Source organism: Triticum urartu, chromosome 4 (genome assembly GCF_003073215.2).
Source record: "Triticum urartu cultivar G1812 chromosome 4, Tu2.1, whole genome shotgun sequence".
Lineage (NCBI taxonomy): Eukaryota > Viridiplantae > Streptophyta > Magnoliopsida > Poales > Poaceae > Triticum > Triticum urartu.
In genome coordinates, this window is record NC_053025.1 from 158,678,545 (window position 1) to 158,750,633 (window position 72,089).

Here is a 72,089-nt window from a genome sequence, read left to right on the forward strand (position 1 = left end):
AAGGAGTTACTGGACAAAGGATATATCCGCCCAAGTTCTTCGCCTTGGGAATCGCCAGTACTTCTAGTGGAGAAGAAGGATGGATCGTTAAGGATGGTTGTTGATTATCGAGGATTGAATGAAGTAACCATCAATAACAAGTACCCAGTACCGATGATCAATGATCTGTTTGATCGATTGCAAGGAGCTAAGGTATTTTCCAAGATCGATCTGCGACCAGGTATGGGCTGTACGAGTATACCGTTATGTCATTTGGTCTGACTAATGCACCTGCATATTTTATGAACATGATGAACAAAGTGTTTATGGAGTTTTTGGATAAGTTCGTCATAGTGTTCATTGATGATATCCTAGTGTACTCAAAGAAATAAGAGGAGCATAAGGAGCATTTGCGTTTGGTACTTGGTAAACTCAGATAACATTGGTTATATGCCAAGTTTAGCAAATGTGAGTTTTGGTTGAAGGAAGTTGGATTTCTCGGACACGTTATATCCGGAGAAGGTATAGCATTAGATCCCACCAAGGTTGACACCGTAACAAATTGGGAAGCACCAACAACAGTTGGGGAGATCCAGAGTTTTCTTGGACTCGCAGGATACTACCGGAGATTCATTGAAAATTTCTCGAAGATTGCGAAGCCTATGACGGAGTTGTTGAAGAAGGATACCAAGTTCACATGGACCAAGGAATGTGAGGCCAGTTTCCAGGAGTTGACGAAACGTTTGGTTACATCACCAGTGTTGATTTTGCCAGATCAGACCAAGGACTATGAGGTGTATTGCGACGCTTCACGTCGAGGACTTGGAGCAGTGCTTATGCAGGAAGGAAGAGTGGTTTCATATGCCTCTCGACAGCTTAAGCCTCATGAGTTAAATTATGCCACGCATGATTTGGAGTTAGCAGCCGTAGTGCATGCATTGAAGACTTGGAGACACTTTCTCATTGGAAATCATTGTGAGGTGTACACGGATCACAAGAGTTTGAAGTATATTTTCACGCAGAAGGAGTTGAATCTCAGGCAAAGGAGATGGTTGGAGCTCATCAAGGATTATGATATGAGATTGCATTATCATCCCAGAAAGGCTAATGTAGTAGCTAACGCGTTGAGCTGTAAAAGTCATGTCAACACCCTAATGATGGGAGATTTACCAAGGGAGTTAGCCGAAAATCTTCATGAGCTATGTTTGGAGATAGTCCCGAGAGGCTATGTAGCAGCATTGGAGATTCAGTCTACTTTGATGGATAAGATCAGAGAAGCTCAAAGGACTGACAAGGAGATCGCTTCTATTAAGGAGAAAATGAGCAAAGGAAAAGCTAAAGGATTTCGTGAGGATGAGCACGATACCTTATGGTTTGAAGACCGTGTTTATGTGCCCAACGACCCGGAGATCAGGAAGTTGATTCTACAAGAGGCCCATGATTCACCATATTCGATTCACCCAGGAAATACCAAGATGTATTTGGATTTGAAGGATACTTTCTGGTGGACCGGAATGAAGAAGGATATTGCGGAGTATGTAGCAGTTTGTGATGTATGTCAAAGAGTAAAGGCAGAGCATCATAAGCCAGCGGGATTGCTACAGCCATTGCCAATACCCGAATGGAAGTGGGATAAGTTAGGCATGGATTTTATCACAGGATTTCCCAGAACGCGTTCAGGCTATGACTCGATTTGAGTTGTAGTTGATCGTTTGACAAAGGTAGCTCCTTTCATCCCAATGAAGACTACCTACACCAGTGCTAAGTTGGCAAAGATATACATGACCAGGATCATATGTCTGCACGGAGTTCCAAGGAGCAGTTTACCTCAAAGTTATGGAATCAGTTGCATGAAACTTTGGGTACCAGGCTAGAGTTCAGTACAGCTTTCCATCCACAGACAGATGGACAGACCGAGAGAGTCAATCAGATTTTGGAGGATATGCTGAGAGCTTGTGCGCTAGATTATGGATCTAGTTGGGACGAGAATTTGCCATACGCAGAGTTCTCTTACAACAACAGTTATCAATCCAGTTTGAAGATGGCCCCTTTCAAAGCCTTGTACGGAAGGAAGTGCAGGACCCCATTATCGTGGGATGAAGTTGAAGACCGTCAGTTGTTTGGACCGGATCTGATTAAGAAGTCTGAACATAAAGTAAAGTTGATTCGTGATAGGCTCAAGGTAGCCCAGTCCAGGCAGAAGAGCTACGCAGATTCTAAATGCAAGGAGACAGTTTACGAAGTCGGAGACAGTCCACTTCGAGGAGTTAAGCGCTTTGGAGTTAAGGGAAAGTTAGCGCCACGTTTTGTAGGACCATACAAGGTTTTGGAGCGTATGGGAGAAGTAGCCTATAAGTTGGAATTGCCTGAAGGATTGTCAGGAGTTCACGACGTGTTCCACGTTTCCCAGTTAAAGAAGTGCCATGCGGAGATGGCTGATATACCGCTAAGAGATACAATGCCACTGGAAGCGATTCAGTTGGACAGTGATTTGACCTGTGAGGAGAGACCAGTTAAGATTCTTGAGTATGCCAGCCGAGTCACCCACAGCAAGGTTATCGAGTTTTGCAAAGTTCAATGGAGCCACCACATGGAGGATGAAGCCACCTGGGAACGAGAGGAAGAATTGCTGAAGGACCACCCTCACCTATTTTCTAGCCAACCCGAATCTCGAGGGCAAGATTCATCTTAAGGGGGGTAGGTTTGTAACATCCCAAATTTTCAATTTGGAATGTTATACAATAGATCGTCATTGCATATCATATTTTATTGCATTTTGGTTGATCCTAGAAATTTCACGCAACTCAAGGACCCTCCGAGAGAGTTGGGGATTTCGTTATTTTCATATTTGAGTTTTCTCAAATTTTGAAAATAGGATCATTTGATTTTATTTATTTTATCTTCAATTATTTCTATTTCAAAAATATGAGAGAGGGAATAAAATGACTTTCCCAAAATAAAGAAATATTGAGGATTTAATAATAAAATCAAATAAGATTTTATTTTGGTTTTATTCGCTATTTTATGTGAATTTACGAAAAATGCGCGTTTTTCAAAATTGCATTTAGGCCCCAAATAAATGTTCATCCTGTGCGACTTGATTTTTGAAGCCGGGGAAAATTTATTTCAGGAATTTTGGAGTCCGTTTAGTATTCCTTTTGTTTTTTTCTGAGCGTAATTATTTATTAAAAAAACGTGAACCGACCTACGGGCCGTATCCGGCTAGGACTCCCTGGCCGGGGCTTTATATAGCGCGCCCCGGGGCCTGAGCAGCCCAAGCCGCCGCCCCAACCCTAACCCTAGGCCGCGCCGCCCGCCGCCGCCCCGCCGCCGCTGGAGCTCGCCGCCGACGAGGTCGAACCGCCGCCGCCCGCCGTTTTTTTAGAAAACCGTTGGTTTTCACCTGGTTTTTTCGGTTTTTTAGATTCGTTTCTTAGATAGATCGGTTTTTTTCTTTGGTTTAGTTAATTAGCGACTATTCGCTCGTTCGTTTGTTTAGCCAAACCTGTTCTTCGTTTAGATCCAGATAACGAATGTTCGTTCGTTAATCTGTTCGTCGTTTTTCTTTTTTCTCGGATTTGTTCCATGATTTTTCTGATCGCGATTCCTGATCCGATTTTCGTTCTAGCATAACTTTTCGCTCGTTTATCAAAATCGGGCGATTCAAGCGCCTGGAGTTTCGTCTCGAAACCCTCTTTCCGTTTAACCAACTCAAAAAAGTTTTTGCCTCTGTAAAATTTGACCTAGATCCAGATTAGTAAACGAAGCTTGTTTCTTTTGCCGTTTGTCTTTCGTTGCTTCGTTCGATTTGATTCTTTTTGCCAACCGGAGTTCTTAAGTTGAACTTTTTGGTTAGATCTCTTATTTGAGTTTTACCTGTGCATTAGTTGAGTACTTATTGTATGCTTGTTTGTTTGCAATAGAGTACCCGGAGTGCGCCGCTTGCTACTTCGAATCGCTAGGTTTTGCGGATCATCAGCAAGGCAAGTAACACTTTGATCATACTTCCTATTACCCAGTTTTTATTGCATTAGATCAACCCTCACACATTGCATGATTAGGATCTAATTAAATTGTGGGTTTGGGAAGTAGATGAGGTAGTACCTATTACCTGTTATTATCAAACCTTTGGGAGTTACTTCTACGTTTGCTTATTATGCCATGCTATGCTAGTAGACGTGGATTGGGTGAGTGAATCCATGACAGGTGTGAGTTTGTTAAATTAATGGTTTATCTAAGGTGGCAACTTAAATACACATCTGGGTGGATTGAGGCACCTGGGTATTCCAGCGATTGCCTGTTTTTTTGGACCGCCACCCAGGCTCAAAGGGATCATTAGATTATTCATACTAGAAACTTCCGTGTGCAGCCACAAGCTACTATGGGCTCTAGCATAGTTGACTAAGTTGTGCGAACTCTTACAGTGGTAGACTAGCAGATGTAGGGGAAAGTATGTGTAACGGTCTACCCGATCGTAAGGTGCTAGCGCTTCTAAAAGACTATGTCTCAGTCATCTATTTCTCAAACACCATGTAGTGCGAGAATCCCAATGGAGGCGATTGAGTCTTGTGGGAAAAGTGCGCAAACCTCTGCAGAGTGTATAAACTAATCATGGTTAGCCGTGTCCCCGGTTATGGACAACTTGAGTATCTAGTTCTCGGTTTATCATGTGAATCTCATCATGTTACTCTAATTAATTTGTTGGGTTTTAATGATGATGTTTAATTGGGATTGAGAGGGTGTATACACTCTCAATGTTTAACAACCACCATGATAGTTAAATAAAATGTATTCCTTTGCAGTAGGGGAAAATTGGCTTTACACAAAACTGTAACCATAGAGCTTTCCACCAGCCAAATATGCATGTAGTATAGCCTTATTCCTTCATTGCTCTCTATGTGTTACATTGCCAGCATATTCCATGTGCTGACCCGTTTCGGGCTGCAACGTTCATGTTGCAGACTTTTTAGACGATGAGTAAGGTTCCTTTAGGTCGTGGTTCTATACTCAGTGATGCCGTTGGAGTTGATGGACTCACTTATCTTCCAAGCCTTCCGCTGTTATCGTATTTAGATGGCCTTAAGCCATATTTATTGTAATAAGCTCTCTTTTGAGACACTCGATGTTATAAGTGTGTGATAGCTACTCTGTTATAAATCCTTCAAGTACTGTGTGGTGTCAGCATTACTGATCCAGGGATGACACCGGAGCGCAGAGATTGGACCGTTTGAGGTCTGGTCGCTACAAACTATATCTCCACCTCTCTATGTTTCCAACATGGTAAAATTGCAAGAAACTGTTTATACTATGCATTGGCCTTTACTATGTGTGCATGAATTGTTCTTTTATGACATGCCGATGCGTAGGAAGAGAGTTAGACTTTGTCATTACATGATATATGTTACTTTGTGCTCACTACTAAATTACAAATCATTGTTAATTAAAATTGGCTTTGATATACATTGGGATCCATTACTTGAGCACTATATGCCTAGCTTAATGGCTTTAAAGAAAGCGCTGCCAGGGAGACAACCTGGAAGTTTTAGAGAGTCATTTATTTTTATTGAGTGCTTTCATATAGTTTAAAAAACAACAAAATTAAATAGGGGAACCCAAAACTTTTTCAAAAAGGAAAGTGAAAGTGAGAAAGACAAGTATTGTTGAAGTGGGAGAGCTCCTTGAACTTTGTTCATGCTCACGGCAACTTTGTGAATCTTGATTCAATAAAAATAATTATCCCCTTGTACACTTCCATTGTATTATAAAAATAATGTGCCAAGGTTTGCCTTTAGGATGTTTACATTTGCTTGATGGTTTGTACGGTGCAGGACAGAAACTTTGGATGTAGTGCGCGATTTTACATTTTTAGCTGGAACGTCAATCGGTTCTGATTCTTTTTGCACTGTCTTCCAATACAAATTGTTTATTCTTACTAATTTTGGTAGAATTTTTAAAGTATCATAAGTATGGTGAATGTTCGGATTATTACAGACTGTTCTGTTTTAGACAGATTCTGTTTTTGATGCATAGTTTGCTTGTTTTGATGAAACTATCAATTCATATCTGTGGATTAAGCCATGAGAAAGTTATATTACAGTAAACACATTGCAAAAACAAAATATGAATTGGTTTGCAACATTACTTAGAGTAGTGATTTGCTTTATTATACTAACGGATCTTACCGAGTTTTCTGTTGAAGTTTTGTGTGGATGAAGTGTTCGATGATCGAGAAGGTCTCGATGTGAGAAGAAGGAAGAGAGGGATGCCCGAGGCACCCCAAGTAAATATTCAAGGAGACTCAAGCATCTAAGCTTGGGGATGCCCCGGAAGGCATCCTCTCTTTCTTCAACAAGTATCGGTATGTTTTCGGATTCGTTTCATTCATGCGATATGTGCAATCTTGGAGCGTCTTTTGCTTTTAGTTTTCATTTTTCTTTTATGCACCATGCTGGTATGAGATAGTCCTTGGTTGATTTATAGAATGCTCTATTCACTTTACTTATGTCTTTTGAGTATGGCTTTACAGAATGCTTCATGTGCTTCACTTATATCATTTGAAGTTTGGATTGCCTATTTCTCTTCACTTAGACAACCGCCATTTGAAGAATGCTCTTTTGCTTCACTTATATTTGTTAGAGCACGGGAATATCTTTTGTAGGAAGAATTAAACTCTCCTTCTTCACTTATATCTTTTTAGAGAGATGACAGGAATTGGTCATTCACATGGTTAGTCATAAAATCCTACATAAAACTTGTAGATCACTAAAGATGATATGTTTGATTCCTTGCAATAGTTTTGCGATATAAAGATGGTGATATTAGAGTCATGCTAGTGGGTAGTTGTGGATTAGTAGAAATACTTGTGTTGAGGTTTGTGATTCCCGTAGCATGCACGTATCGTGAACCGTTATGTAACGAAGTCGGAGCATGAGGTATTTATTGATTGTCTTCCTTATGAGTGGCGGTCAGGGACGAGCGATGGTCTTTTCCTACCAATCTATCCCCCTAGGGGCATGCGTAGTAGTACTTTGCTTCAAGGGCTAATAAACTTTTGCAATAAGTATGTGAGTTCTTTATGACTAATGTTGAGTCCATGGATTATACGCACTCTCACCCTTCCATCATTGCTAGCCTCTCTAGTATCGCCCGACTTTCGCCGGTACCATAAACCCACCATATACCTTCCTCAAAACAGCCACTATACCTACCTGTCATGGCATTTCCATAGCCATTCCGAGATATATTGCCATGCAACTTCCATCATCATCATCATATACATGACTTGAGCATTCACTGTCATATTGCTTTGCATGATCGTAAGATAGCTAGCATGATGTTTTCATGGCTTGTCCGTTTTTTGATGTCATTGCTACGCTAGATCATTACACATCCCGGTACACCGCCGGAGTCATTCATATAGAGTCATATCTTTGTTCTAGATATCGAGTTGTAATATTGAGTTGTAAGTAAATAAAAGTGTGATGATCATCATTATTAGAGTATTGCCCCAGTGAGGAAAGGATGATGGAGACTATGATTCCCCCACAAGTAGTGATGAGACTCCAGACGGAAAAAAATAAAAATAATAAAAAGAGAAAGGCCAAAAAAAGAGAAGGCCCAAAAAAAGATAAAATAAAAAAATAAAATAATGAGAGAAAAAGAGAGAAGGGGCAATGTTACTATCCTTTTACCACACTTGTGCTTCAGAGTAGCACCATGTTCTTCATATAGAGAGTCTCTTGAGTTATCACTTTCATATACTAGTGGGAATTTTCATTATAGAACTTGGCTTGTATATTCCGATGATGGGCTTCCTCAAATGCCCGAGGTCTTCATGAGCAAGCAAGTTGGATGCATGCCCACTTAGTTTCCAGTTTGAGATTTCATACACTTATAGCTCTAGTGCATCCGTTGTATGGCAATCCCTACTCACTCACATTGATATCTATTGATGGGCATCTCCATAGCCCGTTGATACGCCTAGTTGATGTGAGACTATCTTCTCCTTTTTGTCTTCTCCACCATCATATTCTATTCCACCTATAGTGCTATGTCCATGGCTCACGCTCATGTATTGCGTGAAAGTTGAAAAGGTTTGAGAACGTCAAAAGTATGAAACAATTGCTTGGCTTGTCATCGGGGTTGTGCATGATGTGAATATTTTGTGTGGTGAAGATGGAGCATAGCCAGATTATATGATTTTGTAGGGATAACTTTCTTTGGCCTTGTTATTTTGAAAAGACATGATTGCTTTATTAGTGGGCTTGAAGTATTATTGTTTTTTATGTCAAATAATAGACTATTGCTTTGAATCACTCGTGTCTTAATATTCATGCCATGATTAGATATGTGATCAAGATTATGCTAGATAGCATTCCACATCAAAAATTATCTTTTTATCATTTACCTACTCGAGGACGAGCAGGAATTAAGCTTAGGGATGCTGATACGTCTTTGTCGTATCTATAATTTTTGACTGTTCCATGCCAATATTTTACAACTTTCATATACTTTTGGCAACTTTTTGTACTATTTTTGGGACTAACATATTGATCAAGTGCCCAGTGCGAGTTCCTGTTTGTTGCATGTTTTTTGTTTCGCAGAATATCCATATCAAACAGAGTCCAAATGGGATAAAAACTGACGAAGATTTTTTTTTGGAATATATATGATTTTTGGGAAGAAAAATCCACGCGAGACGATGCCCGAGGGGACCACGAGGCATGGGGGCGCGCACCTGACCCTCGTGGCCACCCCGTAAGGTGGTTGATGCCCTTGTTTCGCCGCAAGAAAGCTAATATCCGGATAGAGATCGTGTTAAAATTTCAGCCCAATCGGACTTACGGATCTCCAGGAATATAAAAAACGGTGAAAGGGTAGAATCTGGGAACGCAGAAACAGAGAGAGACAGATAGACGGATCCAATCTCGGAGGGGCTCTCGCCCCTCCCATGCCATGGAGTCCAAGGACCAGAGGGGAAACCCTTCTCCCATCTAGGGAGGAGGTCAAGGAAGAAGAAGAAGGAGGAGGGGGGCTCTCTCCCCCTCGCTTTCGGTGGCGCCGGAGTGCCACCGGGGGCCATCATCATCACCGCAATCTTCACCAACAACGTCACCGCCATCATCACCAACTCTTCCCCCCTCTAAGCAGCGGTGTAACCCCTCTTTTACCCGCTGTAATCTCTACTTAAATATGGTGCTCAACACTATATATTATTTCCCAATGATGTATGGCTATCCTATGATGTTTGAGTAGATCCGTTTTGTACTATGGGCTATTTGATGATCGTGATTGGTTTGAGTTGCATGTTTTATTATTTGTGCTGTCCTATGGTGCTCTCCGTGTCGCGCAAGCATGACAGATCCCCGTTGTAGGGTGTTGCAATACGTTCATGATTCGCTTATAGTGGGTTGCGTGAGTGACTGAAACACAAACCCGAGTAAGGGGGTTGTTGCGTATGGGATAAAGAGGACTTGATGCTTTAATGCTATGGTTGGGTTTTACCTTAATGATCTTTAGTAGTTGCGGATGCTTGCTAGAGTTCCAATCATAAGTGCATATGATCCAAGTAGAGAAAGTATGTTAGCTTATGCCTCTCCCTCATATAAAATTGCAATAATGATTACCGGTCTAGTTATCGATTGCCTAGGGACAAATAACTTTCTCGTACCAAAAAGATCTTTACTAAAACTAACTTAGTTGTGTCTTTACCTAAACAGCCCCTAATTTATATTTACTTGCTCTTTATTATCTTGCAAACCTATCCAACAACACCTACAAAGTACTTCTAGTTTCATACTTGTTCCAGGTAAAGCGAACATCAAGCGTGCGTAGAGTTGTATCGGTGGTCGATAGAACTTGAGGGAATATTTGTTCTGCCTTTAGCTCCTCGTTGGGTTCAACACTCTTACTTATCGAAAACTGTTGCGGTCCCCTATACTTGTGGGTTATCATTCATCAATGTAATGTAGGCATGTATTCCGAATATAGTCATACATGCTTATGGAAAAGAAGTTGCATGACATCTTTTGTCCTACCCTCCCGTGGCAGCGGGGTCCTATTGGAAACTAAGGGATATTAAGGCCTCCTTTTAATAGAGTACCGGACCAAAGCATTAACACATAGTGAATACATGAGCTCCTCAAACTACGGTCATCACCGGTAATGGTCCCGATTATTGTCACTTCGGGGTTAACGGATCATAACACATAATGGGTGACTATAGACTTGAAAGATAGGATCAAGAACTCACATATATTCATGAAAACATAATAGGTTCAGATCTGAAATCATGGCAATCGGGCCCTGTGACAAGCATTAAGCATAGCAAAGTCATAGCAACATCAATCTCAGAACATAGTGGATACTAGGGATCAAACCCTAACAAAACTAACTCGGTTACATGATAAATCTCATCCAACCCATCACCGTCCAGCAAGCCTACGATGGAATTACTCACACACAGCGGTGAGCATCATGAAATTGGTGAAGGAGGAAGGTTGATGATGACGATGGCGACGGATTCCCCTCTCCGAAGCCCCGAATGGACTCCAGATCAGCCCTCCCGAGAGAGTTTAGGGCTTGGCGGCGGCTCCGTATCGTAAAAAGCGATGAATCCTTCTCTCCAATTTTTTTCTCCCCGAACACGAATATATGGAGTTCGAGTTGAGGTCGGTGGAGCGTTAGGGGGCCCACGAGGCAGGGGGCGCGCCCAGGGGGTAGGCGCGCCCCCCACCCTCGTGGACAGGGTGTGGGCCCCCTGACGTGGATTCTTCTTCCAGTAATTTTTATATATTCCAAAAATAATCTTCGTTGATTTTCAGGTCATTCTGAGAACTTTTATTTCTGCACAAAAATAACACCATGGCAATTCTGCTGAAAACAGCATCAGTCCGGGTTAGTTCCATTCAAAACATGCAAGTTAGAGTCCTAAATAAGGGCAAAAGTGTTTGGAAAAGTAGATACGACGGAGACGTATCAAGTCGTTGTCGCACGTGCGGGCATCCACCTCCGCCTCCTGCCTTCAGGTGGCGGTGGCGGAGTGGGTGACGACCCCGGCGGTCGACAGTGGGCTGGCGGCCACGGCGGCCAACGACGAGGTGGCGGCCACGACCACCATCTCCCGCCTTCGGGCCATGATGGCGGAGCTGGTGATGGCCACAGTGGCCGGCAGTGGGGTGGAGGCCACGATGGCCATCTCCCGCCTTCGGGCTGCAGCGGCGGAGCGGGTGATGGCCCTGGCTTTCGACGGTGGTGTGGAGGCAACGGCGGCCGGCAACAGCTGCCAAGGGGCACCGGCAGCGGAGCGTGTGGTGGGTGTTCCGCGCACACCCAAGAGGGACGTCACGCGCACTACACTACGCCAGGGACTACGCCGCCGCCGTGGTGTAGCCTCCCAGCTAGAGCTATCCTCTGATGACAGCGGAGTGGCTGAGTGACGATGACGGACTGGTGCTATTAGCGAATGTGGGAGAAGTAGACGAGATAAGCTACAGGGATGGAGGGGAAAATGCGATGCAGGACTCGCCGACCGTGAGGATTTTTATAGCTAGCCGGTAAGCATTGGGATTTTGGGGGATTTCACCGAGTCGGGCGGGAAGGTTGCGCGGGAACCTGCGAGGTTGCGCGGGAACGGGCTCACCGACGATTCATTGGCGCCACCGTTTGGCAAAAAGAACACCCCCGCGCGCTGCGCAAGCTTGCGCTGTAAGTCGTCTGCGGCAGCGGGGTGACAAGACGTGCGAGAGGAGGACGAAAGGCCACATACACATACAGTTAATAAAAAAATGTTTGTGATTTAATTACCTACTATAGCACCATCCTGGTTTATAAGTATGATTTAACCAATAAAATACGAATGCATGTCGCCAAAGATTATATAGTTGGATTTGTATTTGAACATAGTTTACAATTATATAATTTTTAAAACATGCATTAACATTTTGTTGGTTAAATTTGAGGGCAAAGTATGGCACGAAATATAAAGGAGACTATAGACTAGACGGAGGTGGTACCACACGGCCGCTCTCTACGCAGCGACGCAACTGTCGGCGGCTTGTAGGCAACCATTTGCTGCGTGTTCAACTACTCCATGTGTGTGGTTGCTTGCGGTTCAGGCGGCCGCGGCGCGCTCTGCTCGCGTCCCGCCGCGCGCGCTCTGCTTTCGCGTCCCTCCAGGTGCTCTGCCCTCGTCCCTCCATGCGTGTTGCCAGTGTTTTGGGCCAGCGTACAATCACGCACATTCGTGTGCAAGCGGTTGCGCCAGGCGCGGCGCGACGATGCAGTTACCCACTGCAAAAACTGCCATGCGGACATGCCGAGAATCCACGCCGCCCGGCCCCCTTTTATTCATGCGGACATTTACCATCATCTCTCGTCTCACATGTCACAATAAGCACACCCATGAGGACACATATAGAGAGGACATCCAGTGGTTCCAATGGCGCTCCCAGCGGCCGACGACGACAACGGCGGGTAGTTCACCACGCATCACGTAATGGACACCCACGTGAGGGGGAAGGCCCTCTCGGTGGTGTACACGAACGATCCGGTCTCGGTGGAGATCTCCATCCAAACTATGGAGCAGTTCCTTGCCGAGGACAAGTACCGAGTGGTCGGCTTCGACCTCGAGTAGACCATCGGTCGTGCCGGGCACAATCAGAAGGTTGTCGTCGCCCAGTTGTGCGTTCGACATGACGTCCTCGTCTACCACTTCCACCTTGCCACAAGGCCTTGCGAGCGTTTCTCCAGGTTTATCAAGAGCTCCGACTACAGTTTCGCTACGGTGGAAACCACCAATGATCTAAAAGCGCTGAAGGTTTCGGACTTGAAATGCTCGAATCTTGTCAACATCCAGCACCACTACAAGGTCTGGGGCACCGACAAAAGCAAACTGAACTCCCTGGTTGACCTCACCTCGGCCATCATCGACCCCTACTATGCGAAGATGAAGCAAGAGAGCAATAAGGACAAGAACGCCTAGCACAGTGTGTGGGATAAGAGACTGGATGAACAACATGTCGAGTACGCGGCCATGGATGCATACACAAGCTACGAGATGTACAGGCGGATTGTTGACATGAGGAACTATCTTCTTCCTGACCCAGATGAGGGTCGAGCCACATAGCAGTGGCGGGAGCGTCACAAGAAGTAGATGACTAGACGATCATTTCTCCTACTTTAGAATGCATGTAATTGTTTATTGAGGTGTGTGCAAATGTTCTGTATAGTCACTTATGTAATTGGATGTTTATTTCAGTTATATATATACATGTTATTCTACTGTAGACAGAGCAATTCACATGGCTTATTAGCAGCAATCATCTGTGTTATTATTGGTCTTCACACACATTTCAGATTACGGACCTGTTTGCCGCGTATCACACACATCTTGTTCAGTTGAACCATTTCCATTGTGTTGCCTAATCACACACAGTTCATCCCAATGAACTGTATGATGTATATTGCACATGCCTTCATCTGGCTACCCGTTTATTTTATGCCTCCTCATCATAAACAGTTCATTGAGTTGAACCGTATGCCCTGCATCGCACACGCAACTAAATTTTGAACCGTGTTTGATGCATCTGTCATCGCAAACGTTTTGCACCTTTTTTGACGGTTTTCCTACACCACCGTCTACGATCATTGCATCGCACACAGTTTCTTGAAGTGTCTCTGATCGTAGTGTCGCGTTTGGACCATCCTGCAGTAGTGAATGGTTGTTCTATTTATATGAGTAATATCTTTTATGGTCATGCACCCTTGATGAATGGTCTATTTTTACTAAATCTTGATAGTAGTGATACACATATTCATAGTATTGAAGCCAAAAGATATAAGTTTAATAATGATAGTGCAACTTATTTGTGGCACTACTGTTTAGGTCATATGTTGTAAAACGCATGAAGAAACTCCATGCTGATGGGATTTTGGAATCACTTGATGCTTGCGAACCATGCCTCATGGGCAAGATGACTAAGACTCCGTTCTCCGGAACAATGGAACGAGCAATAGACTTATTGGAAATAATACAAACTTATGTATGTGGTCCGATGAGTGTTGATGCTCGTGGCAGGTATCGTTATTTTCTGACCTTCAGAGATGATTTGAGCAGATATGGGTATGTCTACTTGATGAAACATAAGTCTGAAACATTTGAAAATTTCAAAGAATTTTAGAGTGAAGTGGAAAATCATCGTAACAAAAAATAAAGTTTCTACGATATGATCGTGGAGGAGAATATTTGAGTTACGAGTTTGGTCTTCATTTGAAACAATGCGGAATAGTTTCGCAACTCACGCCACCCGGAACACCGCAGCGTAATGGTGTGTCCGAACGTCATAATCATACTTTATTGGATATGCTGCGATCTATGATGTCTCTTACTAATTTTCCACTATCGTTTTGGGGTTATGCTTTAGAGACGGCCGCATTCACGTTAAATAGGGCACCATCTAAATCCGTTGAGACGACACCATATGAACTGTGGTTTGGCAAGAAACCCAAGTTGTTGTTTCTTAAAGTTTGGGGTTGCGATGCTTATGTGAAAAAGCTTCAACCTGATAAGCTCGAACCCAAATCGGAGAAATGTGTCTTCATAGGATACCCAAAGGAGACTGTTGGGTACACCTTCTATCACATATCCGAAGGCAAGATATTCATTCCTAAGAATGGATCCTTTCTAGAGAAGGAGTTTCTCTCGAAAGAAGTGAGTGGGAGGAAAGTAGAACTTGACGAGGTAATTGTACCTTCTCCCTTATTGGAAAGTAGTTCATCACAGAAATTAGTTCCAGTGATTCCTACACCAATTAGTGAGGAAGCTAATGATGATAATCATGAAAGTTCCGATCAAGTTACTACCGAACCTCATAGGTCAACCAGAGTAAGTTCCGCACCAGAGTGGTACGATAATCCTGTTCTGGAGGTCATGTTACTTGACCATGACGAACCTACGAACTATGAGGAAGCGATGATGAGCGCAGATTCTGCGAAATGGCTTGAGGCCATGAAACCTGAGATGGGATCCATGTATGAGAACAAAGTGTGGACTTTGGTTGACTTGCCCGATGATCGGCAAGCCATAGAGAATAAATTGATCTTCAAGAAGAAGACTGACGCTAACAGTAATGTTACTGTCTACAAAGCTCTACTTGTTGCAAAAGGAGTTGACTGCGATGAGACCTTCTTACCCGTAGCGATGCTTAAGTCCGTCCGAATCATGTTAGCAATTGCCAAATTTTATGATTATGAAATTTGGAAAATGGATGTCAAAATTGCATTCCTTAATGGATATCTTAAAGAAGAGTTGTATATGATGCAACCAGAAGGTTTTGTCGATCCAAAAGGTGCTAACAAAGTGCGTAAGCTCCAGCGATCCATTTATGGACTGGTGCAAGCCTCTCAGAGTTGGAATATACGCTTTGATAGTGTGATCAAAGCATATGGTTTTATACAGACTTTTGGAGAAGCCTGTATTTACAAAAAAGTGAGTGGGAGCTCTGTAGCATTTCTGATATTATATGTGGATGACATATAGTTGAACGGAAATGGTACTGAATTTCTGAATAGCATAAAAGGATACTTGAATAAGAATTTTTCAATGAAAGACCTCGGTGAAGCTGCTTATATATTGGGCATCAAGATCTATAGAGATAGATCAAGACGCTTGATAACCCACAAGTATAGGGGATTGCAACAGTTTTCAAGGGTAGAGTATTCAACCCAAATTTATTGATTCGACACAAGGGGAGCCAAATAATATTCTCAAGTATTAGCAGCTGAGTTGTCAATTCAACCACACCTGGAAACTTAATATCTGCAGCAAAGTATTTAGTAGCAAAGTGATATGATAATAATGGTAATGGTAGCAAAAGAAATATTTTTGGGTTTTAGGCCCTGTTTGGTTTGGCTGTGGATTTCTAAAAGCAGCTGTGAAAAATCTGTTGTGGAAAAACAGCTGTGGAAAATCTGATGTGAAAAAGATGTAGGTCATTTGGCAAACCAGCTGCTGCAGGTTTTTAAGATTTTGGCCCACAGTGGAATCAGATTTTGGAAAGCATGTCCTGGGCTGCTTCCGCTTTTGGTTCAGATTTTGGCAGCGGATTTCTGGAATCGGATTCTGCTGGGTTCACCCTTTGGTTCAGATTCTGCTGTGTGGCAGCGGAATCCGTCGATAAAAGCTGAACCAAACAGGGCCTTATAGTGATTGTAACAATAGCAACGGAAAAGTAAATAAGCGAAGAACAATATAGGAAAAGCTCGTAGGCATTGGATCGGTGATGGAGAATTATGTCGGATGCGATCGATCATGCAACAGTTATAACATAGGGTGACAGAGAACTAGCTCTAGTTCATCAATGTAATGTAGGCATGTATTCCGAATATAGTCATACGTGCTTATGGAAAAGAACTTGCATGACATCTTTTGTCCTACCCTCCCGTGGCAGCGGGGTCCTATTGGAAACTAAGGGATATTAAGGCCTCCTTTCAATAGAGTACCAAACCAAAGAATTAACACATAGTGAATACATGAACTCCTGAAACTACGGTCATCACCGGTAATGGTCCCGATTATTGTCACTTCGGGGTTAACGGATCATAACACATAATAGGTGACTATAGACTTGCAAGATAGGATCAAGAACTCACATATATTCATGAAAACATAATATGTTCAGATCTAAAATCATGGCACTCGGGCCCTAGTGACAAGCATTAAGCATAGCAAAATCATATCAACATCAATCTCAGAACATAGTGGATACTAGGGATCAAACCCTAACAGAACTAACTCGATTACATGATAAATCTCATCCAACCCATCACCGTCCAGCAAGCCTATGATGGAATTACTCATGCACAGCGGTGAGCATCATGAAATTTGTGATGGAGGAAGGTTGATGATGACGATGGCGATGGATTCCCCTCTCCGGAGCCCCGAACAGACTCCAGATCAGCCCTCCCGAGAGAGTTTAGGGCTTGGCGGCGGCTCCGTATTGTAAAACGTGATGAATCCTTCTCTATGATTTTTTTCTCCCCGAACACGAATATATGGAGTTGGAGTTCAGGTCGGTGGAGCGTCAAGGGGCCCACGAGGCAGGGGGCGTGCCCAGGGGGGTAGGAGCGCCCACGGAGGGTAGGCGCGCCCCCCACCCTCGTGGACAGGGTGTGGGTCCCCTGATGTGGATTCTTCTTCCAATATTTTTTATATATTCCAAAAATAATCTCCGTTGATTTTCTGGTCATTCCGAGAACTTTTATTTCTGCACAAAAATAACACCATGGGAACTCTGCTGAAAATAGCGCCAGTCCGGGTTAGTTCCATTCAAATCATGCAAGTTAGACTCCAAAACAAGGGCAAAAGTGTTTGGAAAAGTGATACGAGGGAAACGTATCACCTCCCCCAAGCTTAAACCTTTGCTTGTCCTCTAGCAATTTAGTTAATAAACTGAAAGTGATAAAGAAAATCTTTTACAAACTCCGTTTGCTCTTGTTGTTGTAAAGATGTAAAGCCAGCATTCAAGTTTTTGGCAAAGATTATGAACTAACCTTATTCACAATATCATTTAAGTCTCATGTTTACTCATATCAATGGCATAATCAGCTAGCAAGCAATAATAACAAATCTCGGATGACAACACTTTCTCAAAACAATCATGATATGATATAACAAGATGGTATCTCGCTAGCCCTTTCTAAGACCGCAAAACATAAATGCAGAGCACCTTTAATGATCAAGGACTGACTAGACATTGTAATTCATGGTAAAAGAGATCCAGTCATAGATATACTCAATGTAAACTAACAGTAATGGATGCAAATGACAGCGATGCTCTCCAACTGGTGCATTTTAATAAGAAGATGATGACTCAACATAAAAGTAAATAGATAAACCCTTCGCAGAGGGAAGCAGGGATTTGTAGAGGTGCCAGAGCTCGGTTTTGAAATAGAGATGAGTAATATTTTGAGCGGTATACTTTCATTGTCAACATAACAACCGAGAGATCTCGATATCTTCCATGGTACACAAATTATAGGCGGTTCCCAAGCAGAATGGTAAAGTTTATACTCCCCTACCACCAACAAGCATCAATCCATGGCTCGCCCGAAACAACGGGTGCCTCCAACTAAAAACAATCCTGGGGGAGTTTTGTTTGCAATTATTTTTATTTGATTTGAGCATGGGACTGGGCATCCCGGTGACCACCCATTTTTCTCGTGAATGAGGAGCGGAGTCCACTCCTCTTGAGAATAACCCGCCTAGCATGGAGGATACAGACAGCCCTAGTTGATACATGAGCTATTCGAGCATACAAAACAGAATGTTTATTTGAAGGTTTAAAGTTTGGCACATACAAATTTACTTGGAACGGCGGGTAGATACCGTATATAGGTAGATATGGTGGACTCATATGGAATAACTTTGGGGTTTATGGAATTGGATGCACAAGCAGAATTCCCGCTTAGTACAAGTGAAGGCTAGAAAAGGACTGAGAAGCGACCAGCTAGAGAGCGACAACAGTCATGAACATGCATTAAAATTAATCAACACCGAATGCAAGCATGAGTAGGATATACTGCACCATGAACATAAATATCGTGGAGGCTATATTGATTTTGTTTCAACGACATGCGTGAACATGTGCCAAGTCAAGCCAGTCGAATCGTTCAAAGGAGGATACCACCCTATCATACCACATCACAAACATTTTAATAGCATGTTCGCACGCAAGGTAAACCATTATAAACTCCTAGCTAATTAAGCATGGCATAAGAAACTACAATCTCTAATTGTCATTGCAAACCATTATAAACTCCTAGCTAATTAAGCATGGCATAAGCAACTACAATCTCTAATTGTCATTGCAAACATGTTCCTTTCATAATAGGCTGAATCAGGAACGTAATCATATTTACAAAAACAAGAGAGGTCGAGTTCATACCACCTTTTCTCATCTCAATCAGTTCATCATATATCATCATTATTGCCTTTCACTTGCACGACCGAATAGTGTGGATAATAATAGTGCACGTGCATTGGACTAAGTTGAAATCTGCAAGCGTTCAATTAAAGAGAGAAGACAAGGTAATATGGGCTCTTTGTTAGATCAACAATAATGCATATGAGAGCCACTCAACATTTTCATTATGGTCTTCTCCTCTTGACCCCCAAAGAAAAGAAATAAAACTATTTACACGGGAAAGCTCCCAACAAGCAAAAGAAGAACGAGAAATCTTTTTGGGTTTTCTCTTTAGTTACTTCTACTACAGGCATGGAAAGTAAACTAACTAAAAGCTACAAAAAAAATTTGTTTTTTCTTAAGGTTTTTCAAACACACAAGAAGAAAGCTAGAAACGAAAATAAACTAGCATGGATGATACAATGAAAAAGTATGAGCACCGACAACTGGCATGAGTGTGTGAACGTGAATGTAATGTCGGTGAGAAATACGCACTCCCCCAAGCTTAGGCTTTTGGCCTAAGTTGGTCTATGCCCATGGATCAAAACTGTAGTTGGGGTCATACTAAGAAGGGTCCTCAGATTACCACTGGCTGGCGATCTCCTCCGGATTCCACTGATAAATAGACTGACGGTGAGGGTCAGATGGTGGCTCCAGCTCTGCAGCTGACATCTGGCTCCGGTAGGCATGAATGTCCTCCGGTGGGACAAGGTACTTGCCTGAAAATATGTCAAACAAAGAGGGCGCAGGCAAGGTAATAAACTCACAATATTTTTTGTTAAATATCAATTTATATTTAAGTGTCTTATTCTTATCCTTAACAATAAACTCATGTGCTACCATACTCTTATAACCTAGAGCAATAGGAGGCAGCAAATTTTCCTCTTGCTCATAATGCCTGATAGGTATGTTAAAGTGTGCAGCAAGGCGCGAGTCAAAGATGCCTCCGAGGACAGGGCCCTTAGTACGGTTCAGATTTAACCGTCTAGCAACAATAGCGCCTAAGCTGAAAGTAGTATCACGAAACAAGGCATGGTGCAAAAGAGCAATATCATGAGCACTAAGGTTCCCACAGTTCCCGCGACCAATCAAGAATCTACTAGCAAATATTGCAAAGTAATGTAGAACAGGAAAATGTATGCTAGTGATTCTCGCATCAGAAACTTTCATCGTTTCCCCTACAGCAATCATATCAATAAATCCCTCCACATCATTACAATGTGGTTCCTCTATGCTTCCCTCAATGGGTATCAAACAAACCCGGCAAAAATCATAAAGTGACATCTCCTTATGCACATCATATAAATAAAATTCCACCGAAGGTGGTGATCTCCTAGCATGGAAATGAAAATTTTGCACAAAGATATTGGTGGGTAAGAGATACTATTCACGTTGGTCGTGGAGGAAGGCGGTGAGGCCTGCATTCTCAACCAAATGATAAAAATCTTCATGAATCCCGGCCTCCTTCAAGAACTCGTCACAAGGCTATTCACATGGCCGAACCTCCGCAGTACGAGGGAGATTATACTTGGGCTTCTTGTTCTCTTCACTTTGCTTATCCTTCGAGCTTCGGCTCGATGAGCCCCTCAAAAATCTCTTCATCTTTTTCTGAAAATTTCTGAAATTTTTAGTAACTTAAAAATAAAAGTGAACCAAACTCAACAAATTGATAGCAACTACTCCTACAAGTGTCTAGAGGTTATATCATGTATTAAAACTACCTTTGACCATATAAATTTGACATGCAATCTCAAGAACAGGGTCACCTACACAGCAAAAATTTGCAATGAATAAAGCACTGGAACAAAAACTAATTGGACCATTAGAGGAGTCACATACCAAAGAATAATCCCCCAAAGCAGTTTTGTGAATGGAGCTTTAAGCAAGGAGATCGAAAATGGCAGCAAGATGAGCAAGAATTCGGGTTTGAGCTGGTTGGTGATTTTTTTGGGACGAAGAAGGAGTATGTGGTGGCTGGAATAAGTCGAGGGGACCCACATGGGGTCCACAAGGCAGGGGGTGCGCCTAGGGGGGTGGGCGCACCCTCCACCCTCGTGGGCACGTGCCTGCTCCCCCTGTTGTGTTCTCAGTGCCAGATACTCTCAAATATTCTAGAAAAAATCATATTTCATTTTCAGGGCATTTGGAGAACTTTTATTTTCGGGGTATTTTTTATTGCATGGATAATTCAGAAAAATAGATAGAAAATACTATTTTTGCTTTATTTAATATAAATAGCAGAAAGTAAAAAGAGGGTACAGAAGGTTGTGCTTTCTAACTTCATCCATCTCATGCTCATCAAAAGGAATCCATTAACAAGGTTGATCAGGTCTTGTTAACAAACTCATTTCGAATAACATGAAACCGAATTTTTTTCGAATAACACTAGGTTACCTCAACGGGGATATGCACATCCCCAACAATAAGAATATCATATTTCTTCTTGATAGTAGGAAGAGGAAATTCAAAACCTCCAATAGTGATTGTTGAAATTTTTCCAATAGAATTTATACTGTGGACTTGAGGTTGTTTCCTCGGAAAGTGTACCGTATGCTCATTACCATTAACATGAAAAGTGACATTGCCTTTGTTGCAATCAATAACAGCCCCTGCAGTATTCAAAAAGGGTCTACCAAGGATAATCGACATACTATCGCCCTCGGGAATATCAAGAATAACAAAGTCCATTAAAATAGTAACATTTGCAACCACAACAGGCACATCCTCACAAATACCGACAGGTATAGCAGTTGATTTATCAGCCATTTGCAAAGATATTTCAGTAGGTGCCAAGTTATTCAAATCAATTCTACAATATAAAGAGAGAGGCATAACACTAACACTGGCTCCAAGATCACATAAAGCAGTTTTAACATAGTTTCTTTTAATGGAGCATGGTATAGTTGGTACTCCTGGATCTCCAAGTTTCTTTGGTATTCCACCCTTAAAAGTGTAATTATCAAGCATGGTGGAAATTTCAGCTTTCGGTATCATTCTTTTATTAGTAACTATATCTTTCATATATTTAGCATAAGGATTCATTTTAAGCATATCAGTCAAACGCATACACAAAAAGATAGGTCTAATCATTTCAGCAAAGCGCTCAAAATCTTCATCATCCTTTTTCTTGGATGGTTTAGGAGGAAAAGGCATGGGTTTCTGAACCCATGGTTCTCTTTCTTTACCATGCTTCCTACCAACAAAGTCTCTCTTATCATAACGTTGATTCTTTGATTGTGGGTTATCAAGATCAACAGCAGGTCCAGTCTATACATCATTATCACTGCTAGGTTGAGCATCAGCATGAACATCATCATTAACATTATCACTAGGTTCATGTTCATTACCAGATTGTGTTTCAGCATCAGAAATATAAATATCATTGGGATTCTCAGGTGTGTCAACAACAGGTTCACTAGAAGCAAGCAAAGTCCTATCATTTTTCTTTTTCTTCCTCTTAGAAGGACTAGGTGTATCAACATTAGTTCTCTGAGAATCTTGCTCAATTCTCTTAGGATGGCCCTCAGGATACAAAGGTTCCTGAGTCATTTTACCACCTCTAGTCATAACTCTAATAGCATTATCATTCTTCTTATTATTTAATTCATTGAGCAAATCATTCTGAGCTTTAAGTACTTGTTCTACTTGAGTGGTAACCATAGAAGCATGTTTACTAATAAGTTTAAGTCCACCTTTTAAACTAGCCATATAATCACTCAAGTGTTCAAGCATATCAGCATTGTGTTTCAATTGTCTACCAACATAAGCATTGAAGTTTTCTTGTTTAACAATAAAATTATCAAACTCATCTAAGCATTGGCTAGTAGACTTACAATGAGGAATATCACCTTCATCAAATCTATAGAGAGAATTTACCTTTACTACCTGTGTCAGGTTATCAAGACCATGTATTTCTTCAATAGGTGGTAAATTCTTAACATCTTCAGCTCTAATACCTTTTTCTTTCATAGATTTCTTTGCCTCTTGCATATCTTCAGGACTGAGAAATAGAATACCCCTTTTCTTCGGAGTTGGCTTAGGAGTTGGTTCAGGAGGTGTCCAATTATTTTCATTTGTCAACATATTATTCAATAGCAATTCAGCTTGATCAACAGTTCTTTCCCTGAAAACACAACCAGCACAATTATCCAAGTAATCTCTGGAAGCATCGGTTAGTCCATTATAAAAGATATCAAGTATTTCATTTTCTTGAGAGGATGATCAGGCAAAGAATTAAGTAATCGGAGAAGCCTCCCCCAAGCTTGTGGGAGACTCTCTTCTTCAATTTGCACAAAATTATATATTTCCCTTAAAGCAGCTTGTTTCTTATGAGCGGGGAAATATTTAGCATAGAAGTAACAAATCATATCCTGGGGACTACGCACACAACCAGGATCAAGAGAATTAAACCATGTTTTAGCATCACCCTTTAATGAGAACGGAAACAACTTAAGGATAAAGTAATAGCGAGTTTTCTCATCATGAGTAAACAGGGTGGCTATATCATTTAATTTAGTAAGATGTGCCACAACAGTTTCAGATTCATAGCCATAAAAAGGATCAGATTCAATCAAAGTAATTAACTCAGGATCGACAGAGAAATCATAATCCTTATCAGTAATAAAGATAGGTGAAGTAGCAAAAGCAGGGTCATATTTCATTCTAGCATTCAAAAACTTTTCTTTAAGCTTAGCTAATAATTTCTTAAGATCAGACCTATCATTGCAAGCTAAGAAGTCTCTAGCAGTTTCTTCATCCATAACATAACCCTCACGAACAACATGCAACTCATATCTAGGGGTAGAATCTTCGTCATCACTTTCATCAATATTATCAGATTCAATAATTTCATTCTCTATAGCCCTAGCAAGTTGTTCATCAAGAAATTCACTTGGTAGCACAGTATTATCAAGCATAGAAGTAGTTTCATCATAAGTATCATGCAAAGCAGAAGTGGCATGTAACGCCCCGGATACAACTTTCCATATTTGTACTCCGACTCTTGCCTTTTTCGGAGAGGTGTTGTGAGATTCCTTCGTGGTTGGGTTTTGTTTTCGTTTTGCATTTTGTTCATGTCATGCATATCATATCATGTCATCGTGTGCATCGCTTTTGCATACGTGTTCGTCTCATGCATCCGAGTATTTTCCCCGTTGTCCGTTTCTCAATCCGACACTCCTACGTCCTCCGGCGCCTCTTTTGTCTCTTTTCATGTGCGGGTGTTAAACATTCTCGGATTGGACCGAGATTTTCCAAGCGGCCTTGGTACACCACCGGTAGACCGCCTGTCAAGTTTCGTGCCATTTGGAGTCTGTTTGATACTCCAACGGTTAACTGGGGAACCGTATAGGCCTCGTGTGTGTTGCAGCCCAACACCCCTCCAAAACGGCCCAATAACCCGTCCAAAACCCCTCCATCCTCTCGGTCGTTTGATCACAATCGTGTGGCCGAAAACCGCTCTCCATTTGGACACTCCTACCTCCTCCTAGCTATAAATATGTGTCTCCCTCCGAATTTTTCGCGCAGTACAAACCCTAGCACCACTCCTCTTGCGCCGCCGGATGTTTCTTCCTCCTGCGCCGGACATGTCCAGCCTCCACGTCGCCTAGACCAATCTGGGGATGCCACGTCACCCCATCGCCACTCTCCACAAACCGTAGCGCGCCACCTCGCCCGCGCCTGCGCCCTCTCTCTCCTCCCCGCCGCCAGGCCCGCCGCCGCCCTAGTCGGGCCCTCCCGGCCCGCGCGCCCGAGCCGGCCGCCCGATGCCGCTCACCCACGTGCCCCACGTGCGCCGCCCATCCCGCCGCTGCCGACCGCCGTCTCCGCCGCGGCTCCGCCTCCCTGCGCCACTGGACTCCCTCGCCGCCTTGCCTGCTCTGCCGCACCGCAACCACACGCCGGCGCGCGCCACCGCCGCCTTGCCTTCGCCCGTCCGCCACCCCGAGCTCCTCCCCTCTGCCTCCGACCGTGCTCGCCTCCGTGCCTCCGTCGGGCGACCCGCACCGTCCCTTCGTTGTCCTCGCGCCGGGATCCGGCGAGCCCGCCGCCCCTCACCCGGATCCGGCGACCGCGCCACCACCGTCGTGCGGGATCGGGAGGAGCTTGACCCGCGCGTCCCCGTCCGGCCCAAATCCAGGCCCAGCTGGCCCGCTCCGTCCGGCCCAGGCCTTCTCCTCTCCACGTGCTGAGCCTCAGCCCATGGTGAGATGCCCGCTACCCCTCGCCCGTGCGTAGAGTAGTTATATTGCGCTTACTATGATTTTTTTGATAAAAAGGCCAAGTCCCTGAGATTCATCATTCTGGTGCCCTATTCATGAGGCCATAACTCCATGCTCTTTGCTCCGATTCATGCATATGATATATCAATATGTTCATGATGATGTGCTCTTAATTTTGTTCCATTGTGTCATGCTTGTTTGTGTCCATCTTGATGCCCAAATTGTTGATCCAAGAGTTCTATAAAATGTTAGGTGATGTTTCTTAGCAGAGTATGAGCATTTGTCATTTTTCCTACATTTATTATGTGCTGCATATGGGCATGAGCTCTACATGTGTTTTGGGATATGCCATGCCATCTTTACAGGGGTGTATGCCATGTATTGTGTGATCAATGTGGTGACTAGCACAAGCATGCAAAGTAGCTCTCATAATATTGCTGATTTTAGAGACTTAGAATTTCACCAAGTCTTTTCCCTATTGTTATTTTTATGCCATGTATTCATGTTGCTACAGAGAGATCCATGCTTCTTTTGAGTATGTTCAGTAAGGATGATTTGGGCATATGGTCATGCTCTATCCATCCATGTCCCTTTTTGCATTTATGGAGTGCCTTAGCATGACTCAATCTTGCTCTACTTGTGCCATAAAATGTTCCTGGCAGATTGTTTACGTGTTAATCAATTTTGCCAAGGTTGTTGTAGTTAATCCATGCATGCTATATGATTGTTCTTCCCATGTTTAGCTTCATGAACATGTCTTATTGCTATGGCTATGCTTATCTTGTCATGCAATGCCTCGTGGTGAGTGAATCGAGCTCGCAAAGAGGCCTTCATAACTCTGTTTTTTCCATGTCTGGTTTTCTGCTAAGTCTGAATCTATTAACGAAACTTACTATGTTTACATGGGTGCCATCATATCTTTTGATCCTTTTTGGCTTATAGTCAGTAAGTGACTTTTGTTATATGTTTTGATTAGATTCATGCCATGCCTTGCTTTGCCATGATATGTTCCTGTAGCATGTTGTTATCTTGCTCTAAACATTGCTTCCTGATGTTAAATCCTGACATGTTAGTATTTTCACTAAGTCTGTGATGGTGATATCTTTTGCACTTTTGACATGCTTGTTTGAACCTGCTTTCTGTAAGTGCATCTAGTGCCACCCCTAGTTGGTTTTGGAGTATTGACGACAAACCTAGTTGAGGGACTGATGTGTTTGTGAGAATTGCAGGATAACACAGGTAGAAGTCCCTCATTGATTCGGTTTTCCTACCAGAGATGACCCCTAAAAATGTATGAAGACATTGATGTCAAAGGTGGTATATGAAGATATTCTCATTGAAGACTATGACAAGAGAAGACATCGCATGAAGCCTATGGAGCTCGAAGACTTAGATCTTTTGTAGTTCTGTTTCTTCTTTGTTGAGTCATAGGAACCACCGTACTGTTAAGTGGGGTCCAAGTAACCAGTCAGAATGACTGAAGTGATGCTTAACCAAAACCTATGTCTTCGAGTGAAGACTATGAGAGCGAAATCTTGTCCAGAGTCGGACAAGTCAGCTTTGCTTGTAGCCCAAGTAAAGTTGCCGCTGAGTTTGAAATCTGACCGTTGGAACACGTGTCAGTTCCTTAGTGACCCAGGGTCATTTCGGACAAATCAGGTCGGGTTGCCTAGTGGCTATAAATAGCCCACCCCCTACAACCATAAACGGTTGGCTGCTCAGAGTTAGAGTACGGCTTTTGTCGTTTGAGAGCAACCCACCTCGAAGCCTTTGAGAGAGAATTCCTTGCGAGGATAAAGCCCTAACCACCCAGAGCCAAAGAGTGTTAGGCATCACTTAAGTCTCTTGTCTGTGTGATCTGAAGACTTATTACACTTGAGGACTGTGAATCCTCCAGCCGGTTAGGCGTCGCGTTCTGAGCATCCAAGAGACATTGTGGATCGCGGTGAACGAAGTCTGTGAAGGTTTGGGAGTCTACCTTGAAGACTTACCAGAGTGATTGGGCGAGGTCTGTGTGACCTTAGCTCAAGGGGAATACGGTGAGGACTGGGTGTCCTGAGCTGCGTGTTCAGGACTGGGTGTCCGGGACTGTGTGTCCTCAAGGTTTAAATACCTAGCCGCCCTAACCAGACGTACAGTTGTCACAGCAACTGGAACTGGTCCAACAAATCATTGTCTTCAACGAGTCACTGGTTTCATCCTTCCCTTCCCTTTACTTACTGTTACTCCTTGTGAAGTCATTGTATGTTCGCACTATCTTTTGTCTTCACTGAGTGACTGCGTGTTCTGTGTGGCTTCACAATATCTTCCTACCCGATCCTTACTACATTGCGGCTATTAGTCATTGTGCTTTCACTATATTGAATACTTGACTATGGCTTGCCTAGTGTAGTCTACCTTCCGCTGCAGGGTAATAGGTTTATTTCTATCGTTTGTTCTTCAAAACTTCCACAGTTGTTGAAGACTTTCATAAAAATCGCCTATTCACCCCCCTCCTAGTCGATATAACGCACTTTCAATTGTATCAGAGCAAAGGTGCTCCCTTGTTCTGTGTGATTCGGTTTAACCACCTGGAGTTTTAGCTATGTCGACTGCAGGGATAATTAAAGTCTCCGCTGCGTGCCCCGTCTTTCGATGGAACTGAATATCCCTACTAGAATAAGATGCGCAATGCATCTTGAAGCCATTTGACGTCGACCTATGTATGTCGTCAAGAACGGCGTCCCAAGGCTGGAGAAGGTGTCACTGGCTGCTGAGATGTCAAGAAGTTCGTTCAAACTGGACTCTACTGCCAAGAAAATCATCTGTGGTCATCTGACCAAAGGACAGTATGGCCTGAGTGCTTTGGAAACATCTAAGCTGGTCTGGGACTGGCTCTCCAAGGTCAATGAAGGCGTCTCAACCCAGAGAGATCAGAGAATCAGTGTCCCTTCGCAACCTCTTACCGCTTCAAGAGAAATGACAATGAGAATGTCCAGCTCACATTTGACCGACTCACTGACATCACAAATGAGCTTCAAGCCCTCGGCGTACTGAGATCACCAAACATGAAGTCGTCAAGACACTACTTGAGATCACTTGATAGTTCGTTTGACACCCTAGCCCTGATGATTCAAGAACGTCCTGATTTCAAGACACTCGATCCGTCTGACATACTTGAGAGGCTCAACACACATGAGTTTCAGCTTTCTGAGAAAAGAGATATCTACGGTCCAAACTATGGGCGAACTCGTGCCTTGAAGGCAAAAGCTGTCTCCTCATCTGAAGAAGAATCTGACAGGCAGTTCGGATGATCCTGAAGACATTGGAAGGGAACTTGCTATGCTCTTGTGAAGAAGTTCCAAAAATTCACCAAGAAGAAAGGTTTCAGAAAGTCTTCCCGATCAAGCTCAAGGAATGATGAAGCTTTCTGCTCATGACTACAAGAAGAAAACATGTCGCAAGTGCAAGAAACCTGGCCACTTCATCTCTAAGTGTCCACAGTGGGACAATGAGAACAAAAAGAAGAAGAAGAGCAAGGAATATGACTCTGACGACAAGAAGAAGAAGAAATACTCAAAGTCTTCTTCCAAGTCTTCCTCCAAGTCTTCATCACACAAGAAGAGCTCATCTGGCAAGGCACGTGTGTTTGTTGGCAAGGAAATGGATTCAGAGGAGGAGTCCGCTTCTGAGGAGGCGGAGGTGGAGTCTGAGGAGGAGTCCGATTCTGGCGTTGCAAGTCTGGCTACAGCATACGTTGCCAAGTCCATCTTCAACACTGAAGACAATGACTTCATCACCGACACCGATGCAAATGACAAGGACTACTCCGCTCCTACCTACTGCTTCATGGCACGCGGTGCCAAGGTAAACACACGCACTACTCACTATCAAACATCTAGTGACGATGACTCTGATTGTGGTTCAAGAACCCAGCTACAAAACACTTGCTAAAATTGCAACTGAACAACAGAAAGCTATGGAACATATTCAAAAACTGTTAGACAAAAGCGATGATCTGTTAGGCGCTGAAATGACTCGATCTGAGTCCTTAATTGAAGACATAAAAAATCTTCACGTTAAGTATGAGGAACTTGAAAGTCGTCATGAAACGCTCTCAACAACTCATGAAAAGCTTTCCTATGATTATCTTCAAAGGAAGCAAGATCTTGAGAAATTGAGAGCGGCTCATGAAGATCTTCAAAAGGAAAACGAGTCACTTCACGCCAAATAGATCAGTTCCGCTCAGGAAGGATTTGAACCACCATGTCTTAAATGCATTGAGCGTGATAACGCTACTTCTGTTGCTGAATGTTCTATGCTGCTACTGTTGCAATATCTTCAACTGCTGATGTGGTAACTAACCCCTCTGCTGAGGATACCACTGCTATTGCTGATGAGAATGCTAGGTTGAAGACATTGCTTGAAACAGGGATGTACAAAAGTCTTTAAGGGCATCAGACACTATGTGATGTCCTCAAAAGCAGATCTGAACCGAAACCCTAGGAAAGAGGGTGTTGGGTTCGTAAGGAAAATAAATGCTGATGGCTCTTACTGGAAACCTGAGCAGTACCCCAAAACCACATGGGTTGCTGCAAAGGAAACTTCAGCAGATCCATCCAATTTATCTGGCTTCACATGTGCTAACCCCATTATTATTGATGAATCCTTTGATGCAAACTATAAACTGTTTAAGAATCAAAATGGTGAAGTGTTTGCCAGGTACATTGGTACTAACTGCAGGAATGGACCGCCTATGAAGAAGATCTGGGTTCCGAAAAGGTGTCTGGAAAATCTTCCTGTGAATGTCTTCATGACACCTCACTTGAAGAAGACAAACCTCAGACCAAAGGCTTCATACGGTCCAAAGGCTTCATACAATCAGAGGACTCACCTGAGTCACACTAACGCAAATGTTTTGCAGGGAAACCATACTCAGGCATATGAATATGAAAGCGGTTCATCGAACCGCCATGTTCATATGACCAAAAATTATTCTGCTTATTCCTATGAGTATTATTGTCCACCTGCAAAACTGTTTGCTAAGGCTTCAAAGCCAAAATTCTCAGATGCTGCACTTAGACTTATTGCTTCTAAGCCACCCTTGAAGATGTGGGTGGTTAAGAAAGCTTAACTCTCTTTTGCAGGGAAGGGTCTCCAGCAGAAAACCAAAATCGTCTGACGCTATTGCTGGGGACCTTAAACATCTTGTAGGGCGCAAGATCAAATGCCCGAATGGTCTTATTATGTACTTCGTTCCTGAATCGCTTGCTACTCTCCCTATCAGTCCTAATCTGGATCTAAGCTTTCATAACCCACTGGTTCGTCAAATGTTTTTGCTTCACAATTCTCTTCGTGAAGCCTATCCCCCTAACTGCACTGTAGGGTACGACACCAGCGTCTTCAGAATGGATTATTGATAGTGGGTGTACCAATCACATGACTGGCAAAAGAAGCCTTCTTATGGACTCAACCTTACGTCCATCCGACAAGAGTCACATCACATTTGCTGACACTGGTAAAAGTAAGGTATTGGGTCTAGGTAGAGTTGCAATCTCAAAGGATCAACACATGGATAAAGTCATGCTTGTTGAATCCCTTGGCTTCAACTTAATGTCTGTCTCAATGCTTTGTGATTTGAACATGATCGTAATGTTTGGAAAATATCGTTGCCTTGTTCTAATGGAATCTGACAAGTCTCTAGTGTTTGAAGGGTATCGGAAAGATGATTTGTACGTGGTAGATTTCTCAGCAGGACCACAGCTTGCCGTATGTCTTCTAGCAAAAGCTTCAGAATGCTGGCTCTGGCATCGGAGGCTAGGGCATGCTGGCATGAGGAACCTCCACACCCTTGCAAAGAAGAAGCATGTCATAGGCATCGAGGGCGTCAAGTTCAAGAAAGATCACTTATGCGGTGCCTGTGAAGCAGGAAAGATGACGAGGGCCAAACATCCCTCGAAGACAATCATGACAACTACTCGACCCTTCGAACTGCTCCACATGGATCTTTTCGGTCCCACTCATTACTCAACTCTTACTACTACTGCTTGTCTCTATGGCTTTGTCATTGTTGATGATTATTCTAGATATACTTGGGTGCACATAATCCTCTACAAGACTGAAGTGCAGGATGTCTTCAGACGCTTCGCCAATCGAGCAATGAACAACTATGGCGCCAAGATAAAGCACATCAGAAGTGACAATGGCACTGAATTCAAGAACACTGGCCTTGATACATATCTTGATACCTTGGGCATCACACATGAATTCTCAGCTCCATACACGCCACAGCAGAATGGCGTCGTCGAACGCAAGAACAGAACACTCATTGAGATGGCCAGAACGATGCTAGATGAATACAAGACTCCAAGAAAATTCTGGCCTGAAGCCATTGATACTGCATGCCATACAATCAATCGTGTTTATCTTCACAAGCTTCTGAACAAGACATCTTATGAGCTCCTTACTGGCAAGAAGCCAAATGTCAGTTACTTCAGAGTATTTGGCGCCAGGTGCTGGATCAAGGATCCACATCACACTTCAAAATTTGCACCAAAAGCACATGAGGGTTTTATGCTTGGATATGGAAAGGATTCGCACTCCTACAGAGTCTTCAATCTCTTTCATTATAAAGTGGTTGAAACAGTGGATGTGCGGTTCGATGAGACTAACGGTTCACAAAGAGAGCACCTGCCAAATGTGCTAGATGAAGTTCCATCCAGTGAATCAATCAAACTAATGGGAACTGGAGAAATCATACCCTCTGAAGCTCAACCTGAAGAGGAACTTATCATCTCCGCACCTGATCAACCTGAAGACAATGCTCAGCCTGAAGACAATCCCTCTAACAATGACAATGATCAGCAAGAGCAAAATCTTCGCCCTGTACATCCTCGTGTTGCCAATGAAGTGCAGATTGAGAGAATAATTGATAGCATCAATGCACCCGGTCCGCTCACTCGTTCAAGGGCAACACAGCTAGCAAATTTCTGTGGGCACTTCGCATTCGTCTCAATAACAGAACCCAAGAAAGTTGAAGAAGCCTTCATGGAACCTGAATGGATTCAAGCTATGCAAGAAGAGCTTCAACAGTTTGAGCTGAATAATGTATGGGAACTGGTTAAGCGTCCTGATCCTCGGAAGCACAATATAATAGGCACCAAATGGATATACCACAACAAGCAAGATGAGCATGGTCAAGTTGTCAGAAACAAAGCTCGTCTCGTTGCTCAAGGATATACTCAAGTGGAAGGCATTGACTTCGATGAAACATTTGCTCCTGTGGCTAGACTTGAAGCCATACGCATACTGCTGGCCTATGCAAATCATCATAACATACTTCTATATCAAATGGATGTGAAGAGCGCTTTCTCAATGGCAAGATTGAAGAAGAAGTGTATGTTGCACAACCGCCTGGCTTTGAAGATCCAAAACATCCTGACATGGTATACAAGCTCAACAAGGCACTGTATGGCCTCAAACAAGCCCCTCGGGCTTGGTATGACACACTCAAATACTTCCTGAAGAGCAAAGGCTTCATACCTGGTTCCCTCGACCCCACTCTCTTCACGAAGACATATGATGGTGAACTGTTTGTGTGCCAAATATATGTGGATGACATCATCTTCGGCTGCACCAATCAGAAGTACAGTGAAGAGTTTGGATATATGATGCAAGAGCAATATCAGATGTCCATGATGGGAGAGCTGAAGTTCTTCCTCGGTCTTCAAATACGACAGCAACGCAACGTCATCTTCATATCTCAAGAGAAGTATCTCAAAGATTGCCTGAAGAAGTTCGGTATGCAAGACTGCAAAGGCTTCACGACGCCAATGCCAGCCAAAGCATCATCTGGGTCCTGACGACAATGGTAAAGAGTTCGATCAAAAGGTATACCGCTCCATGATTGGTTCTTTACTTTATCTATGTGCATCTAGGCCAGATATTATGCTTAGTGTTTGCATGTGTGCTCGATTCCAAGCGGCACCAAAGGAGTCGCATCACTTAGCTGTGAAGCGAATTCTTCGATATTTGGCTCACACCCCAACTCTAGGATTATGGTATCCAAAGGGCTCAGAGTTTGATCTGGTTGGATTCTTGGATGCTGATTATGCTGGTGACAAGGTTGATCGCAAGTCTACATCAGGCACATGTCATTTTCTGGGACGATCACTTGTATGTTGGTCTTCAAAGAAGCAGAACTGTGTATCTCTCTCCACTGCTGAATCTGAATACATTGCTGCTGGATCTTGCTGCGCTCAGCTTCTGTGGATGAAGCAAACACTCAAGGACTATGGCATTCATCTGAAGCAAGTGCCACTCTACTGCGACAACGAAAGCGCCATCAAGATTGCCAACAACCCAGTTCAGCACTCGAAGACAAAGCACATTGAAATTCGTCATCACTTTCTCAGAGATCATGTTGTGAAGGAAGACATTGATATCATACACGTCAACACTGAAGAGCAATTGGCAGATATCTTCACCAAGCCCTTGGATGAGAAGGATTTTGCAAGTTACGGTGTGAGCTAAATATCTTGGAATCCTCAAATGTCCTGTGATCAGGCACACATCCTAACACTTATGCATATTGGATGACTTAGATGTGCAACACAAAGTAAAGTATATCTTCAATCAATGAAGACATACATTCTAAGTGTGAATACATATGATATGGAATTTGACTTCGGAGCGCCACGATAATTGTGCGCCGTGTCTGGGTCTAATACTTCCTATACGGTGGGTAACGCCACCACCAAAGTTCTGTTTGAAGTGTTTCACTCATGGCGTTACATTTGCTATGTCTTCACATTTGGTTTGGCTTCAATTTCAACATGTCTTCATGATTATCTTCACTATGTTGATTATATATATATATATAGTGTTCTGTCCTCTACAGCATTCACTTATAGCTATGTCTTCTTGTTGAATCTTTTGAACTAAGTGAATGTGATCGGACCCTAACCTCTCTATGCTTTCTATCTCAAACTCTATCTCTCCAAATCATATGCATTCTATTGAAACTGTCGAATGTCTTCTCTGCGTCCTTGTCAGCAGAAGATACAGAGACAAACATTAAGTCCGTTTTCAATGCTCATTCCTTCACCTGAAACCCGGAGAAGTGGGAACGACCACCCGACAATCCAGGCGTGCGTGGGACATGGAACAACCTCCGATATGCTGCATGATGGCCACGTGTTCCTCAGATGTGAATCGCCAGGGGCACCTGTGTAATAACACTGAGCCGCCCCTGTCCCTATAAATACACGCCTCACCAGTCATTATCTCTTCTTCCACTCTCGCACGAACCCTAGCGCCACCGCTAGCCCTCGACGACGCCGGCGACGAAGCGCTTCGCTGCCGCAACCTCTCCGACGCCGTCTTCACGCCGACCGCGGACATCGTCTTCTCCGCCGTCGCCGTAGGTGTCCTCCGTCGCCAAGTTAGGGCACGGACGATCGAACTGCTCGGCCTCCTCTTCCACTCCGTCTAGCAGTTCTTGTGTGGTAAATAAAACTTCCTTTTTACGGCCCCTTTGATCCTACAGATTCGTCACTTTCTACCACAAGTAGTTTCTGTTCACACATGTTGGATCCACTTCATACTGCATCTCATATTATGCCTAGTATGTTCACTTATGCTTCACAAAGCAGTTAGATTCCTCACTTGTACTGATCTCTGGATTCGTACAAATCTGGAACCAACTCCTTATCTATGAGTGAATGTCTTCGCACGATGAGGTCAATGTCTTCTAAACTGATTTATCTTCAAAATCTTCTGAGAATGCATATGACCTCTTCCCCTTCCCTCGCACCTTAATGCTGTCACAGGTACATGTCCGTGGGAGAATCCCTTGGTTCTCATAGTCTGCATTCATTTGCAGAATTCTTACAGCATCATATAATTCTCCCGAAGCCAGTTCCTGTTTGTCCAGCAAGCGAAAGCCTTTGAAGCCTTTGAACGTATTGAAGCCTTTCAGTTTAAAGTTCATGGCTTCAGAGAAATCTGCAAGGAAGGGAGGCAGACAGCGTCGTGGGGGAACATCAAGAGATTTGCCTGATGACCTCTCAGAGCTTTACAAGACAGATCCTGAAGAGGATTATAATCAGCGCAAGACCCGAATCCAGTGGATTCGAAGATATTGGGCAGAACAGTGGTACAATTACAGATTTGTGACCAAGGAATATGCTGAGAAGAGTGCTATCAAAAGTCCTTGGGGTGATATTCTCTTCCGAGGCCTTCCACCCAAGAACAAAGCTGAAGCTATTGCTCAGGGTTTCTACCCGTGTATGGTCCGTGGACCTCAGCCTGAAGATGCTGACCCATCATCATTGCTATGGTGTCGTGACGATAATCTCTTCAAGCGCAACTTCCAGCACGCAAAGGCATCGGCCAAGGAAAACAAGAAGTCATTGGGACTAGACTTCAACCCTGGTCCTTCTGCTCCCCGGGCTGACGGCACACGTGATGCAGAACCCAATGTCATCGGTCCTTTCTACAACCTTGAAGGTCTCATTACCCATATCTTGGTTCAAGGGACAGCCGTGGATGAGCCTGCAGATGACGCTGAATCAGATGAAGTGCCTGTAGCGCCGAAGCCAAAGAAACTTAAGCAGCCAAAAGCTTCCAAGCCTGCCTCTGCACCAAAAATCTCACGGGCAAAGCCATTGGCCACTGCACCTCCTGAAGACAGTGTGCAGTCTGAAGATTTGTCACACATCTCCAAGCCCCAGAAGGTCAAGATACCTCGGCCACACACCGACCAAGAACTGACAGCTGCTGCTATTCTGCGCAACGATGGCATTGATCTATCCAGTGATGAAGATCTTGCAGATGACGCTCTTGAGCAGCTGATCAAGAGCAAAGAAGAAGCAGAAATCTTCAACAATTTTCCTCTCTTTGACGTGGCAATCATCCACGACTTCATTGATGAGTGGTTTGAAACGCCCAACCTCAGCTTTGAAGACCTGCAACTTCCCATTGGTCTCAGTGTCGCCTTCCATGGCGCCATTGCTTCAGAGCTAGCTCTAGCTCAGCGCATCGTCGAACTGAAGCAAAAGATTGACTTTGAGAAAGCTCAGTTCAAGAAGCATATGGCCAAGCTCAGTGTAGCAAGAGGTCAAGAACTTCAAGATCATGCTGCATGAGCTTAAAGAAGCCTTTCTCAAGAAACGCGCAGAAGCTCAAGGTTCTCGTGAGCGCATGAAGAGCCTGGCTGACAAGTGTGTGCAAGCCTACAATGAGTCTGAGAAGCGCAAGGCCCTTAGGCATCCTGGCATCGACCCCAGGATGGCTGCAAAGAAGAAGAAGAAGCCCGCTATGGCCAAACCCGACGCACCAAGGCAAGAAGAAGATCCCATTGTCTTCCCAACTAGCATGACTGGCTCAAAGCCAAAGGTCCGGTCAACCGCTTCAGAGCTGAAGAAGACGAGGACTGCTGAGGCTGAAGCCGGAAAGAGGAAACATCCTGAAGCCTCTGCCACTGCTCCCTCCAAGAAGAAGCGGAAGACCAAGAAGGAACGGGCTGCTCCCACAGAGCCCTTGATTGTTGAACCCATCTCCATGGTTCGCCCTGACGCTGAACCTCAAGAACGTCAACTGACTGTCCATGAGCCTGTATTCACAGAGGCTCATGAAGCCGAAGACTTTCCAGCAGCTGATTCCATCGCTACTGAAGACATTGGTCACCATGACCATGTTGAAGATGATGCAGTTCTTCCTCAGCTCGAGCACCAACAGGTATCATCGCCTGTGCTAACGCACAGCGAACTCATCAGCTTTAGTTGTCCTCTAACGCCAATTGCTCAGGATGCATCATGGGCTGATCGCCCACAAGCACAAGAGGAAGAAGACTTTGAGGCCTAGCCAACTCCAACTCCACAGGCGTCGCCAGCGTTACGCAGGCTTCCACAGGACCAAGGCCTCCAGTCTCTGAGTCTGAAGCTAAGTAGCTGAAGACATTCCGGCTGCATTCAGCCGATGAAGAAGAAACCCCAAAAGCTGCTACTCCCCCGTCCCACCAAGAAGCTGTTCTCGAGGAGAACGTGACTGTGACCGACCCTCCACTCGTCAAGTGGAGGTCGAGAATCTTGAGGCTGCCACCACCAACACCAATGAAGCCACTGACGCTGTCATGGCTGAAGCTAATGTGGAGCCTTCACCAACCCAAGCACCAGAAGTCAGCGAAGCCACTGATCCCACTGCTTCTGTTCCTGCGCCTGCTGCTGGTCCTCAGTTCGACTATCATGTTGAGCACAGGCCTCAGGTACAGAAGCCAATCCCAAGATTGCCCAGGTTTCCAGGTCCTGCATCAGCACCTGGATCCTTCAATGTCAATGGCTTCAAGCAGACAACACTTTCTTCAATAGCTCCAGGAACCCCTACTCAAGGGAAAGAATATCATCTGATCGGTTCTGGAGCTATCCGCAGCGAAGCTATTACTCCTGCATTCTATACAATCAAGGTCGCATCTTCCCACACATCTTGACATTGAAGCAATAGCTGGTCTGCCCTGTCTGGAAGAAGCTCTGGATTGCTTCAAAGAGGTTGGATTGCTGCCGTTCGTCACCGACCAAGAGCATTGGAATGAAGAGTTGCTGCTCCAATTCTATGCCACACTTCACATCCGCGGGTACAACAGAGATCCGAAGACTTGGGTCCTGGAGTGGATGACAGGAAACGTTCATCACGAAGCCAAAGCCTTTGACATCATTGAGCTCACTGGTCTACCCACTCCTGGCGATCTCTACGAAACTGGCTGTCAGATTCACAGTGAAGCTGTGGAGAGCATCTTTCAGAAGCCTGAACCAACATGAGTCAGATGCTCAGTATGATGAAGCCATTGCCCCAAGATGCTGCATATCCCAAAGAGTTCTTTGTTGAAGACCTTGAGTATCTGCCAAGGACTATTATTCACATCATAAGGCAAACTCTCTGGCCCATCAAAGGACATTCTCCACATGCCAAGCTGGAAGGTGCAATGAAGACTTTGGTCTTCTATATTCTTCATGGCAAATGCTTCAATGCACAGGACTTCTTCATCCGCCAACTTGCTGCATCAGGCTCTGATCTTTTTGGCTTGAAGTTCTACGCTCCATGGATAATGCGGCTGATTAAACTCCACTCCGCTATCTCATATCAGCCATCTGCTCGCAATCATCGGATCTTTCTGCCTGATGTGGATATGTCTGTTGAAGCCATTTATCCTGAGCCTGCCAAGGAACCTCTAAGTCTTCAGAATGCGGAGCATCAAAGTTTTTCTCAGAACATTGAAGGAGTTGAAGCAGTCACTCGTGTGTATCCTTTGGCTGGAACTACACGTGCACCACATCCTGCCCTTACTGAAGCCACCGATAGCACAATTGCCCAACGACCCAAGAAGCGCACTCGTGTTCTCAATGACCGAGAGCTTCTGGTGGCTCTTCATCAGAAACAGGATAGGCATCATGACTGGCTGAAGCGCCAAATGCAAAGCCTCTTGGTGGATGTTCAACCGCATTCGCAATCTTGCCACCAAGAATGCTTTGTTGCACACGAAACCTCTCGACGCACATGGAAAGGGCTGACGCTGATGTGCTCTGAAGATGATCTTCAAGAGGATGGCTTCTCTGAACGCTTCAAGTTTGACTCCACACCTCCTCGAAGGGCAGTGCTGCGACGAACTCCATCTCTTGAAGACTCTGAGTTCTCTTCCTCTGCTGCAACTGTGAATGCCAGAGTGATCGAGGATGAAGACGATGCTACTTCACCGCCACCTCCTTCAGCACGCTTCGACACTGCTCCAAGTTCTTCTGCACCGCCGAACACCACCGACGACCCTGCTGCTTCACCTACTCTTCATGGGAACGAGTAGATGCTCTATGTCTTCAAACCTTTTTGGTCCTTACTGACAAAAGGGGGAGAAGCATATGAGTTTGATAGTCTTCAAGCGGGTCCATATGGGCGGGTGCTTTATATTTTGCTTCGTGTTTACAACTCTCGTTTTGATACATTTGGTTCTTTGAGTTGTAACACTTAAACTCGATGGTCGTCTGCTACTTATTTGCACTTTGTGATGCGATGATAAATTCCGCATGTGCGACGATAAATTCCGCACTTAGATCATTTTGCAGACGTCCATTTTCCATTATGCATGTCATTATCTTCACATACCTTCACATGCATAGTGGATTGTCATCATAAGTTGAAGAGGATCTCCACAAGCACAACCTGCCATGTGCATTTGCATTCCAAAAGCAAATTACTTATATGCACATCTTCAGGGGGAGCCCTTGCAACTTATGAAGACAATTCCTTATCCTTTACAATTTCACATATTATATTCCCCGTTGAAAACTTCAACTAGTTTGTCATCAATCACCAAAAAGGGGGAGATTGTAAGTGCATCTAGTGCCACCCCTAGTTGGTTTTGGAGTATTGACGACAAACCTAGTTGAGGGACTAATGTGTTTGTGAGAATTGCAGGATAACACAGGTAGAAGTCCCTCATTGATTCGGTTTTCCTACCAGAGATGACCCCTAAAAATGTATGAAGACATTGATGTCAAAGGTGGTATATGAAGATATTCTCATTGAAGACTATGACAAGAGAAGACATCGCATGAAGCCTATGGAGCTCGAAGACTTAGATCTTTTGTAGTTCTGTTTCTTCTTTGTTGAGTCATAGGAACCACCGTACTGTTAAGTGGGGTCCAAGTGAACCAGTCAGAATGACTGAAGTGATGCTTAACCAAAACCTATGTCTTCGAGTGAAGACTATGAGAGCGAAACTTGTCCAGAGTCGGACAAGTCAGCTTTGCTTGTAGCCCAAGTAAAGCTGCCGCGTGAGTTTGAAATCTGACCGTTGGAACACGTGTCAGTTCCTTAGTGACAGGGTCATTTCGGACAAATCAGGTCGGGTTGCCTAGTGGCTATAAATAGCCCACCCCCTACAACCATAAACGGTTGGCTGCTTAGAGTTAGTGTACGGCTTTTGTCGTTTGAGAGCAACCCACCTCGAAGCCTTTGAGAGAGAATTCCTTGCGATGATAAAGCCCTAACCACCCAGAGCCAAAGAGTGTTAGGCATCACTTAAGTCTTCTTGTCTGTGTGATCTGAAGACTTATTACACTTGAGGACTGCGAATCCTCCAGCCGGTTAGGCGTCGCGTTCTGAGCATCCAAGAGACATTGTGGATCGCCGGGGAACGAAGTCAGTGAAGGTTTGGGAGTCTACCTTGATGACTTACCAGAGTGATTGGGCGAGGTCTGTGTGACCTTAGCCCAAGGGGAATACGGTGAGGACTGGGTGTCCTGAGCTGCGTGTTCAGGACTGGGTGTCCGAGAATGTGTGTCCTTAGGTTTAAATACCTAGCCGCCCTAACCAGACGTACAGTTGTCATAGCAACTGGAACTGGTCCAACAAATCTTTGTCTTCAACGAGTCACTGGTTTCATCCTTCCCTTCCCTTTACTTACTGTTGGTCCTTGTGAAGTCATTGTATGATTGCACTATCTTCTGTCTTCACTGAGTGACTGTGTGTTCTTTTGGCTTCATAATATCTTCCTACCTGATCCTTACTACCTAGCTGCTATTAGTCATTGTGCTTTCACTTCATTGAATACTTGACTATGGTTTGCCTAGTGTAGTCTACCTTCCGCTGCATGGTAATAGGTTTATTTCTATCGTTTGTCTTCGAAACTTCCACGTTTTGAAGACTTTCATAAAAATCGCCTATTCACCCCCCCTCTAGTCGATATAACGCACTTTCACATTTGTCTTCGAAACTGTCACGTTGTGAAGACTTTCATAAAAATCGCCTATTCACTCCCCCCCCTCTAGTCGATATAACGCACTTTCAAGCTGGCCCGCTCCCTCTGGCCCAGGCCTTCTCCTCTCCACGTGCTGGGCCTCAGCCCATGGTGAGATGACCGCTACCCCTCGCCCGTGCGTAGAGTAGTTATATTGCACTTACTCTGTTTTTTTATAAAACGGCCAAGTCCCTGAGATTCATCATTCTGGTGCCCTATTCATGAGGCCATAACTCCATGCTCTTTGCTCCGATTCATGCATATGATATATCAATATGTTCATCATGATGTGCTTTTCATTTTGTTCCATTGTGCCACGCTTGTTTGAGTCCATCTAGATGCCCAAATTGTTGATGCAAGAGTGCTATAAAATGTTAGGTGCTATTTCTCAGCAGAGTATGAGCATTTGTCATTTTTGCTACATTTATTGTGTGCTGCATATGGGCATGAGCTCTACATGTGTTTTGGGATATGCCATTCCATCTTTACAGGGGTGTATGCCATGTATTTTTGTGATCAATGTTGTGACTAGCACAAGCATGCAAAGTAGCTCTCGTAATATTGCTGATTTCAGAGACTTAGAATTTCACTAAGTCTTTTCCCTGCTATTATTTTTATGCCATGTATTCATGGTGCTACAGAGAGATCCGTGCTTCTTTGGAGTATGTTCAGTAAGGATGATTTGGGCATATGGTAATTCTCTATCCATCCATGTCCCTTTTTGCATTTATGGAGTGCCCTAGCATGACTCAATCTTGCTCTACTTGTGCTATAAAATGTTCCTAGCAGATTGTTTACGTGTTAATCAATTTTGCCAAGGTTGTTGTAGTTGATCCATGCATGCTATGAGATTGTTCTTCCCATGTTTAGCTTCATGAACATGTCTTATTGCTATGGCTATGCTTATCTTGTCATGCAATGCCTTGTGGTGGGTGAATCGAGCTCGCAAAGAGGCCTTCGTAACTCTGTTTTTGCCATGTCCAGTTTTCTGCCAAGTCTGAATCTGTTGAAGAAACTTGCTATGTTTACATGGGTGCCATCATATCTTCTGATCCTTTTTGGCTTATGGTCAGTAAGGGACTTTTGTTATATGCTTTGAGTAGATTCATGCCAAGCCTTGTTTTGCCATGACATGTTCCTGTAGCATGTTATTATCTTGGTCTAAACATTGCTTCCTGATGTTAAATCCTGACATGTTAGTATTTTCACTAAGTCTGTGATACTGATATCTTTTGCACTTTTGCCATGCTTGTTTGAACCTGCTTTTGTGTGATTTAGCCGTAGCTCAGTGTTCATCTTTTGTCAAGCATCTTGAGTAGATCACTTCCGTGTGCTTTGTTGTTATGTTGGAGTGCGGTAGCTTAGTTTCTTATTGCATTCTAGATGGCATCATGCTGTTAATCACAGAATTGTGCCATTATTGTTTTTGCTTGCCATTTGCCAACCGTGCATCCGCTTCCGGTGATCTTTACATCGATTTCGACCGAAATCAACTCATCTTTCCAGCGGCGCACTTGGTTTGCCAAGTTGAGGCCTGGTTCAATCTTTTCCTTCCAGAGCACGCATATGCATTGCATATCACTTCTCGCATATCATGTCATGTTTTGCATCATGTTGCTTGCGCATTGCATCGTGGTTGATTGTGGTTTCCTTTGCTTGTGTTCTTGCCTTGGGTAGAGCCGGGAGACGAGTTCGTGATCGAGGAACCCGTTGAGTACGCTTATGAGGATCAAGCTTTCGTCAACTCTGAGAACTTTGCAGGCAAGATGACCATACCCTCGAAATCGCCTCTATCTTTGCTTGCTAGTTGCTCGCTCTATTGCTATGTTGCGATACATACCCCTTGCTATATCATGCCTCCCATATTTCCATGCCAAGCCTCTAACCCACCTTTCCTAGCAAAGCGTTGTTTGGCTATGTTACCGCTTTGCTCAGCCCCTCTTATAGCGTTGCTAGTTGCAGGTGAAGTTGAAGTTTGGTCCATGTTGGAACATGGATATTTTTGGGATATCATTATTATATCTTGTTTATTCAATGCATCTATATACTTGGTAAAGGGTGGAAGGCTCGGCCTTATGCCTGGTGTTTTGTTCCACTCTTGCCGCCCTAGTTTCCGTCATACCGGTGTTATGTTCCTCAATATTGCGTTCCTTACGCGGTTGGGTTATAATGGGAACCCCTTGACAGTTTGCCTTGAATAAAACTCCTCCAGCAAGGCCCAACCTTGGTTTTACCATTTGCCACCTAAGCCTTTTTCCCTTGGGTTCTACAGACCCAGGCCAGTGCTCCTCTGAGTGTTGGTCCAAAACAGAGCCACTTGCAGCGCCACCTCGGGGAAACTTGAGGGTTGGTTTTAGTTGTACGTAGTGTTCATGTAGTGTGCCCTGAGAACGAGATATGTGTAGCTCCTATCGGGATTTGCCGGCACATCGGGCGGCTTTGCTGGTCTTGTTTTACCATTGTCAAAATGTCTTGTAACCGGGATTCCGAGTCTGATCAGGTCTTCCTGGGAGAAGGAATATACTTCGTTGACCATGAGAGCTTGTGATGGGCTAAGTTGGGACACCCCTGCAGGGTTTTGAACTTTCGAAAGCCGTGCCCGCGGTTATGGGCAGATGGGAATTTGTTAATATCCGGTTGTAGAAAACCTGACACTTAACTTAATTAAAAGGAATCAACCGCATGTGTAGCCGTGATGGTCTCTTTTTGGCGGAGTCCGATAAGAGAACACGGTCTCGTGTTATGCTTGAACGTAAGTATTTTTAGGATCACTTCTTGATCATTATAGCTTGTCGACCGAGCTTTTCTTCTCTTCTCGCTCTCATTTGTGTAAGTTAGCCACCATATATGCTAGTGCTTGCTGCAGCTCCACCTCACTACCTTTTCCTACCCATAAGCTTAAATAGTCTTGATCACGAGGGTGTGAGATTGCTGAGTCCTCATGGCGCACAGATACTTCCAAACAGTTGCAAGTGCCGATGATGCCAGTGCAAGTGATGCGACCCAGCTCAAGTGGGAGCTCGATGAAGATCGTGTTCGTTGTGTTATTTCGCTTCCAGTTGATCAGTAGTGGAGCCGAGTCGGGGCGATCGGGGATCTAGCATTAGGGGTTGTCTTTCTTTTTTTGGTTCCGTAGTCGGACCTTGATTGTATTCTGGATGATGTAATGCTATATTTATGTATTGTGTGAAGTGGCGATTGTAAGCCAACTCTTTATCCCGCTCTTTTTCAGTACATGGGATGTGTAAAGATTACCCATCTTGCGACATGCCTACTATGCAGTTATGCCTCTAAGTCGTGCTCCGACACGTGGGAGATATAGCCGCATCGTGGGTGTTACATGGCATCATCAATAACATGCAACCTATCAGAATCAATAGCATGTGTAGGTGTCGCAAGTTTACTCTAAACAGAAGGAGAATCAAGTGCAGAGCTAGATGGCAGTTCCTTACCTCCCTCGTAGTTGAGGGAAAAATCTTGGTTCTTTGTTCTTTCAAGTTCTTCATAGTGATAAGCAGATATAAATCCCAAGTGACTCAAAGAATAGAGCTATGCTCCCCGGCAACGACGCCAGAAAATAGTCTTGACAACCCACAAGTATAGGGGATCGCAACAGTTTTCAAGGGTAGAGTATTCAACCCAAATTTATTAATTCGACACAAGGGGAGCCAAAGAATATTCTCAAGTATTAGCAGCTGAGTTGTCAATTCAACCACACCTGGAAACTTAATATCTGCAACAAAGTATTTAGTAGCAAAGTAATATGATAATAATGGTAACGGTAACAAAAGTAATATTTTGGGGTTTTATAGTGATTGTAACAATAGCAACGGAAAAGTAAATAAGTGAAGAACAATATAGGAAAAGCTCGTAGGCATTGGATCGGTGATGGAGAATTATGTCGGATGCGATCGATAATGCAACAGTTATAACATAGGGTGACACGGAACTAGCTCCAGTTCATCAATGTAATGTAGGCATGTATTCCAAATATAGTTATACGTGCTTATGGAAAAGAACTTGCATGACAACTTTTGTCCTACCCTCCCGTGGCAGCGGGGTCCTATTGGAAACTAAGGGATATTAAGGCCTCCTTTTAATAGAGTACCGGACCAAAGCATTAACACATAGTGAATACATGAACTCCTCAAACTACGGTCATCCCCGGTAAGGGTCCTAATTATTGTCACTTCGGGGTTAACGGATCATAACACATAATAGGTGACTATAGACTTGCAAGATAGGATCAAGAACTCACATGTATTCATGAAAACATAATAGGTTCAGATCTGAAATCATGGCACTCGGGCTCTAGTGACAAGCATTAAGCATAGCAAAGTCATAGCAACATCAATCTCAGAACATACACTACAAAAAAGACACATCCGTGACATTTTGGGCCGAACGAAAAAAATTATGTCATACATATGACACTTCTATGACGATAATTGTGACAAACCCCAGTATCATCATAGATGTGGTGGGCTCCTACTTCTATGACAAAAAATCATGACAGAAAATGGGCTTTTCGTCCTGGGCAGGCCGGAGACGCAGCCGCATGACATTCTTTGGGCCGTCCATGACGGAAAAAACCATGGTAGAAGCGAGGGCGAGGAAAATTTCGAGGAGTTCCCGGTTACGGTGGGAGGTCGGGGGACGAGCGATGCGCGTTTCTCTCGTACACGTACGCACGTGTGTGCGAGGCGTTGGCTCTAACTTAACCCGAGCGAGGCGTTGGGCTCTAACTGAACCCGAGCGATTGCACTGTAGGCTACGCGTTACTGAACCCGAGTGATCGATCGATGGCTGTTAACTGAACCCGATCGAGCGATTCCTTCGCTACTGCTGCTAAGTAAAGCCGATCGATTGGATGAACAGTGAGCGTTGTGGTGGGGGTTGGATGAACAGTGAGCGGTGGCGTTGCCTCTGGATGAACAGGACCCCGTGGTGTGGAGGGCTGGATGAACAGTAGACGGTGGAGGGGTGCCCGTGGAGGGGTGGTTGAATAGGACCCCGTGGTGTGGAGGGCTGGATGAACAGTAGACGGTGGAGGGGTGGTTGAACAGTAGCCGGTGGAGTAGCGCGCGGTGGAGGCTGGATGAACAGGAGCCCGTGGAGGCTGGAGGAGGTCGGCGATGGAGATGAATAGTATCCCGTGGAGTCCTGTTTTGCAGTACGCCACACCCCTCCCGATGAGCAGGACCCCCGTTTCGACCGTAGGAGGTCCGTTTCCTCCGTTTTGCGGTACGCCACACCCCTCCCAATCAACAGGACCCCCGTTTCGACCGTAGGAGGTCCGTTTCCTCCTTTTTGCGGTACGCCACACCCCTCCCGATCAACAGGACCCCCGTTTCGACCGTAGGAGGTCTGTTTCCTCCATTCTGTGGTACGCCAGGCCTCGTTTCCATCGCCTGTTCCGTCCAAGCCCTCCCGATGAACACGACCACGCATTCCATTCCGACCCAGCTAGTTGGCTCCCACGCGTTTCGTTGCCTCCCGATGAACACGACGCATTCCGTTGCCTCCCCATGAACACGACGCATTCTATTGCCTCCCCATGAACACGACGCATTCCGTTGCCTCCCCATGAACACGACGACGATGTTGTTTCTCTGTTCCGACCCAGCCATGTACACGAGCCCTGGTCGTACGTATGCGCGAGTAGGCGTTCGAGACCCTGCCCGTATGTACACATACGTGGCTGTATTTTCTTTCTTGCACCCTGGCCGCTGTATGTACGTGTACATGCTACGTGCGCGCCTCTACTACGACACTTGCGCGCCTCTACATCGACCAGTATGTACGTACATGTTCGCGACCAGAATGACAACGCTCCGTACGCTTCGACCAGGTGGGTCCCGACTGTCAAGCACTTCCTTGCCTGCGAAGATGTAGCTGGTGGGTCCCAGCAGTCAGGGGGGTGAATCATTTTGTTTTTTTTTGCCCAGACGCACTTCCTTGCGTGCGAAGGTGTAGCTGCTGGGTCCCAGCAGTCAGGGGGCGAATCGTTTTTTTGCCTGGACGCACTTCCTTGCGTGCGAAGGTGTAGCTGGTGGGTCCCAGCAGTCGGGGGCGAATCATTTTTTTTTGGACGCACTTCCTTGCGTGCGAAGATGTAGCTGGTGGGTCCCAGCAGTCATGGGGGCGAATCGTTTTTTTCCTGGATGCACTTCCTTGCATGCAGAGATGTAGCTCGTGGGTCCCATCAGTCAGGAGGCGAATCATTTTTTCGCGAAATACGGTGGCCCGTCCAGTGGGTCCCGCTGTCAGGTGGAGGAATAATTATTTTGCGCGTAATAAGGAGGCACTTCCTTGCAGCTACCGTGGACCTAGCTGTCAGCCTCTCCACGTACAGCCCACGTTCGATGGAAGTCGTTCCTTGACCACGTTGACCTCGCCGCGCCGAGAGCACCAGGGCGGTGGACGACGGCGAGGCCTAGGAAGGGGACAACGCAAAGCCAGGGAAGCTCGGCAGTGGATGCACACGCAGAGAGGAGTATGAGGGTTCACTGGTTCGGCTGCGCTGCCGTCGCCGTAGAATAATAGGGGGTGTGGGTGAGTGGAGGGATGGTCTGGCCAACGGTGGGAGTAGTAGGGGGTGGTGAGGCCTCCGCGGCAGCACAGCCGGCCACGGGAGGCAGGAGCAGGCGGCACGACCGACGCTGCTTTGGGTGGCTGGAGCAAGAAGACCAGAGGTTGAAGAAGCACGACGGCCGTGGGATGGACATCATACAGTCACTGCATCTAGAATCATTTATATTGACTAAGTTGACAAAGCCCTTGGTATGTCAACTTAGTAGGCCCACAGGTCAGCTTCCGAAACGGTGCGCCCTAGATGTCAGGGCGAGGAATCATTTTTTGGGCAGGTGAAGCTAGAATATCCGAGATTGAAGAAGAAGCACGGCATCCGTTGGATGGACATCCAACGGCCACTGCTGCTAGAACCGTGTGTTGACTATAAGTTGACAAAGCCTTGCATACGCGTCAACTCTGTTTTTTAGGGGACGCGTCAACTTAGTAAGCCCAGAAGTGTGTGGTAAAGAACTTATAGCCCATTTGAGATTTGTAAGAATGTGTAGCCCATTTTTGAATTCTAATGGAATTTACTACAGCCCATTTACAGTTTGTTAAAAGTACAGCCCATTTCAACCAACCGTTCAAAACAGAACTCAATAAATTTTCCCACATTTTGATGGGATCCGAAATATTTTTATCCCAAAATTTCTAGTCAGATTAAATATAATTTCAATATAAATTTATATTACGTAAAAATCCAACGAAACATTGCGCTCGCAACAATTAATGAAATTGAAATTTTCAATATCCAAAAATAATATTTTATAAAGTAATCACGTGTTTGGTGCATTTTTTATAGTTACTGCCCAGTTTTATAATTACATCCCATTTATTATTTCTTAAAGCCCATTTTCTTGTTAAGCCTAATGCATCCCTCCTAGGAAAGATTTGCAGCCCAGCGGGGCGGAGAATAACAACTTGACCTTGCCTGGGTATTCCTAAAAAAAGTATAACTGGGCTAGCCATTTTCATCTTGAAAAAAATTAATATCTGGGCTGGATATCTGGCCTGGGCTAGACGGGCCACAGCCCACCCAGTTAATACCTGCAGCGATGTTTTTGTTCTTGTTCAGAGGAGAAAAATTAATATCTGGGCTAAACATCGAAAAACTCTGTAGTGCTCACACCTCAAAAACACAAATACTGCTCAAGCTACTTGGTCCCAGCTGTCGGCCGCTTCTTGTGCAATTCTCTCGTTTATTGACTACTCCTACTACATAGGTTGACAATGGTGTGGGACCGTGATGTCAGGAAACCAGGAGGAAGCAAAATAAATTATAGTTATATATATAAGGAGGCACTTGCGTACATGAGGCTATGGACCTGGTGGGTCCCCATTGTCATCCTCTCCAAGTAAAGTTATCTCCTCGCCCGCGCGCGCTTTTCGCCCGAAACAGTCAGCGCCACCCGCCCCGCTTCCCGGTGCAGGCGGTTGATCCGCCTTCAAACGACACAAGTGTCGTCCGTCCGTCCATCTGCCGCCCACATTAATGATACGCGGTTGTCGAGGCGGCTACTCCGGCGCCACACGTCCGTCCCTCCACCCGGCCACCATTGCTATATAAACTGCTGCGCCGGCCATAGCCGCAGTCATCCGCATCCGCTCCCTTTCTCCTATCCACACCACTACTGCCCACCATGGCTTCCTCGCGCTCCAGCGCTCTTCGGGACGGGGGGACGACGGACCACAAGGAGATGACAGCCATTTCTGCCGACCGGCTGGCCGGCAGCCAGCCGGAGGACGATGACGTCCCAATGGAGAACATGGTAGTCGACGATCCGGCGCCAACCACCTCCTCCGCGCCATCCTCGCCGGTGCATTGCACCATGACCATCGGCGAGGCCCGTGCCCAATATATGGACAGGGTGAGGCAGATGTGTGAGGAGCAGTTCCGGGAGGCGCAGGCCGACGCCGCCTACAACCACCATCTCCTCCAGGAGCACATGCAGGCGGAGGAGCAGATCGCCACGGAGCGAGCGGAGCAGGAGGCGCTGCTCGACTCGTACCGCTCCGCCTGCAAGGGCCGCCTCGAGCGCTGGCAGTACCGCATGCAGGTGGCGGAGGCTGTGGCCACCTACAAAGAGGCTAGCAAAGAGGGCGGTGAAGCGGGCGAGGCACTATTTGGCGAGACCGAGGACGATGCAGAGGACAATGCCGGCTCCGACGAGTCCCCGCTCCGCTGGCGTCGACGAGGCCCTGCTCCGCCGAGGCCCCGCGGTGCCAACAACGAGGCAGAGGACACCGCCGGCTCCGCCGAGGCCCCGCCCCGTCAACAATGAGGCAGAGGACATCGCCGGCTCAGCCGAGGCCCCACCCTGCTGGCAATGAGACAGAGGACATCGCCGGCTCCGCCGAGGCCCCGCCCCGTTGCCAACGAGGCCGCGCCACACAGAAAACAAGGAAGAGTAGAACATGGTAGGTCGCCGCCGCTCGGGTCCAAGTAAGGCCACCGCTGCTACCCTCCAGTTGAAGCCTAGCTAGGCGGGTTGACCATTGACGGTCGGTTAGCTTCTTGGCGGCGACGTGGAGTCGGAGAGCTGCGCTGGAGAAGAACGCTGCTTCTACTTAACTGCCGGTGCAGTTGGCTGACTGACAGGTGGGCCCAACAGGCCACATGTCAGTTACGCAACTGCACCTGCAGTTAAGTCAGTGAAGCTTCTGTTCGGCTCAGCGGGACACGGGTGGGTAGCTTCGGTTAATTAATTATACCTCCAGCGCACCCCTTTTTAGTTGAAGAATGTATGAAATGTAATGAAATCTGGCATGTTTATATGAAATCCGACCGTGTATGAATGAATTTATTTCGATTAGTTCGAATTCCTGTATCACTGGCATTGGATGAACATGCAAAACAATACGTACTAGCATTATTCCCAGGGTGATCACCTCGTTTGCAGCAGTTTCACATGTACTCCCTCCAGTCCTTTCTAGTCTGCATACAAGTTTTGTCTGCAGTCAAAGTATCTCTACTTTGACCAATCTTATACAAAAAAGTATGCACTTTCACAATGTGCGAAGTAAAAAGGAATAGAAGGAGTACAAAGAGTTTTAGCAGCTTTTTAGCGTTTCTGTACATTGCAATCAAACACACATGCCTGGCACTTCATAGAGAACATTCAAAACAATCAACGATTATGCATCTCAGCGACTCACATGTCAGAGGCAATATTTACTTCACACCTAAAGAATAAATAAAAAAATCGATCGATGCTACTGATAGCAAAGGGCGTCCCATTCGAAAATATCAAACGCATGTCTTGCTAAAATCAATGAGCAAAATTTGACAAGGTTGTCCCATTCCAAAATATCAAATGCCTACGATTGTGGAATGGCAGGGTTTGCCATCAGTTCGGACATTGACATGGCACATCGTGCTCAATAAACCAGTTGTTCTTTTTGTGCAGTTCCACCAAAATCAACCAAATCCGCGCGTAGCTTGTATGATTTCGCCCTTATATGTTGCAACGCCTTGAACTTATTGGCACCTCCTTTCTTGCGGTGGAAATGAATGATTCAATGTATTCATGAACATTTTGTGCAGTTCCCATTGAAATCAAGCCGAGCACCCCTGTTTGCACAAATACAAAAAAGTGATTAGTATAAAGCAAACTGTACTATGAATTGACAGTTTCAACAGGCACATACATGGTCCATGTAGAGCACACTTTTAGAAAAATGGAACTCACCAGAAAGAATCCTAGAACAACATTGTACTCGTGCATCACAGCAAAAAAATGGAGATTTGTCAGTCCTTCTGAGCTGAAGTTAGTTTGGTCTTGTGGGGAGTAATGTAACCATCCTTCAACTACTCCTTCTGATGAGAAGATAGACAGGGCTTCTTCATCCTGGCATAATTAGAACTAGTCACTTCACGTACTCCATATTCTTCTTCAGAGGAAGATGATCCTGTTGTACAAAGACAAGAGGACTACTAAATGCTAGCATCCCTGTTTGCTCGAAAAAAAGGAAAGGAAATATTTAAAACAGCACAGATGAAGCACTTCTCAAGGACAATACCACTTTTTCATGACAGTATCTAAACAGTAGCACAACACCAATAGAGATGACAAAGCTCAATCATATGGATGAAATCTGTGGGCGAGTACCAACCTTTGTCAGGAGGCTTATTGTGTAGAGCATACAGATGAAGCACTTCTCCGGGACCATCTGTTGCTATCTACGGTGGTGGCCATGCTTACTATATACTCCTCGATTAGTTTAATGTTTCCAACATCTTCTTGTGTAGTTCCATTAAAATATATGGTATCTTCAAAGAAGATCCCTGTTTGCACAAGTTGAGATAATTACATATTACACTAAGAGTGGCAAAACAATTGCTTGTTCCAGCCATAGCAATAAATTAAGATGCAAAACTATATCATTACTTGTGTCATCACAGTTCTAGTGCTTCATTACAGCACCGGGAGTTGATTTTTGTTTTTCTTCCGCTTGTTCTTCCCCTTCATCACTTGGTTCAATAACAGACAAGCTTCGCCTTCAACGTAAGATTTGGCATGTCAATTAGGGAGCACAAGTATAGTACTAAACTTAATTTTCTAATGAAAGTGGCAAAATACAGGCCAGCAGTTGTGAAATATCCTTATCTTACCTCAATGGGATATTACGGTGCACATACAAATTGGAAGTCTTGTCTCCAGTTCTGCAGTTCACTAAAATCAAGCAACATTATCGTACAAGTAACACAACATATGAAAGCACACTACAGAATCATGTGAAAGAAGGCTAGTACTGACCTCTCATGATGCGGAATTCAAACAACTCACAAGAAGAAGATCTGAACCAAATTCGCCTTAACAGATAGGAAGTAAGATCTCCTCTTGTGCAGTTCCACTAAGATCAAGCAATCAAGCAACGTTGTCGATGTGACATTTTGGTTGAACTACACAAAACACTCTTAAAACAAAAGTGTTTTGTGCAGTGCAACAAAAGGTCACAATGGCAACGAGGTGAAGTAGATAACCATGTTTACACAGAGGTGCAAAGGAAACAATTAGTGGTCAATAACGGTGGATGACACAGAAGCCAACAAAAAGAAGCATCTACCTTATCTAAATGGGAAAGAAAGCAAGACAGTAGCATTTCTCAAACGGTGGCATTGATTAATATTAACATAGAGATTATATTAACAATAAAATTCATTAAACATGTAATTTGCTTTTAACTATGGCATTGCATCAATTTTCCAGCGGCATTATTAGAGGGTGTTTGTTTACAGGGACATTTTGGTGTAGGGACTAAAAAACTCCGTGTCAGTCCCATCTAAACCAAACAGGAGGGACTTTTAGGGACTAAAAGTGGGCATTTGGGACTAAAGAAAGCAGACCCCGAGGGAGTCTTTTTGGGACTTTTTCCAACAGTTGCCCCTGCCACGCATCGCACCTTGTCTCTATTAGTTCATTACTAGGGGTAACATGGTCTTTTAGCATGTCATTTAATAACCTCTAGTCCATGTTTAGTCCCTGGAACCAAGCAGGTAGGGACTAGGGAGTTTTTAACCAAACAGGGCCTTAGATTAACAACAGCTAATGTGATGGAATAATTGACCACGGGTAACCCAACGACGGCAAGACAATATTTCAAGACATCGGGGCTAGCAAAGCCCCTCAGTCCGACTGCCCGGCTGCTCCTGCCGGCTCCCCAGCCGGCTGCCGACTGCGCCAACCAGCCGGCTGCCGACTGTAGCTCGACCCGACACCGACAAGACCCCGACGAGACGGCCATACCGCGGACAAGACAACCGTACCGTGACGCCATCATGTACAGTGTCACTTGTCCCCTGGCACTATTTATGAAGTGACCCAGGGGACAAGCATGACATGCACCATGCCTTACCGATGCCCACTACCAAGCTTACATCCTAAGCTACCCTCTCCTATATAAAGGAGAAGACACACATAGGCTCACACTGATACATGCCCATGGACACACCCCTCACACATGCATACATGTTCACTCACTGTGGAGCACTCTCATGCCCACTTGCTAGCTAGCTCATACACACATGAGACATATACAAGTCGGATGCCCATGGCACTGACCTCGGATACAGCTCTAGGAGCACTTTGTACTACCCGATGTACAGCCCAGATATATACTCAGACATGCAGGAGTGGGGGTATTATCTCTCCGGAGAGCCCCGAACCTGGGTAAACTAGCGCGTGCTACTCGCATACCCGCTCCCGGTCCTATCAGCAGCAGTCTTACCCTCACACTAAGCCCTTGTGGCATCTGTCGACTCGCAAGACCCCCGTGAGAATACCATGATAGTTGGCGCCCACCGTGGGGCAGTACTATGCTACCGCGATGCTGCTGGTTTCGCAGTCCGGGTGGGACCATCTTCGTCATCTCCGCCACGGCGTCGCGCCGTCTCTCCGGTAGCGCTCGGGGGCTCGACTTCGACCCGCCCCCGGAGCGACCGTGCGGGACGGCGCGTCCTCGTCGTCAGCCTCGCCATCTTCGTCATCACCGTCGTTGCGACGCCGGCTGCCCGTCCGCGCGGGCCGCGCGCGGGGCCTCATTTCGGTCGGCCGTGGCCATCCACACGCCGCTTGCGTCTGCTTCATCACTGTGGCGTGTCCCCGTCGTCGGCCTCACCATCTTCATCATCGTCACCGCGGCGTCGCCGTCGTCTCTTCGGTTGCGCTTGGGGGCTCGACATCGACACGCCCCCGGCGCGGCCGCGTGGGGCGGCGCGCCCTCACCGTCGGCCTCGCCCTCTTCATCATCACCGCGACGATGTCGCTGTCGTCTCTCTAGCAGCGCTCGGGGATCAACTTCACCATGCCCCCGGCGCACATGCGGGACGGCGCGTCCCCGTTGTCTGTGTCCGGCCTCCTCGCCCTACAGCGTCTCTCCATCGGTGCACCCATCTGTATGCTCGCTTCCACTCTGTCGCATCTGCTCTTGTTCTACCCAGACAATGGTCATACATGAGCCATCTACTAGCTAGACACAAGCCATATAATGTCAATGCATTGACCAGACAATGGACATAGACTAAACTCGCACCACTGCGCGTGCATTGCTCTGCCATACACCAGAGCTCCTCCCTGCTCGCGTATGCCTGCATCCCCGCGGTGTTGTGGCCCTGCTGCTGCTCCCGTCGACGGGCAGCCTCGCTGGCTATGCCTTGCCTCTGCTGGCTCGCGCCCGAAGGCCTTGTCCGATGCCGCCCAGCTCCCTCGCATCTCCACGCGCAGCGCTACCTCGCACGCACCAACACCAGGCTTGCACCACCCGGCTTCGCCTGCTCTGGCCGGCTCCTCGCGGCTCCGCCATCCCGGCCTCGCCATCTCTGCCGGCCCCCGCGTCAGGTCCCGGAACCCCGTCGTCTCCGCCGGCTTGCGCCCGCGACCCGGCCCTCGTGAGCCGGCTCCCCGCATCGGCCGGCCTCCCCGCCACCACGCACTAACCCCGAGCCGGCTCCGGGTCGCCAACGGTCCACCCAGCCGGCTCCGACCCCGCCTTGCGCCGGGTCGCGCCAGACCTCCGCTAGCCGAGGCCGGCTCCGGCCTCTCCTCGGCGCTCCCCCGTGTGCCATCGCTGGTTTCCTCATAGCCTGGCCTGCCCGGCTACGCCTGCGACGGCTTCCCCCACATCCTGGCCCACCGGCTCTGCCTGTGCCGGCTTCTGCCGCGTCCGTGCCCGCCAGCTCCGCGCGACTCGGCGTCGTCCGGCGTCCTTGGCGGCCTCCCGTGTTGGCTGGCTCGTGCCCGCACAGCCGGCTCGCCTCCGTGGACGGCCGGCTCTGCCCCCTGCCCGGCGACCCGGCCGCTTGCCGGCCCCGTCCGCTTCCCGGCTGGACGGCTCGCCGCCCCCGCGCCGGCTTCGCCCGCATCCCGGCCTCCTGCGCTGGCCGGCTCCGCCCGATGACCCGACCTGCCGGCTCCCCCGCAGCCCGGACGCCGGCCTCTGGCGCGACTCTGCCATTGGCTTCCGCCGCGTCCCGCTCCTACCGGCTCGTCAGGCAGAGCATAAAAGGAGTAGAGAAAAGAAAAGTCAAGCCAGCGGCTGTGTAAAAAGAACAAAGAAAAGAAAAAGAGAGATGCCAGCTAGATAAAGAGCCTAGCTGGTCAAGCTGGATGTGAAAAAAAAGAGAGAGAAGTCGGCTGGGAGAAAGAGAAGAAAGAAAAACCCGTCTAAATGACTCGTCCGCCTGCTTCGCCACTTGGACGGTCAGTCGTGACCCACGCTGTCGGCTGTGCCAGGCCGGCTGGATTCCTCCTGCTCCGACAACACACCCAGCGGGTGCGCTGACGCGCCCCCGCGAAGAAGAAGACAAGATAGTTGCCGGAAGATCCGGCCCGACTACTCAGCAGTCGACCCAAATCTCGAGGGCTACACCCAGCGGCTGCGCTGACGCGCCCCCGCACAGAAGAAGACAAGGTAGTTGCCGGAAGATCCGGCCCGACTGCTCAGCAGTCGGCCCGAATCTCGGGGGCTACACCCAGTGGGTGCGCTGGCGCGCCCCCACGGAAGATTGCAAACAAAAGAAGAGTTTTGTCCAGTTGCCAGCAGCCGGCAGAAGAGAAAAAGAAGAAAAAGGGCGCTGCAAGATGCCTCACCGCCTGGCCGGTCGAGCCTGACCGGTCGGGACCCCCCTTCGAGCACTCGGAGGCTCGAAGGCTACACCCAGCGGGTACGCCGGCGCGCTCCACGAGCACCGAGCCATGCCGGCTGTCTTCGACAACGACCGCGGCTACATGAAAATCAATGTGAGCTCCTCACCCACATATTTTTTGCACCATGCAAGCACGGATAACCCCGAGCAAAGCTCGGGGGCAGTCTCCGCGTTTTATTACAGTAGCATCACTGTTTGCCCTGGCGCCAGCCAGAGTTGACCCGGGGGCTGGCCGCTTGGCCTAAGACGTTAGATCCCGCAGACGGCTTAGTACCATGCACGGTACCAAAGGCCCACTCTTAGTCATAGACCGCAGAGTGGCTGTCCGACTAGCAAGAGTGAACGCTGGAGGCCACCCACGCGAAAAACGTCCGGGAAGGAAAACGGTTCAGGCGACCCGGTCATTTCCTTTACAAGTACCTGCTCGGTCGAATCTGCTCCCGGACTCTGAGTACTGTACACTCCACTTCGTGGCCCACTCTCAGCCACAGACCGCAGAGCGGCTGTCCGGTGAGCGAGAGCACAAGCCAAAAAGCGGAGGGAACATGAAAAAGATTGAAGGGGGCTCGGACGAAACCGAGTCGGCACCCTCCGCATAAAACTTGCAATGCTAAAAGCAAACATTTGATATATCTGTGTGGACTAACTTTGTCTTTTTCATGATCATTTCCATGAACACTCGCCAAAAAACCTCCGCCCAACTTTGTCAAGTTGCCCGGAGGCTTGGGGGCTACTGACGGAGTAATTGACCACGGGTATGTTGGGGAACGTAGCAATAATTCAAAATTTTCTATGCATCACCAAGATCAATCTATGGAGTCATCTAGCAACGAGGGGGAGTGGATCTACATACCCTTGTAGATCGCGTGCGGAAGCGTTCAAGAGAACGGGGTTGATGGAGTCGTACTCGTCGTGATTCAAATCACCGATGATCCTAGCGCCGAACGGACGGCACCTCCGCGTTCAACACACGTACGGAACAGAGACATCTCCCACACCTTGATCCAGCAAGGAGGAGGGAGAGGTTGATGGAGATCCAGCAGCACGACGGCGTGGTGGAAGTAGCGGGATTCCAACAGGGCTTCGCTAAGCGCTGCGGGAGGAGGGAGATGTGTCACGGGAGGGAGAGGGAGGCGCCAGGCCTTAGGTTGGTTTGCTCCTCCTTTTCCCCACTATATATAGGGCCAAGAGAGAGGGGGAGGCGCAGCCCTTGCCCCTTCCTCCAAGGAAGGGTGCGGCCAAGGGTGGGGAGGAGTCCATCCTCCCCAAGGCACCTCGGAGGTGCCTTCCCCTTTTAGGACTCTCCCCTTTTTCCCATCTCTTGGCGCATGGGCCTCTTGGGGCTGGTGCCCTTGGCCCATATAGGCCAAGGCACACCCCCTACAGCCCATGTGGCCCCCCGGGGCAGGTGGCCCCACCCGGTGGACCCCCGGGACCCTTCCGGTGGTCCCGGTACAATACCGATGACCCCGAAACTTGTCCCGATGGCCGAAATAGCACTTCCTTATATATAATTCTTTACCTCCGGACCATTCCGGAACTCCTCGTGACGTCCGGGATCTCATCCGGGACTCCGAACAACTTTCGGGTTACCGCATACTAATATCTCTATAACCCTAGCGTCACCGAACCTTAAGTGTGTAGACCCTACGGGTTCGGGAGACATGCAGACATGACCGAGACGACTCTCCGGTCAATAACCAATAGCGGGATCTGGATACCCATGTTGGCTCCCACATGTTCCACGATGATCTCATCGGATGAACCACGATGTCAAGGACTTAATCAATCCCGTATACAATTCCCTTTGTCTATCGGTATGCTACTTGCCCGAGATTCGATCGTCGGTATCCCGATACCTTGTTCAATCTCGTTACCGGCAAGTCTCTTTTACTCGTTCCGTAACACATCATCCCGTGATCAACTCCTTGATCACATTGTGCACATTATGATGATGTCCTACCGAGTGGGCCCAGAGATACCTCTCCGTCACACGGAGTGACAAATCCCAGTCTCGATTCGTGCCAACCCAACAGACACTTTCGGAGATACCCGTAGTGTACCTTTATAGCCACCCAGTTACGTTGTGACGTTTGGCACACCCAACGAATTCCTACGGTATCCGGGAGTTGCACAATCTCATGGTCTAAGGAAATGATACTTGACATTAGAAAAGCTTTAGCATACGAACTACACGATCTAGTGCTATGCTTAGGATTGGGTCTTGTCCATCACATCATTCTCCTAATGATGTGATCCCGTTATCAACGACATCCAATGTCCATGGTCAGGAAACCGTAACCATCTATTGATCAACGAGCTAGTCAACTAGAGGCTTACTAGGGACATGGTGTTGTCTATGTATCCACACATGTATCTGAGTTTCCTGTCAATACAATTATAGCATGGATGATAAACGATTATCATGAACAAGGAAATATAATAATAACTAATTTATTATTGCCTCTAGGGCATATTTCCAACAGGGTACCCCGACAACGGCAAGACAATATTTCAAGACATCGGGGCTAGCAAAGCCCCTCTGTCCGACTGCTCGGCTGCTCCTGCCGGCTCCCCAGCCGGCTGCCGACTGCGCCAACCAGCCGGCTGCCGACTGCAGCTCGACCCGACACCGACAAGACCTCGACGAGACAGCCATACCGCGGACAAGACAACCATACCGCGATGCCATCATGTACAGTGTCACTTGTCCCCTGGCACTATTTATGAAGTGACCCAGGGGACAAGCATGACATGCACCATGCCTTACCCATGCCCACTACCAAGCTTACATCCTAAGCTACCCTCTCCTATATAAAGGAGAAGACACACATAGGCTCACACTGATACATGCCCATGGACACACCCCTCACGCATGCATACATGTTCACTCACGGTGGAGCACTGTCATGCCCACTTGCTAGCTAGCTCATACACACATGAGACATATACAAGTCAGATGCCCATGGCACTGACCTCGGATACAGCTCTAGGAGCACTTTGTACTGCCCGATGTACACCCCAGATATATACTCAGACATGCAGGAGTAGGGGTATTATCTCTCCGGAGAGCCCCGAACCTGGGTAAACTAGCGCGTGCTACTCGCATACCCGCTCCCGGTCCTATCAGCAGCAGTCTTACCCTCACACTAAGCCCTTGTGGCATCTGTCGACTCGCAAGCCCCCCTTGAGAATACCACGACATAATGAGTTGCACGGGACAGTAGACGCACCAGCACCATGTGCATCTACCGATGTACTGTGGTTATGCACAGTCTGTTGCAACAAAGAACAAACAACCAAGGAGCATATTTGTGTTGGTCCCAGTTTTGTTATCTTTAGACACCTTTCCGGAGCGCAGCAAATCTAGTCCTGCTCAAACTCAACAGCCTTGTCCCTTCCATTCCTTTTTGAACTAGTACTTTCGCCCCTTCCTTTCCTCTTTGAACCACATCCTAGATTTATGCGATACAACTTTCCCCACTACTTTCCCCCATTCCTTTCCTCTTTGAACCACGTCCTAGATTCATGCTATACAACTTTCCCCCTTCATTTCCTCTTTGAACCACGTCCTAGATTCATGCTATATACAACTTTTCCCACTACTTTCCCCCACTCCTTTCCTCTTTGAACCACGTCCTAGATTCATGATATACATGTAGCTAGAGCAATGCATGTGGAGTAAGTAAATTATACCTTAAGGTTCTTGGGGCGTGGTTCGGTGGGCGACGGGACGGCGGCGAAGAAGAAGGGGTCGGAGGCCCTCCCGCGCCGCCACTGGGTGGAAAGTGAACAGCTGCGCCGGTAGTCCCTCGCCGACGGCGACAGCGTTAAGCCTCCTTCCCTTCCCGGCAGACGGATCCTGCCAGCTCTTTGAGCAGCAGTGAGGGGAGAGAGAGGCCAACGAAGTCTTGTTTAGATCTGGAGAGGGCGAGAGAGTGTGAAGAGAGCAACTACAAGCGCTGAGGCTCCAGCCGGAGAGGGCGAGAGAGTGTGAAGAGAGCAACTACAAGCACTGAGGCTCCAGCGTGTATATATATACTAGAGAGAGTGTGTGAAGAGTGCAAACCCTAGAGAACATTTTGACCAGTCAAAGAATCCTCCTGGCACAAATTATGCTCAAGTGTAGTTATCGAACCCGAGACCTCAAGTTTGATGAGCGAACAGGCTAACCAGCTACACAACCCTCCCGTTATGTTCAACGATAGGGAAATAACCTTTTATACATTCCTGCATTCGTGTGACAAGCATGCCGTGTTTTTTTGTGTGTGTGGGAGTCATTGGGATTTCAATATAATCGTGTCATGTGGCTTTGGTGGTAAGACTATCCACAGTGGTGCAAAAATAATGCAGCCTTAGTCACCTTACCTCTCTCCACGTAGTACGTTGGGTCCCACCAGTCAGAGGGTGAAACAAACAAATTAATAAGGAAAATTAAAAGCGCCAGCGGTGTTTCTTACCTCACACATCTCGCTACTGCTCGGGAACACTGTCCAATTGATCCCTCTGTTCGCTCACGTACTATTTTAAGTGAATCCTTATTATAACATGCACACAAATTTTGGGCACTTGTATTCGACTTAAGTCAGTGTGCCACCGTATCTCGTATACTTACTACTCCCTCCGTCTAGGTGTAATAAGTCAGTTAGAAGGTGCAACGGGACCAAGGTGCATGCGTGTGTGTGTGTGTGTGTTTAACAGCATGTGTGCGTTAGAGAGAGCGACAGATCGACCTACTCCTACAGAGAGATGTTGTGTAGTGTACGATTTTAGCCGCGAGAGTCGGTGCATCCTCTCGTTTCCGGGCGTGTCCGGTAGGGACATGCGGACAGCTGCCACGCCCGCTCCTGACCAGCCTAGCCCACCCAAAGCCCCTCCATCGCCCGCGCGCGCTTCCCGCCCGAAACGGTTAGCGCCACTCCAAAGAATCGGTGCCGCATTCATGCCCGGGCAGAGTGGGCGCGACCTCTCACTGGTGCAAGAGTGATGGTTGCTTCGTCCGTCCAACTTACTGCTGGGTCTATGTGATTTGACGGCTCATTGGTCTTTATTACTGAGGTGGTAGAACTGTTGGATGTCCCATGCTTTTGGCGAAAGGAGGTACTACTACTAGATTACAAATTTCTCCATTCTTACAGCGGAGGCATGCAAGAGTAGTGAAAACACGCAGGCTCAGTGATTACATGGCCCACATCACACTATCATCGTGCGACACCTAACTCTTTACATAGTACTCCCTCCGTTCCTAAATATTACTAGATGAGTCCCCGCACGTTGCCGCGGAACAGCGGTATATCTCTCTGCCCAAAATTATCGATTTCATAGAACTAAAAAAACTCTATAACCGCATGACAAATGTGGTAGCCAAACTAAATAAACTCCCATCATCATTTAGATCATCCCATGTAAGGAAAAAAGATCAGCCAACTCCTACTGCATAATGGGATTATATTTTTCTTTTTGAAATGTTAATGGGACTTAAAATCTCACTTACATGCATGCTACCGGTGCATGCTTGCATGCAGACATGTTGATGTGATTTAAAACCCACTCACATGCATGTGCCACGGTATTTCTGCATGCTTGCATGTGGCTTAGTGTGGAGCCTCTCAACGTCTAGATCAGACGGCTATTATGGATTGATTTACTTCATCTAACGGCTACATCAATTTTGATGATGTGGCTCAAGGAGAGGATAGAGAATTCCTAGTAGTGGGGGTTAGCTATTACTAGTAGATAAATCTTTGTAGAGATTCCACTACATATGGAACAAAATGAATGAATCTACACTTAAAATGCATCTATATACATTCGCATGTGGTTCATGGTGAAATCTCTACAAAGACTTATATTTAGGAACGGGGGAGACAGCGTACTAAGCAAGCTTCTCCTCGTTCTGCGAGTTGACGGGACACATCAAAAGTACTCCAGTGTATAGAGCCTTGCCTCTAAGGTAGGCCCCACATGGTTTGCCTCTTTTTTTGACATAACACGTCAAGTCGCAATTTGTTTGTTCACCCGTGGTAGATGATCCTCCCTCCACCAAGTGGACAACTAGTACACATGCCAAATTACCACGTGGGCTGCCTTTTTCATACAGAAATGAGCTCCACCATGTACCCGCGCGGGTGTGGTTGGGAAAGAGACGGGAGTACGTGCGCCGTGCATGCACCTCTTCTCTTCGTGCACGTCCCCCACCTACGTGGGTGTGCGTGAGAGATACAAACCGTGTTCGTGAGTGTTTTTTGTTTTGGGGTGGGGGTGGGTGGGGGTTGATTTCGTGAATTATTTGTGGGAATATGTGTCGATGACATCTCAAACAAAAATTTGCATGCAATGTGTGTGAAATGGAGGCCTATCCATATCATACATAGAGGGTTGGGCAATCCACGAGAAGAGAGGGAGGGGTCATAGCTATCGATAGAGTCGAAGAGAGGATCAAGTGGGTGGGTGTGAGATCGATGAAGAGAGCCATCGAAATTTGTGTGTGTGTGTGTGCAAGTCAAAGATATAGGGTGACTGGCCTACCAGAACGTTAGAGGACACATGTCAAGTTTGTGTGTGGCAGGGAGACATGACTAGAGTGCTCGATGTATCGGTGTGTGTGGGGGGAGGGGGTGGGGGGAGGGGTAGGCAGAGGCCTAACTATAGAGGTAGAACGACTCGTATATGTGTTGAGAAGGAGAAACCCAGCTATGTCTTGAGGGGGATCAGTCGACATCCATACATAACTAAAGGACGGGAAATATGATGGGACAGAGAGAGAGAGAGAGAGAGAGAGGAGAGAGAGAGGGAGGGAGAGGGAGGGAGAGGGGTAGAGTGCTGGATGGGTGATGGAGTTGCTTCTCGAAGATGGTGGGAGAGGCCTACTAGACAAACTGAGGGTGGAACTGCAATGTTATCAATAAGAGTGGGGATGTGTTTCTGTGTGTGCCTATGCGTGATAGATCTGTCGGGACACATCCATGGATGATGAAGGGGAACCATGTGTTTGGTAAGCAAACCTAACTAGATCGGTAGATCAATTGTTGTTTGTCAGAGGAAGGGAGAGACACGACTAATGAGGACGTGTGGGTAAAAACGAGTTATAAGGACCTAGCTAGCTATATGTATAGCGAGAGATTGGTCGGTGTACGTCCATTTGTTAGAGGCAAATAAGGCCCAGCAAGATGGATAGACATAGACAATGGAGCTAGGAGGTGGTGCGAGAGGCCCAACTACTAGCTAGATAGGGGGAGGAGTGTGCGGTTGTGAGATCGATGAAAAGAGGGGCGAGAGTTTACACGTGTGTCTGACCGTATGAGAGACATGAGGCAAGGACACATAAAGGAGGAGATTGAAGGTGTGTGTGTATGTTGTAGGCAGGCATCGCTGGAGAGGTTTATCGATTGGTGTGTGTCGGAAAGGAGTTGTGGAGACTCTGGAAGAATGACCTAAAGAAAAAAATGAATGTGCCCGGTGTATAGAATGCCGAGGGAGGGGGAGGGCGAGGAGGGCGTGTGCATGCACGAGAGAAAGTTAGTGGTAGCTACAAAGGTTAGAGGATTGTGTGGGTGTAAGAGACTAACAAAGATCATAATTTGATATGAAAGCAGATTCATATATTTGAATAGGAGATCATAGTGTTTTAAACATTGCATGCATGAATATAGCGGTGATACATGTGTTGTGCACATGTTATACCATAATGTGATAATGCATGGCGTTTGCAACTCATAGCTAAATGCCGAACAATCTAAACCATACTATACATCAAACAATCTCACATTTTATTTGAATTTGTGATAATGTGTGGCATTTGCAGCTTACAACTAAATATCGAACAATCTAAACAATACTATATATCAAACATTCTCACATTTTATTTGAATTTGTGGTAATGTGTGGTCTTTGCAACTCACATCTAAATACTTGTAGGCGTAGGGGCGGGGCACCATACATAATGTGATAAACACATTATACATATGAGACATGGTTTAGATTATGAAGATCTAGCTAGAGCTAGAAATGTAATGTGATTTGAAATCAAAATAAAGTGGATTCAAAAAATCTAGTTCGAGTTCATATAGTACACATAGTTCATATGTAACTCGAGACTAATCATGTGGTGTGCTGTGAAGATAATACACAAACGATGGTTTAACTTGACAATAATGATGATTGTAGATCTTATTAAAACATAGAAACGAATTCAAATGCTTTGACTTCACAACAATCATTATTGTACTTCTTATTCAAATAGAGAAACAAATTCAAATTTAGTTCATATTGAAGCGGTAGTATATACGTTTGGAATGCACTAAAACGTTCATTTGAGTAGTAGGTTGCATGCATTATACACGTAGCGAAATATTTTAATTGAACATATCATGAATTCAAAGTTTTGAATGACATTTGTAGTGCGCATTGATTTGGTACAGTACACGTTAGGCTTGTCCGGAAATTTCAACCCGCGCCTTGTTAGCTCGAAATATTTAAGATATATCTTTGTCTCGTTGTGCTCCGACAACTCCCTCCATCTCAACCCGCGCCTTGCTATTCCGAAATTACAACGCGCGCAAAAACTCCCACCTCCTGTGAAATCCCGACACGTGAAATGCCCGTGGTACCCCTGAACCGAAAGAACCGCCGCAAATTGGTGGGGGTACTTTCGTAACTTACCCCACATTTCGGACAAGTGCGTCTCTAAGCCATGGTTCCCCACTGCCATCCCATCCGTCCACCCATTCGTACACCGAGGCCGCGAAAACCCACGACGAAACCCCACACCCTGCTCCGTCCGCCACCCAGCCGGAGCCTCTTCCCCGACGATATCGTCCACAACAACACCTCGACGTCCCTCATCCACCGTACCGGATGAGGATCCATCGTCGATCTCATCGTCCCGCCGGTTCAGCCACCCCGTCCTCCACCTCCAAGGAGCTTCCCCGATGTTCCCCTTGTCTTTCGCGCCACCTCCATTCCCACACCGCCGTCTTCACCTGCACCACCTGAAGAGCATCATCATCACCGTTTCCTCGGATGAAGCTGCGGCCTAATCGGCGCCACCAAAGATGTTGTACACCAATAGCCGCATTTTATTCTTGATACGATCACACGGTGTTGCCGGCGCTCGGTCCCGAGCCGACACGGTGTGGCTCCATCCACGGCGGCGTCGCCAGCCACATCCTCCACGGCGTCGCTCCCTCGGCGGCGACGTCCACATCAGTAGGAGCTACTGCTGATTTAGCTCTCGCTCATGCTGCTGCTCTGCTCTTGCTCTCGGTCCCCTGCCTGGTCTGCTCTTGCTATTGCTCTTGCTCGCGCTGCTGCTCTCGCTCTTGCTCTTGCTTGCGATGCTGCTCTGATTTAGCTACACTTCAGTCGACTGAATCGACTTTTGGGTCAGTCGATTTTCAGGGGGTGGGGGGGCTCGCCGGGGTGAAGGAAGAACCAGTCGCAGCAGGGAGGGGGGCTCGCCGGAGAGGTACCCCACTATCTATCTTAGGGTTCAGGATGGGGGCGGTGGTCGCCGACAGTGGCGGGGCGGTGGCGTGAGGATCGCCGGAGAAAAAGCTCGGCACGGGGGGCCTAGAGGGATGGCCGGGGCGGCGGCGGACCGGCGGTGGGGAGTGTTTTCGGGGCGGGCAGGGCGGCGCACCGCCGGTCGCGGGTGGCGGGGGGCTGCTGTTTGGCTGGTGGTGGCTGGCGACTCAGGGGTGGAGGTTGAAGATGAATCGCAGGCCCTTGATTTCGTATCCAACGGCTGCAAAATCGACTGACCAGAGATGAAAAAGTCAGTCGACCGACGTGTGGCCTCACCTTGCTAGTGCGTTCAGTGTCGACAGCAAAAATTCAGTTTCGACAGCAAAATTCAGTTTCGACAGTTAAGTTCAGTTTCGACAGTTAAGTTCAGTTTTGACAGTTAAGTTCAGTTTTGACAGTTGAGTTCAGAGATGAGCGGCTGATGTATTTTACATCTAGCACTTTGTGGTTATGTATTTTACGTCATGTATTGGAGATGCTATTAGAATTCCACTCAAGTTAACGTTGTTCGTCGTCTCTCTTGTCCTGCTTCAGCCTCGGCGTCGTACAACTCACCGGAGCTGCTCCAACGACGAAACCCTCCATCACAGCAGAGCAGTACCTCGGGCTCCATCTCTAGACGCCTAAGATCTTCCCCTCCTCCGACAGCAAAGTCAGCCGGAGCATCCTCACCGGCCAACCCAATCACGCTGAGATCGACATGGCTTCGCCAAAGAGGTTGTACACTTATTGCATCTCTTTTTTACTCTACATGTTATATATATTGTCCACTGAGCACACGGATTTGTTCCTTTAGTGTCTCCTTGAAAGAAAAAACGTAGGAATTTTAATTTTCACTTGTCCTCCTTTTCAAATTCCTATTCATGAAGCACAAGACTAAGAGATAGTAGCATAATAGCATTATAACCGTACATTTTCTTGTGGTTTTACTTAATCTCACCATGCTTCTTTGCATCCTGTGATCTTCCAATTGTTGTGAATCAAACACCCAGATTGGCAAAAATCCTGTGTTTTTAAATTCTCTGTTTTGCACGTGCATTCCTATCCTATTCCTGTCTATTTCCTATCCCTGCATTGTTGGAATCCTCCAATTCAAACGAGCCCTTACAGAATTACTTCTCTTACAGATAGTTGTCAAAGAAAACCTTGCGTGGTTTGTCCCGCTCCTCCTGCGCTGTCATCCACCCCAGCTCAGCTGCTCCAACGACAGAAGGGTCCAGCACAGCAGGGATCCGGCCTACAGACTGTCTTTCGCCGCCTCAGATCTTCTTCCCCGCCGCTGGCAGCCATGAAAATTGCATTACCATCATCAACCGAGCAGATGACCTCGAGGACTACACGGGTCCTCAAGAGAGGTCGCACTCTTTCGTGTCTGCTTACGTTATGCATCGCTTAATATTACATGCTACTTTATCATCCTGTTCACTGATTAGACTCTGAGTCAGCTCCAAACTAATGGTCAAACTTGAGTTTTTAAATGGTTGTGGGGTACATATTGGGGCCGCTATCAATAGTATCTATCTACTATCTAGTTAATCTCCGGTGTCTACTATGAGTTTCATGTTGGGTGGGAAACAAACAGTAAAGAAGTCATTATCTGTATTTTTAACTGAAGCCATTATATGCCTGCTATTATTGGTTTTGGGTCTATCCACAGGTTGCTACCATCACTCTGGATTTCTGCATGCACTCCTTACATAATCTCACTATGTTCTATTCCTATGCATGATAGTTATTGTAAACAATGGAACTGAACATGTAGAGCAAAAGAGACGAGCCTTGCGTGGCAATAAAATTTCATGCAAACTTCGCTCCATGGTAGGCGCAAAGGCAGCCCCCCTCCACGCATTTCGGATTGTAATCAAGAGGAAGATATCTGTTCTGAGGGGGATTCAGAAGGAGAAGACAACTCCTATTTACCCCCTGAGGTCTTCGCTCTAACTTGGCATGCTGGTGTTAGTTATATCATGCATATGGTGTCTTGCATTGCTTACTTTATACATCAAATATGTCATCTTCTTAGTTTAGACATCCTTTGTACGAATGCCATCTGTTTAGTTTATTCATCGTTATGCAACGCATCTTGTTTAGCCAGGCATCATATATGTGAATTTTGCAATGCCATCCTGCTTAGCCAGTCATCTTATATGTAAATTATATCAGGCCATCCTTTTTTCGTTACATATTATATTTGTCAACAATGTTAGTACATTCAACTGCTCTTCGTGTGCATCATCCATTTGACACGGTGATGGCAAATTCTGGAGTGAAAACAAGGTCTTTAGAGAAGACTATGCTATCTGACAAAGCGCATATCTTGTTGGTTATGGATAGCTCCTCAGAGGAGGATTCAGAGACAGATGACCAGTCCTATCCCCCCCCCCCCGAGGTGTATGCTCTAACTTGGCAGGGTTATGTTGCTCATATCGTGCGTATGGTGTCTCGCATTGCTATGTCATTTGATTAGTTTAGACATCCTTTGTGTGAATGCCACCTGTTCAGTGTCTAATTACCATATATGTGAATTATGCATTGCCATCTTGTTGCAAGACATTATATATGTATACAATGTTATCTTGTTGCAAAGGCATTATATATGTGAATTATGCAATGCCATGCTGTTTAGCCAATCATCATGTATGTGGATTATATCATGCTGTCATTTTTTTTGTATTACGTGTTCCATTTGTCGACAATGTTTGTATATTCAACCACTCTTCCTGTGCATCAGCCATTTGAAGCGGTGATGGAAGTATCTGGAGTGAAAACAAGGTATTCAGAGCAGACAATGCTACCTACTGAAGCAGACATCTTGCTGGTTACAAAGAGCTCCTCGGAGGAGGATTCAGAGACTGATGACCAGTTCTATTTCCCCCCTGAGGTCTATGCTCAAACTTGGCAGGGTTATATTACCCATGTCATGCATGTTGTCTTGCATTGCTTAGTTTTTACATCATATATGGATTGCCATCTGCTTACTTGCTTACTATATAAATCATATATTTGAATTATATCATGCCATCATGTTTACATAGTACATACACATCATCTATCTGAATTATGGCATGGCAACCCATTTAATAAAGACATCATATAGTTATATCATCTCATCCTGTTTAGTGTTTACAGTCATCATATTTTGAATTATGGCATTCTATCCGTGAATGTATGTGAATTATGGCATGCCAACCTATTTAATAAACACATTATATAGTTATGTCATGTCATCCTGTTTACATAGTCTCATATTTTGAACTATGTCTTTCCATCTTTTTTAGTTAGCCATCATAATGTGAAATTGTGTCATGCTATCCTGTTTAGTTAGCCATCATATATGTGAAATTGTGTCATGCTATCCTGTTTGGTTAGACAACATAAATATGAATTATTTCATGCCCTCTTTTATTCCCCACTATCAATTGCAGCTGTCTATCATACAATGTCTATACTTTCAATTATTTTTCTTGTTTATCAGCCATTTGAATTGGAGAGCATGATGGCAGTATCTAAGGGAGTAATAACACGGTCTTCAGAAAAGATAGTGCTACCAGTTGATGCAGATAGAACCACGGTTGTACTTGCCCAAGGACCAGATCCACCACACATAACCCAGACTCTCGCAGATTGTACCCTACCCAGTTGGACAGAGAACCAGCTACACCCCTTCTAACCCCAACCCCGGCAGATAGTAACCCAGTTCCAGTTGACAAAGCACCGTCTCCACCACAGAGCACCCAAACACGAGCAGTTAGTAAGGGAACTGCAGTGCCCAAAGCACGAGGACCACCACTCCGAATCCCAACTCAACGCTTAAAGGAGAAGAAGATTTGTTCTCAGGTCAGGTTCTGTAGCTATGGTTCATACTCCTTTGCGCTTGCATTACTGTATTTACTCATACCAACTATTTTCAAATTTGAAGGATGGAATTGAAACTCCAATGGCGCAATAGGTATGTTTTAAACCTGTTTCTTTAACTGGTTTGCTGTTGTAACCTGCTCTATGTTGATTTCAGTTTCAATTGAATAAACAGTTATGCTCTCATGTCATGCACATTAAATTGCTCTATAGTTACCCACACTTATATTCTGTCTATTCTGCTTTGTCTTGAACAAATATTATTTGAATTGTGTCCCTATCTTGATTTGGCAACAAAAACTAGAACGATATAGACCATAAAGTGACCATGGTACATAGATATATGTTTGTTTCATGCTGTTATCCTGTCCACTTTACTACTGAACTCATTTACCAAAAGGAGTTTCATATACAACATGGTAAACATGTGATGTGTCTGCTTGTTTCTCTTTTAGACTGCGGACAAAATATTGGAGAACAGTACTGCGTTATCCAATGGTAAAGGAAGTAATGCAGATAAGGTTCAAGATAGTGAGACATCCCTGTTGGTCTCCAAGAAAGCTGATAAAAACTATCTTGACGACAGTGAGGGAACCCAAAAGTCCTGTCTTGATGTAGTGTTCGAGTTACTGGCCACTACTGCTGGCACAAGCTCTTCGAACTCGCTGCCTGAATCAGTTCGTCTTCTTGAGTCTCAACTTCAAGTTGAAAGACATCGATCAGATGTGCTGCGACAGGAAGCTGAAGGACTGAGGAAGTCCCTGCAGAATTTAGATGCATATTTTCTGGTGCAACAGCAAGCGCTGGAGGATTTAAGCGCCAAACAAGAGAAAGTTAATAAGCTTGCTAAGCATCTTGCCAGCATTATGGGTACCCAGGATATTGTTTCTTGAGATCTTCTAAAGTGGTTTCAGTTCTGGATTTGTTTTGCTGCGGTGTTTATTTGCGCCGGTCGCCAACTTTGACAACCAGTGTATATGATATGCTGCTTTGTTCCCTATATTTGCACTGGTGGCGAACTTTGATGCCCATTGGATGTAATATGTGTAATAGCCGTGATAGCCTAGCGTTAGTTACTTGCTTATTTATTTCCTTGTTGTCTTGTTTATTTGTTTGCTTGTAGTCATTGCAGTTCTTTTTTCGCGGTTAGCTAGTGGCTGCAATAACCTATTTTTTAAAACCAGGCCACAATAACCATGGGCTAATATTTACTGTAGTGACATTGGGCCTCCTACTGGCCGTAGAAACAGTGGGACTTCTACGGGCCATAGAAACAATGGGCCTTCTATGGGCCGTAGAAACAATGGGCCTTCTGCGGGTCGTATCATCAATGGGCCTTATACGGGTCGTATGATCGATTGGCCAAACATGGGCCAAACAGACCGCATTATGGCCGTAAACGGGCTAGAGTTGGAATCGTTCGTTCATGGGCCGACCATAACGGGCCATCGTTAATAGGCTGTATTTGATGACGCTATGAAAATGGCCCAACGTATTAACGGACCACAAACGGGCCGACTGTAACCACAAGCTGAATTTGGCCCACAAGCAGAAAATGACAGTAACGGGCCGTAAGTAAACGAATGCTGGAAATGAGCCCAAGAATAAATGGGCTCTGAGAAGGCCGAAAGATAACATGGGCTGGAAACGGCCCAACGGAATAACGTGTCGTTAATGGGTATAAAGTGATACACTGTTCATTATGGGCCAGTTTCACCACGGGCCGTTAATGGGTGTAAAGTGATGCACCGTTCATTACGGGCCAGTTTCACCACGGGCCGTTAATAGGCCAAGAGTTACATAGGGCCTCGTATGGGCCGAAAGACGTCATGGGCCATACATGGGCCAGAAGTGAAAACGGGCTGGAATCATATTGGGTGGCCCAGATGACGCTACTAGGCCTAATTCGGATAGGGCGTAATGGGCCTTGGATTAGCGGGCTGTAAATGGGCTATATGCGAACAGGCCGTTAACAGGCTTTACATGGGTCGGCCCGCCACCTTTTGACCAAGTCAAACGAGCCGTTCTTTTCATAGGAATGGGCCTCTGTTGGGCCGTGCCACGTGTCGATGTATCATAGGCGCCTTCTGTCCAATGAGTGGATGACATCTATCCCAACGATGAGCCGACACGTGTTTCCTCCAGCCAATGATGATTTTACACGTGGAAAATCCCCATTTGTCGGGGCTGTTAACGGGTTATCGGATCCAAAACCCGACCCGATAGCTTAACGGTGTTCCGTTACGGTGGATGCCACGTGCGGTCACCCTTGACGAAAGCACTTCTGTGACGCGGGATTTATCGTCATGGAAGTGGACACTTCCGTGATGATAATTTTGGTAATGTCATGGAACACTTCTACGACAGCACATGTATGACTATCTTGATTCTGTCATAAAATCATCGTGGATGTACATGCATGACAGAAAATGCGACCTACTGTGACAAATACGTATCATCACGGAAGTGTATTTTTTTGTAGTGATAGTGGATATTAGGGATCAAACCCTAACAAAATTAACTCGATTACATGATAAATCTCATCCAACCCATCACCGTCCAGC